This window comes from Triticum aestivum, chromosome 6B (genome assembly GCF_018294505.1).
Source record: "Triticum aestivum cultivar Chinese Spring chromosome 6B, IWGSC CS RefSeq v2.1, whole genome shotgun sequence".
Taxonomy (NCBI): Eukaryota; Viridiplantae; Streptophyta; class Magnoliopsida; order Poales; family Poaceae; genus Triticum; species Triticum aestivum.
Window position 1 is genome coordinate 142,296,632 of NC_057810.1, and position 72,089 is coordinate 142,368,720.

The 72,089-nt window shown below is 44.4% G+C and overlaps 3 protein-coding genes and 1 pseudogene across 3 annotated transcripts; 1 reads left to right on the top strand and 3 right to left on the bottom strand.

The window, feature by feature from the left end:
- Positions 1-1,349: 1,349 nt before the first annotated feature.
- On the top strand, positions 1,350-7,969 carry LOC123136220 (protein ABC transporter 1, mitochondrial). Its single transcript, XM_044555551.1, has 8 exons — positions 1,350-1,978; positions 2,111-2,336; positions 2,431-2,583; positions 2,711-2,869; positions 5,406-5,565; positions 6,728-6,837; positions 7,040-7,156; positions 7,249-7,969. The coding sequence occupies exons 1-8, from the start codon at positions 1,428-1,430 to the stop codon at positions 7,636-7,638; spliced, it is 1,866 nt and encodes a 621-aa protein (XP_044411486.1). The 5' UTR covers positions 1,350-1,427; the 3' UTR covers positions 7,639-7,969.
- Positions 7,970-9,615: 1,646 nt separating this feature from the next.
- On the bottom strand, positions 9,616-12,557 carry LOC123136221 (uncharacterized). The gene is made up of 3 exons (XM_044555552.1): positions 11,144-12,557; positions 10,421-10,531; positions 9,616-10,033 (listed from the first exon to the last, which is right to left on the bottom strand). The coding sequence occupies exons 1-2, from the start codon at positions 12,494-12,496 to the stop codon at positions 10,424-10,426; spliced, it is 1,461 nt and encodes a 486-aa protein (XP_044411487.1). The 5' UTR covers positions 12,497-12,557; the 3' UTR covers positions 9,616-10,033; positions 10,421-10,423.
- A 1,558-nt stretch (positions 12,558-14,115) lies between these two features.
- Positions 14,116-18,706, bottom strand: LOC123138979 (achilleol B synthase-like; annotated as a pseudogene).
- A 3,849-nt stretch (positions 18,707-22,555) lies between these two features.
- LOC123136222 (achilleol B synthase) lies at positions 22,556-32,123 on the bottom strand. The gene is made up of 18 exons (XM_044555553.1): positions 31,835-32,123; positions 30,820-31,017; positions 30,407-30,496; positions 30,082-30,273; positions 29,877-29,961; positions 29,452-29,618; positions 27,273-27,461; positions 27,062-27,175; positions 26,483-26,605; positions 26,272-26,394; positions 26,023-26,121; positions 25,631-25,687; positions 25,225-25,271; positions 24,986-25,129; positions 24,719-24,896; positions 24,381-24,461; positions 24,213-24,296; positions 22,556-23,034 (listed from the first exon to the last, which is right to left on the bottom strand). The coding sequence occupies exons 1-18, from the start codon at positions 32,030-32,032 to the stop codon at positions 22,897-22,899; spliced, it is 2,307 nt and encodes a 768-aa protein (XP_044411488.1). The 5' UTR covers positions 32,033-32,123; the 3' UTR covers positions 22,556-22,896.
- Between the last annotated feature and the right edge of the window lie 39,966 nt (positions 32,124-72,089).

Here is a 72,089-nt window from a genome sequence, read left to right on the forward strand (position 1 = left end):
ACCCCCTCAATAAACTTTGCCTACGAAAGTTCTAATTCTTTTCTAAATTCATATTCTTTGGAATTTTTTACTATGCGTGTGAGTGAGAAACTTCTGCCATATTTTACACCTTTTACAGGACTCCGTCAGAGAGACCTCATGTCACCATACTTGTTCAAGTTGTGTGCGGAAGGATTTACATCTCTTTTGAATCTGTATGGGGTGCACATGTGGACAGAGAAATACGTGTAAGTGCTCAATGATCTTGGGTTAATCATCTGCTCTTTGTTGATGACAACTTGATTTTCATTAATGCAAAGGTGACTAGTGCTCAAAGATTGAACAAGGTGCTGAGAATCTATGGCGACTATTCAAGATAGCATGTGAATAGAAGAAAAGTTCAACTTATTTTAGTCCGAACATGTCATATCCAGTCTGGAGGGACCTGAAGTTTTTGTTGGACATAATAGTTGAAGCTTTTAATGAGAGATGCTTGGGGTTCTCAACTGCTATTGTTTGCATCAATAGCGGAACGTTTGATCACATTGGTGAAAGGGTCAGGAGTAAGCTGCAAGGAGGCTCGGAGAGGCTTATTTCATGTGTTGGCAAAGAGGTTCGCTCAAAGTCTGTAATCGAAACAATTATGACATACTCGATGAGATGTTTCAAGTTAACGAAGTAGGTCTGTAAGGGGATTTCTTCGAGCATGGCGAGGTACCAGTGGAGAAACAAAAATAGAAAGTAGAAAAAAGATTAGCCCTAATAGTTAACCTTACAACATCTGTAACCGAACTCTCAAAGGAACCCCTCTCAAATTTCTTCTCAAATACGAGGAGCTAAAAAATGTTTGAGGCTAGTCAAAAACCCAAATTTAACTCCTCAAATTCAAAATATGCACAAACATCTCATTCGAAACTCAGATTTTAAACTAGATTAAGACCACATAGTGCATACTTATAAATAGTTGTTCATAACACAACGTCATAGTCCATAATTAAAAGTAGATAAAACTTACTCAGGGCTAAACTAAAACTAAAACGAGCACTAATTCTAGCCGGAGTCGAGGTTTATCACCGTTTGCTTGCCGGATCCCGTCGCCCGGACGTCGCGGGTGCCCTGCTACGACTCCGATGCATCGCCGTAGTCGTCGACGGCGTGGCCGGCCTTCGCCTCACGCTCGTCGGCGATGCCCAATGGACTGCAATCAACACTTGTGGCCAAAGAATATAAAGTTTCAACCTGGACCATAGGATTAGAGATGAACAACGCACAATCCTTGGGAATTTTTATAAAACTTACATCTGTGCCCTCCATCTCCGATCCAACGATCGAGACTAATTTCTTCTATTTTTCACCACAAGCTCTGTTTCTATTGCATAGTCGTCCGCCCGTGGCTCCTCTTCTTGGTCCCGAAGCCATCCACGCGGACCGCGCCTCCTTCGCTCGCCATGGCGTCCAGAGATCTCCGGCGGCTGCTCGACGGCGCAGCCCTCGTCGCCCGCGAGGCCGCCAGGCGCTCCTCCGGGCCCGAAGTTCTCAGGTCCGCCCTCCTCGCCGCCACCGACCTCGCGGGCCTCACCAGGGGCACCCCTCGCCGCCCGCAGCCCGTTCCCCTTCCTCATGAATCCCACCCCGAGGGAGCAGACTCATCTCGCCCCTCGTCTTCCTCCGTCGTGTACTTCTCCCACGACGACGCGCCGCCGGTCGAACCCTCATTGGAGCAGCAACCTCCGCCGCGAGAATCCCTCGACCCCGCCCAGACGCGGGAGATCACCGGCATCCATTCAACCGCTGCAGCCGCAGCCGTGGCTGAACCTGAAGCCGTGGCGGTAGCTAGACCGGAAGACGAGGCAGTTCGCCCTGAGCTCTCACCGTCTTCCACGCCCACGCCCTCGCCCCCGCCCCCGCCCCCGCCCCCGCCTGCTCCTGTGCTGGTGGAGAAGAGGCGCCGGCCAAGGGAGCGGAATGTTCCCTCCACACCGTTCACCCGAGCCCTCGGGTCAGTATATTACACTTTGCAACGATACTGACTGAAAGAAATGTTTATTGTTGTTTACTTGTTTATATGTATGTATGAATCGAATGCCACTAAATCTTCTTCTTTCTTGATGATATGCCGGAAAATATTAAGGTTTGCAGGTCTGGGTGCCGGGCTTGCATGGGGTGGTCTACAGGAATCAGCCCGGCGGGTGATGTATGGCACACCTGTTGGGGATGGCAAGCAGTCAGCACTCTCGCCGTTCTTGTCCGACCAGAACGCTGAGCGTGTCGCCCTTGCGCTGTGTCGGATGCGGGGAGCAGCGCTCAAGGTGGGACAGCTGCTGAGCATCCAGGACGAATCGCTCGTGCCCCCGCCGGTATTATTTGAAGCTGATGCTGCAATACTTTTGGTTTAGCCTTATGTTATGTGCTTGTGATGTGCCACTGAATTTGTGTGCTGATTTTATGTAGGTGTTGGCAGCTCTTGATATCGTTCGTCAAGGTGCCGATGTTATGCCGAGGAAGCAGCTGAATTCTGTCCTTGATGCCGAGCTTGGTCAAGGTTGGTCCTCTAGGCTGAGGAGTTTCGACTATGAACCTTTGGCTGCAGCGAGTATCGGACAGGTTGGACTACCTAAAGCAACTCACTTAGACTTTAAATAATTGCGCACCAAATTATAAGTTTTCACGGTCACCGACAGTTCAACACCGACTGAAGCCAATATACTATTCGTTCCCTCTTTTTTATCAGGTCCATCGGGCGGTCTTGAAGGATGGTTCAGACGTTGTGATGAAAATACAGTATCCTGGAGTTGCTGACAGTATAGAGAGTGATATTGAGAATGTTAGGCGACTCCTGACTTACACAAATCTCATCCCTAAAGGCCTTTTCCTTGATAGAGCTATAAAGGTATTTTTTTTAAAAAAATATTTATGAAGCAACACAGATCATTCACTATTCTTTAATTTTCTTATTTTACATGTGCACACTATTTTGACAGATATATTTGTATGTCCAAACTATGTCTCTCAAAATAGTATTTGTTCTTCAAATGATCGTTTATGTGTGCTTTGGTCCTAATGATGCACGGGTAATTCACCAAAGGCCGTGGCCGACGGTGTCGGGTAGCCATGGTCGACATGGTTAGGCAGCAGGAGATTGAGAAACTAGGGAATTCGATTGGATCCAGAGAGCATATGGGGAAGAGAGATGTCATGTGGTTGGTGACTTGTGGGAGGATTAAAGGGAAGATGATAACTGTGGGCAGCAGGAGGATGTTGCCCTGGACCTCTACCACTCTACGGCAGCCATGATGGGGCTTCCGTGCAGCGAAGGCAGCGCTGGAGAAAGGGGAGGGATAATTGAGATCTGTTTATTGCTTGCCTTTAAGGAGCTAGAGGCAGGCACTATACATGACTTGAGGCCTAAGTTCAGATCCTAACAAACTTGGGAACAAACTCTAGAGATAGGATCCTACTAAACTAAAAGGATACAGATGAATAGATTGTCTGGCGAGGTACCAACCGCAGAGCCGACGACTTGAGTGTCCTCGAGCTCCTCCCCTCCCCTCCCCCGACCCCGCGCCCGCGCCGCCTCCCCGGGTGGCGGCCGGGGCGGCTCCCCCCGCTCGCCTCTCCTTCCTCCTCCCCCGTGCCCCTCCCCCCGCCGCCGCCGGCGGCGCCCCTGGATCTGGCCGGGCGGGCTGGCGGCGGCGGGCTCTCCCTTACCCCGCGCGCGCACCTCCTGACCCGGGGGCAGGGGTGGCGGCGGGTGCCCCTCGGCTGGCGGCGGCCCGGCGGCCTAGAGGTGGCTGGCGGCGGCCCGTCACGGTGGTGGCGCCGTCCTTTGGCGGCGGGGCGGCCTGGTTGCGCAGGGTGACCGGCGGCGCGTCCTCGGCCCAGATCTGGGCCCTTAGGGCCCCATCTGGGTCCTAGTGGGCTGGTCCCTGGGCGTAGCCTCGTTGTCTGCGGCGCGGTGAGGAGGAAGAGCGGCTCGGATTGGGGCGGCGGCACCGCCGGCGTGCCGGCAGCAGCGCGAAGGCGGGAGCTTTGCGAGCCCACGAGGGCTCGGCCGGGCCGGTGGGCCCACGGGCCTGGTGTGCTCCCGCTATTGCGTCCGGACGGCTACCGTCGCGGACGGTGTAGGTGGGCCCCTCCCGCGTGCCGATGGTGCTGATGCCCTAGTCCCGGCTCTGATTCTTCGTCGTGCTATCCTCACTTCGCGGTGCCGTGGTGAGACGGCGTGGGGGCCTCAAGACCGCGTTGGCGCACGATGGTGGTTGGTTTGGTGGCAGGCTCCGGGGCGCCCGAGGTGCGGGTTGGGATCGGGGGAAACCCCTGTCGGCATGGCCAACGCCGGCGCGATGGCGCCTGTGGGTGCCACCTGACCTTCCGGGAGGGTGTCGGAGCTACCCTTCCCCTCGCCTCGTCGTGTACCGGGGGAAACCCTTAGCAGCAGCGTCGTCATCGTCGCGATCCTTCTTGGAGGTGTTGATAGGTGCCGGCGCTTCGGAGTCTTGGAGTCTAGTGGAAGATCCTAGTGGGCGCTGCGATCGCGAGGCTTCTTCGTTTTGTTGATCCGCCGTTTTCGGCATTTGTTTCTTTTGCTTTTCTCTGTCGTTTCTTTTGGGCGTGACTGTGCTGCTTCCGCCCCAGCACCTATCCATGTATGGTTCGGTTGGTTGCTTTGTATACAAAGCGCGCGGGGGGGGGGGGGGGGGGGGGGGGGACCCTTTTTCGGAAAGGATACAGATTAATTCTCTATCTATCAGCTGATGGCTGCTTCAGCTGAAGCCCTCACCTGACAGAGACTTATTTCCTGATCCAGATCGATACAATGGACATGCTTATGTAGCATCACCTAGGACTCTAACTTACCAAGGACATGGATTGTACTTCCTAACTTAACCTATAATTCCTATGGCTGGACTCCTCAAGCATTGGCTGCTCCTTGCTGAATCCGAGTTGGTCTCTGCCTGTGCAGAGTTGTAGTTAGATTCATTGAGCTGCCCCTGATTTTGTCTTGCTGGCCGACCAGCTGGAACTCTTCCTTAACCTTCTATTCCCGACCCCTTATGTGGCTACTCTTTGAACTACCTTGACATCACAACAATCATACAGAAATATGATATTTGCTATGTGACGATGCTGTAGCCTGTACACAAGAGTATGCTGACACCATTTGCAGATGCTGTAGCCTATATGCGAAATGATTAACCGAGGCCATCCTTACATAAATTTTAGCTATATCAAAATTGAATACGAAAACACTGAAGCCATGCGAAAAATTACTGTCATTCATAGTGTTTCTCCACACATTTCATGATCTTATGAGTTCTGAACCGAAAAAAGGTATTCTGAAATCTAAATAACACAGGTTTCCAGCTAAAATTGTTGCGAATTCATGGATGACACAGCATAATTTCTTCCATTTTCATATTATACAGGTTGCAAAGCAAGAGCTGGCAAGGGAATGTGATTATTTCTTAGAAGCAAGCAACCAGAAGCGGTACAAAGAATTGCTCTCTGATAGTGAGGGCTATTACGTCCCTAATGTCACTGACGAATTGTCGAGCAAAAAGGTGTTGACATCAGAGTTTGTTCCAGGTACTTTTGATTTTTCGTTCTGCATATTTTTTGTCTATGACCTCTGAAACAAGTAGTTCTGGTCCGGGAGGTATAATATCAATCAATAGCTTGGTTTGGTGCAAATGTAATATAAAAAAGGCATTCCCCTATATGCTGTTAGATGTACTGAGCGAAGAGTCAGAAGTCCAATCGGATTGATGTTGGGTGGTTTTCTATTATAGTTTGTGATGCTGTAATAAGTTCATTGTGATGACACTTTTCAATCCATGCCAATTTTGGTTAATATGGTCGCAGAAATTGATATAGGGTTCCTTTACCTTTATGGTATATTCAATGCGAACTGTCGTTATTATGTAGATGCTAAGCATTATTATATACTGTTGCCAGACCAAGAATGAAGTAACCACAAATACGGACATGTGAAAGCTTTTTTGTAATAGCATTTGATTCAGAGCATGAGCCACATCTATATGGTGTTTCATACCGATAAGGCGATAAATTGAAGTAACCATATGGCGTTTCATATCTATATGACATTCCATATTTGTTCAATAGATAGTCAACATTGAAAGACAAAACATCTTCTCTTTGACATCATTCCAGCAATAGGAATACCCCTCCTTCATTGTTTGTCCTTGGGAAATTCGAGCAATTTATGCTTGAATAATTGCTATGTTGGCTAAGTGGCAAGTCTTTACAATTTGCTCTTTGTGGTTGCTCCTGAGCTAAATTATCCTTGGAGAACTGAGCTGAGTATTGAATAACCAATGTGGTTGCAAGTTATTGTGGATATGGGTCCAGCCATTTCTTAGCCAAGCATATAAACTGGAGTCCTGACAAACCAGATATGCTATGTATCTTATTGTCCAAATACTGCAACTAAAAGATATAGCCCGACACTCAGCATAAAATCGGACTGCTAATGGAGTCCTAGCGAAGTTCAGCCGCATTCTAACCATGCTGCCAGTGCTGCTGTGATGCACGTCGCTCCTGCTATCTGGTTCAGTGTCAGCAACACTCATATGGTGTGTAAACTTCTGATTGACTGAAAGTTAATCCTTGTATTTTTGTGGGACATGAGCACTTCTTGTGTATTTTTTATGCTCCCTCTTCTTTGTGCAAACCACTTTCTTATGGCGGGGTCTTCTGACAACTACATCTACATGTTGGTTTTGTACAGGAGTTCCTATCGATAAGGTGGCAGTACTAAGCCAGGAAACCCGCAATTATGTTGGATGTAAACTTCTCGAGCTTACGATAAAGGAGTTGTTTGTCTTCAGATTTATGCAGGCATGTGTTGCTTCTCATACCATTTACTTAGAGCTTGCTAGTTATATAGACTGCATTGGCATTAGAATTCTAGCAATATTCATTTCGTCATTTATGTTGTGGCTGATGAGAGTTCTAAATTTCATTCATCCAATCTACTTCCATGAGGTTAAACTGGATAGTGCAAACAAAAGGTTATAATCTCACGACTCTTTTTATGCAGACTGATCCAAATTGGAGTAATTTCCTTTATGATGATTCAGAAAAGCAATTTAATCTTATCGACTTTGGGGCAGCCCGTGAGTTCCCTAAAAAGTTTGTAGACGATTACCTACGTATGGTAAGCAATCAAAACTTATCCTCATATCCAATACAAAATCGGCGCATTATTTACTGTATTTAAGATGGCCGTCTAAATTGTGGTTCTGCCAGGTAGTTGCCTGTGCAAATAGAGACAGAGCTGGTGTGTTAGAGATGTCCCGCAGACTGGGATTTCTCACGGGTGAGGAACCAGAGGTCATGCTGGATGCTCATGTCGAGGCGGCCTTCATCGTCGGGGTGCCATTCGCAACACCTGGTGGTCATGATTTCCGCGCAAACAACATCACACACAGCGTTTCAAACCTTGGGGCTACCATGTTGAAGTACAGGCTGACTCCGCCTCCGGATGAAGTTTATAGCCTCCACAGAAAGCTGTCAGGTGCGTTCCTGGCCTGCATCAAGATTGGCGCAGTTGTCCCCTGCAGAGAGATGCTGTTCAAGGTTTACGAGCAGTACGATTTCAGTGATGATCACTCGGAAGTGTTGTCCAACACTGGATAAAACACGGGAAAGTGCGCCTTTACCCTCTTGTCCTGAAATCGTCAAATAGTTACACAGGCTGGTTGCAGCTCATTTTTTGGAGAGCTTTGCAATCGGCTTCTCCCGAGCTAATAATGTGACAAATTATATTCTTCATGTCATGGAAATCGACGTGATTTTGTTTGGTTGGGTCCATTCAAGTTAGGCGTTTTCATTGTAATGTGAGCTTGTGCTCTTTGTATACTACTGTAATATGAGCTTTTGTCGAAGAAATATATGTTGCTGCGTTCGTTTACTTCCACTAAGAAGTAAACAATATATATAAAAACTGTGCTTGCTTTAGTTGTTACAAGACTATTCATTGACAGGCAATTTCATCCCAAGACTTGAGACAACGGGATTAGATGGATTATCAATTTAGATACTTTGTGCACGGAATGTTTACCATACTTGTGAGTATAGATACAACATTTCGTTGAGGAGGATGCGAGACATGTAAGTAAACTGGAATGGAGGGGAAATCATATTTAATTAAAGCTAATCTCCCTGCATGAAATATAGCCTAATTGCTTGTAGGGCTGCAAGAAAAGCTCGAGGCTCGTAAGCCACTCGAGATCGACTCGATTTTTGGCTCGACTTGAAAATAAATGATCCGAGTTTGAACACTTTATGTAGCTCGACGGAGAAACGAACCGATCTTGAGTCAATATTGGCTCGCTCGATTTTAGCTCGATAGCTCGACATAATACCATTATGTTCAATGGTTATGCCATATATTAAATGAAAATAAGATAATTTGTTACAATATATGATGTTCATGATTTTTCTTCATTTTATTAACTAGCAAACATGGTAGCTTAATTAAGTGTAGAGAAGATTTAGTTCTAATTATGGTACGTGATCGGCTATGTGTTAAATATCCTATTGCTTTTGACAAAATTTCTCAGCATATGCACCTTCTTTTTCTTGTTTTTCGTCCATGAAGACCACCATCTATTTCTAGTTCGCCCAAGAGACAAAGATGTGCTCGGAGCTCTCTCGAGCACGACGAGACTGACGTACAAAGTTGTGTCGTGTTGTGTCCTTATCTAGTCTGAATAATCATCATAGATTTATAATTTTTACCATTTTATTTAGTTCGAAACTAGCTCGAGATCGGTACAAGTTGAGCACGAGTCATGTTCTACAGCTTGATCTTGAGCTTCCTAGTCTGAATAATCATCATAGATTTATAATTTTTACCATTTTATTTAGTTCGAAACTAGCTCGAGATCGGTACAAGTTGAGCACGAGTCATGTTCTACAGCTTGATCTTGAGCTTCACTCAGATGGCTTGGGAAGATTCTAAAAGCTTCGTGTCTGTTTTTCCTTCTTCTTTCCTTTTCTATTTTTCTTTCCGGTTACTGGTTTTGTTTCGGTTCTTTTTTCTGTTGTTTTTTTCTTTGCTGTTATTTTTCATCCATCCTTTTACTTTCAGAATTCATTTGTGAACCTTCTTTTAGAATTCATGTTTTTTCCCTTAAATTCATGAACTCGAACCTTATCAAATCCATGATTATTTTTCAAATTCGTGAACTTCTTTAAAACTCCACTAACATTTTTGAAAGTATGAACTTTCTAATCCAGAAAAGCCAGGGAATCACTTTTTTTTTTACTCTGAACCATTAGCCAAGTGCACGCTGTAGAGGCTATTGGGTGCTTGAACGTCATCAGGACGATTGCGAGCGTGTTTGGTTGGCATCCACGTCACCTCAAGCCTAGCCTGGACGCTCCCTGAAGTCTGCCTGTCACTTGTTTTGTTCGTGTCCTGACTCCTGAGGATAGAATGCATGCCTGGCCTGGCTGGCGTTGGATTAGCCTGGTAAAGTTGAATAAAAAAATAGAAAAAAAGATGCATAGCTCAGGCAGCGGGATTAGAAAAAGCATGCAAAGGATAGATGACATCAGCAAGCAGCAGGAATCCAGAGCACCAAAATAACCACACAAGATCCATGTGGATAGTCCGCAAAGCAAATCATAAACAATATAATTAACTAGCAGCAGTAGGAGTGCAGGACTAGACATGCATCAGCCCAGCAAAATCCAGCATGCACCAAACCAGCACCGCTGTTCCAGCAGCAACAAATGCAATGCTCACAACTTCGAATTACCACGCTGTTCATAATCTGACCATTAATAACCATATAAAGTGCCAAGCAATCAACAACCAAGGTCCAAGAAGGTTCAAGTGGATCTGAAATTCCGAAATACTGCAATGCGCAAAAGGCACATTTAGATAAGAGGAGGACATCGGGCTCTCAAGATAGCCGCAGCCAGTACGACACAAGGATTTCAATCTTCAAGGTATTGCTTGAGTCATCATGAACCAGCGTTGCCAAAAGACACCACACCCATGTCACCAAGTCTCCAAGTGATCCTATACAAGAACAAGATAATAAACAAGTGATCAACATTCATCAATATAATACATTGGAAATGTGAGTCAAGTCTACCATCTGATCCTGCAATATTTAAGGCGAATTTAGAAGCTAGGAATGGCAGGCTTTCAAGCATCCAAAAGGGCACCAAAAGGGCACCATCCAAATGCAGAAATGCTAGCAGCGTCGAATCACCACGAAAAGGTAAAGCGGCTAAAAAATGATCTCAGGCCCATTCTTGAAAGTTTGGAGATGCAGAGGCTATAGAAAACTAGCAGGTCGATGGAATCAACATTTCAATTCTAAGGAAGGTGCAGGTCCGTATCCAGTTATGCAAATCATCCAACTTCTGAAATTTACAGCCTTCAGTGCACAACGTTAATTACCTATTATGCTTTGGGAACCGATGCTGCAGGCTCTGTTGGGCCACCTCCAGCCTTCACATCGCTTCCTTCGGAGCTCGGGGTAGACAGAGCTTGATCATTTGAGGGGTGCCCCTAAAGAATTTAAAGCTTATGTAAGTATTGTGACCATCCCAAAACAAGCAAGTAGTGTGTTTCTAATCCGAATTAAAATACGCAAAGCCACCGATGTTGCCTTTGGACACATAGTGCGGTAAGCAGTCAGCGGAATGGAACCAACATACTCCCTCCGTCCGAAAATACTTGTCATCAAAATGAATAAAAAAAAATGTATCTACAACTAAAATACGTCTAGATACATTTCCTTTTATCCATTTTGATGACAAGTATTTCCAGACGGAGGGAGTACTAAATAAGTATACGAGCATGTGCTTATAACAGAAGTAACGCTGAAAGAGTGGAAGGTTTTCCACTTTTTGAGAAAAGCAGTTATAAGCCTACAGAGAATACCATTTACATATATCTGTAACTACTTCATCCATGGCTGCCTTGACATGACTAATTTTAAATTTCTTCATAATTGCAAAACTAGAATGATGTACAGTAAGAGTGGGTAGCAGATTCCCGCAACAATCCACTAAATAGTCAATGCTCTCAGGTAAATAAGAATTGCATATACTACAGGTTTCAAACGTAGAAAGAAACTATACCAACAACATTTTCACATATGCATATATATGGGCTCACCTTATCATGTACTCCTACCAAAGAAGGAGGCCACGCCATGACGTAGGGATGGAGCTTGTGATCGTATTCACAGATCTTTTTCAGCTCGGCTGTCTCGAGACAAAAGGATAGGAGCAGTTGAGGAACTTCAGTATACCCGTCATAGGCAGTACGCATGTACACGATTCCATCGGTAACATCCATAACATGCACAACGACATAAGCATCGTCTTCAATCTCAGTGAGCCGACGGATCGTTTTCAGTTTGAACTCCTGGTCCAGCTTCCACCTCTCAACACCGTCGTATTCATCGGGTCTCCAGAAAAAGACTAGGAGCTCACAACCACCCCACGGATCCGGGGAGACGATGCAGGGCCTCCCATCCTTGGTATTACCAAGCACAAAATCACAATCACGGTTACTGCCTTCTTCCACCGCCAAGAGCGGCGGCAGTTCCATTCTAGAGAACTGCAGCGTCGCGGTGTCGAGCACGGTGATGTAGAGTCTCCCTGGGTGTGTCCAGTAGAGGGATCCGTTCACCATCTTGCCGGTGGCTCCCACTGCCCCCGGTATCAAAGGCTCAGGGAATATCTGCCACTTAATCTCGGTGCTCTCCGGCGAGATGACGCCGACGGAGGCGTAAAGGTAGCCACAGTAGAAACAAACCACACGGGGCGGCGAGCCGGGGTGCTCTTCCGAGGAGATTAAGTGGAACTGAAAGGTCAAGGCGCTTTTGAAGATGCCCGGCGGCGAGGGGAAGAGATGCAGCGCCCGCGTGAGAGGGTTGTAGGCGGCGATCTGCCTGGCCATCCGGTTAAAGAGGACCACGTAGCCGTCACTGCATCGCTCGATCTCCCACACCGGAGAGGGATCCTCCTCCTCCTCCGTCTCATCTTCTTCGTCGCTGTCCTCCTCATCTTCGTTGTTCTCAACTTCTTCGTCGCTGTCCTCCTCCGCCTCCGCCTCGTTGCTGTCCTTGTCTTGGTCGCCGCAGTCTTCATTGTCGTCGTCTGGGTCCGGGAGGCCGTTGAGGGCGAAATCGCCGCCGCGTACAGCGGCGGCGAAGTCCCGGTCGGAGCGGCGGTGGTGGGCGGCAAAGGAAGTCACGCCGGGCTCCCATTTTTCGATGAGGCGTTGGATGAAGAGGCCGACAAAGGGAGACGGGTGGAGATCCCGGAAGCGGCGGCGGAAGGCAGGGGACGAGCGGACGGCGCGGAGGAAGGCGTGGCAGGTGAGCGCGGCGCGGACGAGGCTCGGGAGCGCGGGGAGGCGGATGAACACCTCGCGGAGGACGTCGTCGTCGAGATCTTGTATGGTGGTGGGAACGGCCGAGGGACATTTCGCCGCCGGCGGCGGCGGCGGCGTCGATGCCATCGCTGGAGACCTAGCGAGTAGTGGGGGAAGCCGAATGGGTAGTCTCGTGTCGCCGGAAAGAATTCCCGAATGACTTTTATCCACCAGAGGACCCAGGTCCGTCGGGGAGGCTGCGTGGGCTCCGTGGGCTGATCAACTCGTCTCTCTAACTGCGACAAACCTGGACCAGCCCAGTTAGAGGTAGCTCGTTTTTTTTTCCTGTTTTTCCTTTTACTTCATTTTTTTTTCATGTTCATTTGTTCACTTATTTGAAAAAATGATTATGTTACAAAAGAGTGCTCACTATTTTTAAATGTTAGTGTAACTTTATAAGGTATTTATAAACATGTCCAGTTGTACCTTACAAATGTTCACGTATAAAAATTTATATAACACTAATATGTGTCTAATCATCACCTAGTTATCTGTAAAACATAAATCTTCACATTTTTTGCACATATTTTAAAAATAGTAATTGTACTTGGCAAAAGTTTGCTGTAAAGGGGATGGCAAGCGAACCATCTTTGTTGGCTGTTTTAGTTGTAAAAACAGATCAAACGACCCCCGCAAAAAAAATAGATCAAATGACCCCCGCAAAAAAAAAAACAGATCAAACGACAGCGGTTCTTTAACGAGAATTGCCTTCTTAGTGAGAAACGGTCATGTCTTCTGAAGAAAATGCCACCTCTCCTCACTTCATCACAACTAAAAATGCCACTGAATCATTCGCATGTACCAGCTCCCTGGGCGAATGTTCGCCAGTTAGGAGGGTCCTTTAAAAAACATTATTTAAAGAAAATGAAAATTTAAAAACTGTGTAAAAAATATCCAAGATGTATTAAAAAAAGTAACATGTATCTATTTTTTTAACACGTACATATAAAAATTTCAAAGTGTATTTGAAAAATGTTCATACATAAAAATTTGTGTGTGTTTATCAATTTTTTTTCACATTTCCTTTAAAAAAATAATGAGTTGAAAGCCATTTCCTTTTTTAGGGTTCCTAGAGAGAGGAGATCGGGAGGTGAGTTGCATCCCATTGAGCCGCCGGCACCGCCATGGGTTTCCCTGTTCTCTGCCGGCCGATGCGATGTCAGGGAGGTTGGGGAACCTCAGATCATGTGCCGGTCCGTGTCTCGTAGGGTCTTCGTTGTCGGTGAAGTTGGGGCAGCGGCGGTGATGGGAATAATTATTTCTCGGCTTTCCCCATGTCGATGTTCTTCCTTGAAGTGGCATCGAGGAGCCGAAGCATGGTGTTGATTATCGGGCAGTTGGTCTCGCGTGTTTGGTGTTTGTTCACGGCAACATAGTCCTATGGAGAGGATGGTGTTGTGGCGTGTTTTTCTCCATTTCCATCTCCGTCCAATGAATCTCAGCCAGATACGACTACATAAAAGAACTTGTGAGATTTGTATCCCCCTCCTCCCTCTAGCTGGGGTTGGGATTGCTCACTCCGGGCGGTACATAGTCTTTGCGCTTGAATAAACCTTCAAGCCAGGACTTTGGCTGTTCGAAATTTTCCTTACATGCCTTTCTATCTATGCCTGTTTCACAACAATGTCAACTGAGTATATGATGTACTCATGTCATCCATGCTTCTTCCACAACGAGGTCAACTGTCCGCAATCATCGAGTTTCTTTTAATCGGCGTCAAGCTTATTTGTAGCTTTACAGTTACAGTCTAGTGTCATAGTATTACAGTATATGTTTACAGCTATAAATAATGAAATTGTTTACATCAAAGACTTCAATTGTTCCTGACATGTCAGACGCGTGTTCCTCACGACGATGGCGCACACCCACCTGTGCTTTTCGAGCAAAGGCGGCGCCGGTACTCCCCGAGAGCCCAGATGGGGAACAGGTTGCGGTAGTTGGGGTAATTGAAGAAAAGGGAGCAGTTGAGGCATCCGACGTGTTCCTATCATCGAAACGCAAGCATAGTCAGGTTAGCCAGCATGTATAATCTGATCTTAATACACGATATAATATGACTTTTATGGAGTATATCAACACCGAATTCTACCAGTTAAGTTTATTCATGAAAAAGTAATGTTGCAAGCACAAATGAAAAGGGAACTTACTTGCTGTGGAAATTCTCCTGTATCCATCTGCATATTGATCAACTCCTTTGCAGCACGGTGAAGTGGTGTTGGATCTCGTTCCATGTGGTATTCAGTAAGGGAATCAGGTAAGTTTGATAAAACAGTGTATTCCTGTCACGGTTGAATTGAACAATGTACAAAACATACCTGTCCAGCATATATTAAGGTCAACATTGCCCAAGCAGTATTCACTGCGTGAGCACGGTCACCTTCAATGTTGACATATACCTGTTTAATTTTAGATCACAGTAAATATAGGTAGAAACAAAAAACTCAAAATTTTATTAAATAGAATTACAATGGGAGAAACACTTGTTTCTTATGAAATGGATTGAGAACGTCCTAATAAGAGAATGTCCAAATATCGCTAACTGATTTGATTCGCTGCTAAGAAGCAGATTTTCATCATATTGCATCTTTTATATGTTAGAATTTGCAAGCAATGCTTCCAATAAACGAGAAACCATAAGAAATAGTATCTAGATGTTTACCTTTGTTTCATTAGATACATGACTTTCTCCCCATCCACCAGTACTGAGCTGCTTTGATAATATGAAGTGGCATCCTTTCCTGATGGAAGAACTGCTCTCGTATGTTCTTCCTGCAGCAGCTAATGCTTTAACTGAAAAGAAGGCCCCATAGGTGAAACACCCCCCCCCCCAAGTGCCTAACCTGCGAAAGTAATAATTGCGTTATAAATTGTTGTAGTAGAAGTAAAGTTTTCTATAAGGCAAGTCAGGAAATGTAGCCTTCTGACGTGCCATGAACCGTCTTCTCCTTGTCTGCTCTCAATGAATGTTGCTGCATCTCTGATACACTTTTCTATCTCCTGAGTATGGTAACCATAATGTAGTTCTTTGAACAGAATAAGAGCTTGAAGCACCGAGGAAGTGCATTCAGGATATCTGTCATGTTTTACCATACGCCATTAGTTTCTCAAGCTAAAACAAAACGGGTTTTGAGAAGATTTTTCTAATCAATATGTTATTTTCATCACTTACGGATGATCAACAATCATGTTTGGAAAACTCTCACAAGGATTGAGGATCTGGATTACCAAAAGCAGAAAACCATGTAAGAGCATGGCTAAAAAAACTTGGAATATGAGTTTTGTTGCGCTAATTCTGGAAATATTAGACTATTAAAACATATAGGAGTCAACAAATAATTAAGATTTAAACATTTTCACAATCATATATTACTGATGCATTTAAATCCTGAGATGCAAATATCTCAATACTAAAAAAAACATGAAAAATATAATTAACCAGTAATGAGATAAAAATATGGTAAATTGAAGATATCATATTATATATGTAAAAAACAACAATTGAGCACTCACAAATATTAATGGTTGACGCTCAGCTTAATAAACTAGACAAGAGTAGCAGCCTGCAAAAACTCACCTCTATCCAAGTAGAAGTTCTTTTACACTCGTATGTAGAAAAGGTCCCACCTTTGTTCTACAATGAAAAATGATTCGCTATTAACCAGGTGATGTTCACAGCTTACAACAATCGAACAAAAATAGCAAAGATTTAAATATCTGAGACATGCATGGCGTAGTTTGACATCAATGCTAAATCTACTGACTGACTGACTAAAGGTGCTGGAAAATTGAGCAAAAAGTATGAATGTTGACTTCACCACATTCATAAACTAAAGTTGGCAAAACATTTCAGATACATTTTTCCATTGTAAGTTTGGCAGGAAAGATCCACATTCATAGAAATATGAATGAATGCTTGAATTTTCTTTTGAGAATTCATACCACAAAAGATAAAAGGCAATCAACAGCATCATGCACCCTTTCTTTTTCTATTGGGCCGTCAACAATGTTCCTAGAGATCTTCGAGAGCAGCAGTACGACCTGAAAATTAAATAATGTAAGGTTTCTTGTATAGGCAAACAAAAATAATACAGGATCGACAACTGAACCAAGTGAATACTGCACAAGTGTATGACTTTGCTGGATATACTTTCAATTTTTAAGATTAGATTATATAACACCCTTACTGCTTGATTAATAACTAATGGACTGTGATAACTGTCAACCGTGTGGCAGATTGCAAAAAGTATCACACCACCCCTTCCCTTCGATCCACCACGTCCCGAAAGAACCCCCTCCTTCGATCCAAATTTTCTGGCTCCTCTCGATTTATTTTCCTCTGCACATGAGGTTGCGGGCTCTCTCCCCGGTTTTCTGGGCTGCTGCACACGCACAATCAGCAGTTAAAAAATTAGCCTAACAAGGGGATCGAACCCACACCCGCCCATACTAAATGTAACCACAACAACCACCTAGGCTAACTCCCTTTGCTGATTCTAATAAACTTACATCCTAGTTGAATCTTCTTGAAATGAGATTGCACAAAAAAACAATTATTAACTGAAAAATCCAAAACGGCAGCCTCACTTTCCGGGTTTAAGACTATGCACCCTAGTTCTATCATTTTTTCTGCACATTTCACACCGGTTCACAGAAATGATCATCCCATACCCTTCTTTCAGATGCATATTACCACAGTGTTTCGCGTAAGTTATCAACTATGTGGGTCATATATTACCATGCTATTTACATAGAAATTACTGAGGGGTATTCTTTTAACAACTTTTTTCTCCCCTGGTCAAATTTAAGGCGGTGTCGTACATAAGTTATCAGATATGTGTTCGTATATTACCGTGCTATTTTTCACATAAGTTACCAAGGGTATTGTTTTTTTAGTAATTTTCCCTTTAGTCAAATTTGGGTATTGGCTTTTAATAATTTTCCCTTTGGTCAAATTTACCACGGTGTTTCTAAGTAAGTTATCGGGTATGCGGTTCATTCATTACCGTGTTATTTTCACATAAAATATCGGGGGTATATTTCGTTTTCGAATAACCTTCCCCCCCCCCCCCCTGGTCGAAGTTACCACAATGTTTATACGTACATTATGGGGTACGTAGTTCATACATTACGGTGTTATTTTTCACATAAGTTATTAGGAGTATGTTTTTCAACAACTTGTTCCCCTCCTTGGACAGAGTTACCATGGTGCGTAAGTTATAAAGTATGTGGTTCGTATATTATCATGCTATTTTTATACAACTTATCAGGGTATTTTTTTCAAAAACTTTTTTCAACAAAAAAATTACTTTTGTATGTTTCAAGCAAAAAATTCCCCGGGTCAAAAGTTAACGCAGTGTTCTGAACTTAAGTTATCACGCCTACGATGCCTATATTACCATGCTATTTACACATCAGTTACAGGGGTATGTTTTTCAACAACATTGCTCCACCGGGTGTCAAACTTACCGTGTTTTTATACCTAAGTTATCATGCCTGCATTACGTAAATTATCATGTTGTTTACACTGAAGGTACGGGAGGCAAAAAAAAAGGTTTCCCAATCTTCTCCCCATGCACTAGACACTGAAGTTATCATGTCCGTGGTGTGTTAAATTACAATGCTATTTAGGAAGGAGTTATCGGTGTATGTTTCAAATATTTTTTCCCCGAGTTGAAGTTAACAGGGCACGGGGTATTTTAACTTACCAGCCATGCGGTGCGAAATTACCATGCTATTTTCGCGGGAATTACCGGGGTATGTTCCAGCACCCGGTCAAAAGTTACAGGCCCAGGTAACTTAGCAGCCCCTCAGGCCATCATGTAGAAAAACTCCTTGCAATAAGTTCTTTGATAATCACTAGGGTGGAATGAGTTATCTACGGGTCGATTCCATAAGTTTTTGATTCACTAACTCCACCAATGTACAACTACATGGATTGATGAATCTCAGCACAAGCATGATGTAGCTGACCTGGTTAGTGCGGTCAGAGTTTCCCATTGACCAGGCTAGGTCCTCGGTCGATGCACCATGTCAGCACCACGAAGGACATGCCGGACGCGACCACACCCTGAATTTAGGTAAAATCAATCAAAGCCGATCAGTGGCAAGCCATGTTGTGCATACTGTAGCAGCAATTCAGAAGCACGATGGTTGGTTGGTTTCTTATGGAGTAGAGGAAAGTGAGGATCTGGAACCTGCTGGAGATGATCCAGCCGGCGAGGCTGCTTACACGCCGAGGCCGACGACAGCGACCTGGAGGAAGCTGAAGGCCACACCTATGTAGAAGGTGAGCACCATGGCGCCGTCAAGCTAGACGAGCGTGCTGGCGAGCTTGGTGGCGCCGATGGCTGCCCTGAGGTTGAGTGACTCGGAGTGGGTGACTACGACGAGCACGAAGGAACATTGGGGGATGGCCATCCGGCAGCTGGAGAAGCCCCTGTTCATGAGGCTCCCCGTCGTCTGATAAGATAAAGAGAAATGTGGTTTATCTGGTTGAAACAATACAAGTTATCGGCCGAAACAAATACAAGTTATTGGGCTAACACATCATAAATTATCATGCTAAAATGAAGTTACCATGCAAAAAATAGAATGAGTTAAACATGCTGACAAGTGTGAAACGTGGTGACACTTCATAGTTATCAAGCTGGCATATTAAGTTATCAGGCTCAGTTTGCATAATTAATCGGGTTGAAAGTAAAGCAGACCGAATTAAATATGCTGACACGGTATAATTTATCAGGCTCAATTTGCATAATTAATCAGTTTGAAAGTAAAAAAAATGTTGAAAACAGATCGCAAATATGCTGACACGGTATAATTTATCAGGCTAAAACAATGTGAACTATCAGTTAGAAATTGTTCAAGTTACCATGTTGAAAAAATAGAATGAGTTAAATAGGCTAACAAAGTGGTTCTTATCATGCTGACACACTAGAATTTATTTCAGGCCGACATACTATAAATTATCAGGTTCAAGCTGCATAAGTCATCAAGTCGAAGTAAAACATAAGTGTTGAAACCAGTTAGAGTTAAACATTTTGGTACATCACAAGTTATCAGGCTGACTTATTATAAGTTTATAACTTAACTTATCAGCTCAAGTTGCTTAAGTTATCTGGTTAAAGTAAAAAAAACAAGTATTCAAAGCGGTTCGAGTTAAAATGCTGGCATGATATAATTTATCAAGCTAAATCAATATGAATTATCAGGTAGAAACAATTGAAGTTACTATGCTGAAAAATAAAATGAGTTAAACAGGTTAGCAAAGTGAGTGTTGTCATGCTGACACGCTAGAAGTGACCAGGCTGACATAGTGTAAGTTACCGAGATGCATAAGGTTCAGACATTAGACTTGCTCTGAACAAAATACTCCTCATGCCAAGTGGTCCCAAGGCCAAGAACAGAAGGAAACTTAAGTACCTGAATGGTTAGATCAAGATCAATGGCGCCATGTTTGTGCTGCTCTCGGAAGGTCTCGAAGCCCTTTCACGATATGTAGTTGAACCGGTGCACGTCGATATCGATCTCAAAGTAGTTCAATCCCTACATCATAATAAGTAGACATATGCACATGTTTCAATCAGGATTAGGGTGCGTCAGGAAATATATGAATTTCGGCATGTTGATGGAGATGTGAGGAAGCATGAATGGTCAGTATAGCTTGTAGAATTTGTGCTGGGGTATAGACAACACTGACTTCTGGTTGTAGGTCTGCACAAGCCTCCCGTCGGCTGCACTAAGCTGCAGGTCTTGGGGTTCACAATGTCCGCAGAATTTTCAGCCTCTCTGTGTAGGGCACGTTGTTGTCCACCGGGAACCCTTGATCTTCTCCATTTCCTAATTCATAACACTCTGCATAACTAATTACTTACCAGAAACTTGTCTGAGGCACTGAAAATGTTTAGCTTATGAAATGTAATCAATTTGGCTCACCTTGATGATGTCCTTAAGCTGAGGATAAATCTCTGTGTCGAAGCAATCAGATATCTTGACCAGGATTACGCTTTCACTGTCATTCTCGCCAAACATGGTAGTAGAATAGGTAGGCAATTGTACAGATCAGCTAACTTGGTAAGTTTCAGATCTAACAAATCAATACTGCTTGGATAAGTAGTTCATAATGTTCGCAACTCCCACAGGTAAACATAATCCATACAAAACAAGGTGAGCAATGTGGAGAAATGTTAGGTGAAACAGAGCTTTCAGATGGCCGAGGGGACTGACTGACCACACACCGAATCAGTTCGGCAGAGCCTTGCCGGCACGGTGACCACCACCAGCAGCAGGAGCAACACCGCTCGCCGCGCCCATTCCCAGTCCATGACAGACACCGGATAGAGTCCGCCTCGGCTGGCTAGTCGCCGACGCGTGGTTGGCTAGCGGCGGCATGCAGGAGGTAGAGGGGGCGACGCACAATGCCTGGTGTGGGTAGGGGGAGGGGGAGTGTGGGCGGCACGGGGAGACAGAAATAGGAGCCTCCGTCGGTGGTGGCGCGGTAGTGGGCGAGCGACCATGGTGGCGCGCGAGCTCGTCGATGGCTGGGATGGGGATCGGAGCGAGGTCGGGGGAGAGAGGGGAGCAAAATTGGTTTTCTCGTGAGGGTGGGGTTCGATCTGTTTGGTGTTTTTTTCTGCGTACCGCTTCAATCACGTGATGGTGATCCGACGTCTCCCAGCTGGTGTGGCAGTTTTGCAAACTGTCACAGGGTTGCCAAATACATTTTTCAATAACTAATTTCACATGTTGATATTAAGAGGAAAAATGACCCAGGTCCGTCTGGGAGGCTGCGTGGGCTGCGTGGGCTGACCAACTCGTCTCTGTAACTGCGACAAACCTGGACCAGCCCAGTTACAGGTAGCTCGTTTTTTTTCCTGTTTTTCCTTTTACTTCATTTTATTTTCATGTTCATTTGTTCACTTATTTGAAAAAAATGATTACGTTATAAAAAAGTTCTCACTATTTTTAAATGTTAGTGTAACTTTATAAGGTATTTATAAACATGTCCAGTTGTACCTTACAAATGTTCACGTATAAAAATTATATAACACTAATATGTGTCTAATCATCACCTAGTTATCTGTAAAACATAAATCCTCACATTTTTGCACATATTTTAAAAATAGTAATTGTACTTGGCAAAAGTTCGCTGTAAAGGGGATGGCAAGCAAACCATCTTTGTTGGCTGTTTTAGTTGTAAAAACAGATCAAACGACAGCGGTTCTTAAACGAAAATTGCCTTCTTAGTGAGAAACTGTCATGTCTTCTGAAGAAAATGCCACCTCTCCTCACTTCATCACAACTAAAAATGCCACCGAATCATTTGCATGTACCAGCTCCCTGGGCGAATGTTCGCCAGTTAGAAGGGTCCTTTAAAAAAACATTATTTAAAGAAAATGAAAATTTAAAAATTGTGTAAAAAAATATCCAAGATGTATTAAAAAAATGTAACATGTATCTTTTTTTTAACATGTACATATAAAAATTTCAAAGTGTATTTGAAAAATGTTCATACATAAAAATTTGTGTGTGTTTATCAGATTTTTTTTTCATATTTCCTTTTAAAAAATAATGAGTTGAAAGCCATTTCCTTTTTAGGGTTCCTAGAGAGAGATCAGAAGGTGACTTGCATCCCATTGAGCCGCTGGCACCGCCATGGGTTCCCATGTTCTCTGCCGGCCGATGCGATAGCAGGGAGGTTGGGGAACCTCAGATCATGTGCCGGTCCGTGTCTTGTAGGGTCTTCGTTGTCGGTGAAGTTGGGGTATAGGTGGTGATAGGAATAATTATTTCTTGGCTTTCCCCATATCGATGTCCTTCCTCGGAGTGGCATCAAGGAGTCGAAGCATGGTGTTGATCATCAGGCAGTTGGTCTGGCGTGTTTGGTGTTTGTTCACGGAAACATAGTCCTGCGGAGAGGATGGTGTTGCGGCATGTTTTTTCTCAATTTCCATCTCCGTCCAATGAATCTTTGCCAGATACGACTACATAAAAGAACTTGTGAGATTTGTGTCCCCCTCCTCCGTCTGGCTGGGGTTGGGATTGTTCACTACGGGCGGTGCGCTTGAACAGACCTTCAAGCCAGGGCTTTGGCTGTTCGAAATTTTTCTTACATGCATTTCTATCTATGCCTGTTTCACAACAATGTCAACTGAATATATGATGTACTCATGTCATCCATGCTTCTTCCACAACGAGGTCAACTGTCCGCAATGCATCCGAAGGACACATCATCGAGTTTTTTCTAATGGGCGTCAAGCTTATTTGTAGCTTTATAGTTACAGTCTAGTGTCATAGCATTACAATACATGTTTACAACTACTCCCTCCATCCGAAAATACTTGTCATTGAAATGGATGTATCTAGATGTATTTTAGTTCTAGATACATCCATTTTGACGACAAGTAATTCCGAACGGAGGGAGTATAAATAATGAAACTGCTTACATCAAGACTTCAAGTGTTCCTGACATGTCAGACGCGTGTTCCTCACGATGATGGCGCACACCCGCCTGTGCTTTTTAAGCAAAGGCGGCGCCGGTACTCCCCGAGAGCCCAGATGGGGAACAGGTTGCGGTAGTTGGGGTAATTGAAGAAAAGGGAGCAGTTGAAGCATCCGACGTGTTCCTATCATCGAAACGCAAGCATAGTCAGGTTAGCCAGCATGTATAATCTGATCTTAATCTCTGCCTAATATTAAAGGAAGGATTGTTTCTCCACTTTTTTTCGTCAAAGTCTTTTTTTCAAGTCCCTTGGTACGTCGAGCTCAGCCATCGAATGACAGTTTTATCGAGCACCGATTGAACCACTTTTGTCTTTAGGGCTAGCTATAGAACCAGTTTTAACTAGAGCCCGTGCAAACGGGCCGGCCCAATTCGCAGGCTTGGAACGAAATACAAAAAATAAAATAGCAATTGCAGGAATCAAAGTCTCAACCTCACGCTGGATAGTACCGAGGCTAACCAGCCGAGCTAGCTACAGACGATGACTAAGAAGCAGCACTAAGTTTAAAGTCTAACGACAGTGGCAGATATGTTATTCAATATTTCTTTCAAGAAAATGTGAACAAAATTTATTCAGAAATTCAAACAAATATTTAAGAGCCGTGATTTTTTTCGAAATGATAATAATACATGAACAGTTTTTTTAAAAGTGAACAGAATTTGAAATACGTAAACAAATTTCTCTAAAATGTGCATTTTTAAAAATTGAAATAAAATAGAATTCTAAACAACTGTTTGGAACTGTGAAAAAATATATTAAAATACACACTGAAAAATTTCTTAGTATATGGTGATATTCAAATATACACTGATTATTTTCATAATATATGATATACTTTTTTCAAATGCATGCTGAAGAAAATTTCTATACAAGATGGGCATTTTTTCATACATAACAAACATTTTTGTTCAATACGCTAAACTTTTGTGAAACGTGAACAATTTTTTAAAGGATGAATAAAATTTGTAATTTTGAACATATTTTGGAATTTGGAATTTGGAATTTTGAACTTATTTTGATCGTAATTATGAAAAATGTGAACAAATTTTGAAATCATGAAGAAAAGTTTGAATATCAAACAATTTTCAAAATCTATTCCTTCTTGTAATTATGGATTTTTTTTGAAAATTTTAAATTTATGATTTTTTTTATTTTCTTCCTTGCCCATTTTCGGGGTCACATACAGTGTATCCCCCGTTGCAAGCACGGGCATTTTATGGAGTATATCAACACCGAATTCTACCAGTTAAGTCTATTTATGAAAAATTAATGTTGCAAGCACAAATGAAAAGGAAACTTACTTGCTGTGGAAATTCTCCTGTATCCATCTGCATATTGATCAACTCCTTTGCAGCACGGTGAAGTGGTGTTGGATCTCGTTCCATCTGGTATTCAGTAAGGAAATCATGTAAGTTTGATAAAACAGTGTATTCCTCTCACAGTTGAATTAAACAATGTACAAAACATACCTGTCCAGCATATATTAAGGTCAACATTGCCCAAGCAGTATTCACTGCATGAGCACGGTCACCTTCAATGTTGACATATACCTGTTTAATTTTAGATCACAGTAAATATAGGTAGAAACAATTTTTTTATTAAATAGAATTACAATGGGAGAAGCACTTGTTTCTTATGAAATGAATTGAGAACGTCCTAAGAATAGAAGGTCCAAATACCGCCAACTGATTTCGTTCTCATGCTAACGAAGCAGATTTACACCATATTGCGTCTTTTATATATTAGAATTTGCAAACAATGCTTCCAATAAACGAGAAACCATAAGCAATAGTATCCAGATGTTTACCTTTGTTTCATTAGATACGTGACTTTCCCCCCATCCACCGGTACTGAGCTGCTTTGATAATACGAAGTGGCACCCTTTCCTGATGGAAGAACTGCTCTCGTATGTTCTTCCTGCAGCAACTAATGCTTTAACCGAAAAGAAGGCCCCATAGGTGAAACACACACCCCAAGTACCTAACCTGCGAAAGTAATAATTGTGTTATGAATTGTTGAAGTAGAAGTAAAGTTTTCTACAAGTTAAGTCAGGAAATGCGGCCTTCTGACAAACCATGAACCGTCTTCTCCTTGTCTGCTCTCAATGAACGTTGCTGCATCTCTGATACACTTTTCTATCTCCTTAGTACGGTAACCATAGTGTAGTTCTTTGAACAGAATAAGAGCTTGAAGCACCGAGGAAGTGCATTCTGGATATCTGCCATGTTTTACCATACACAATTAGTTTGTTTCTCAAGTTAAAACAAAAAGGGGTTTTGACAAGACTTGTCCAAACAACACATTATCACTTACGGGTGATCGACAATCATGTTTGGAAAACTCTCACAAGGATTGAGGATCTGGATTACCAAAAGCAGAAAACCGTGTAAGAGCATGGCTAAAAAAAACTTGGAATATGAGTTCCGCTCGGCTAATTCTGGAAATATCAGACTATCAAAACATGTACGAGTCAATAAATAATTAAGATCTGAACATTCATAACCATAGGAGTATTTCTAAATTATTTTAATCCTGAGATGCAAATCTCTCAATACTTTAAAAAATGAAAAATATAATCAACCAGTTATGAGATAAAAATATGGTAAACTGAAGATATCATATTGTATATCTAAAAAGAAACAATAGAGTACACATAAATATTAATGGTTCACTCTCAATTTAATAAATCAGACAAGATTAGCAGCCTGTAAAAACTCACCTCTATCCAAGCAGAAGTTCTTTTACATTCATATGTGGAAAAGGTCCCATCTTTATTCTACAACCAAAAACGGTTCGCTGTTAACCAGGTGACCTTCACAGCTTAGAACAATCCAACAAAATAGCAAACAATTAAACATCGGCAACATGCATGGTTTTATTTGACATCAATTACTAAATCTATTGACTGACTGCTGAAAGGAGCTGCAAAATTGTGCAAACAGTATGAATGTTGACCTCACCACATTCATAAACTAAAGTTAGCAAAACACTTCAGATGCATTTTTCCCACTGTAAGTTTGGCAGGACAGATCCATATTCATAGAAATATGAACGAATGCTTGAAAATTACACAATCATGTTACATGGATTAATTTTTTTGAGAATTCGTACCACAAAAGATAAAAGGCAATCAACAGCATCATGCACCCTTTCTCTTTCTATTGGATCGCCAACGATGTTCCTAGAGATCTTTGAGAGCAGCAGTACAGCCTGAAAATCAAATAATGTAAGGCTTTCTTGTATAGACAAAATAAAAACAATACAGGATCGACAACTGAACCAAAGTTAGGTTATATAATAGCACTTACTACTTGATTAATAACTAATTTCACATGTTGATATTAACAGGAGAAAAATGACCTTAAGTGCTTCTGCGGTAGTGTCAGATACAGTCCATCCATTGTCTGCACTTGAAAGAGTCCATGAACCCTTGGATCTGTGGCGATGTGAATAACTTTGGTCGCCAGGATGATTCCAAAGAACCTTCAGGTATGGGCATGCACACTGTTTTAGATTATGCTATGTAATGGTTACTTTATCAATTGAAATAACTATGAGGAACAGAAAGAACCTGCGATTTTTTCATGAATGCATTGGCTCTCTCGAGAGTTGGGCCATACTCGCTCACAAGATCTGTAGCGCAATATGCTTGAATAATGAATGATGTCTCCCAGCTTTGAACACCATCATATACCTATCATTGATATAATAGAAAATTACACATACTTCCACTTTCTCTTCAGAAAAAATAGCAATTTTTTGAGACAATGAAAGGCATGTTGTATCGTAAACGATGGTTTATATGATTGTATCTATCTAATGATGGCAAAATCGTCATGCACATATGTTCATGATTCATGTCCAAGTCCAAGCAACTTGTGATTGTACCAGGAATTGCACTGCCATTTTAGATGACCAAATATCAAAGTTATTATGAAAAATTAACTCATAATTTAACCATGCGCATCCGAGCTGAAAACATGATTCTAGTTTGATAGCAGTAGTGCACCCACAAATCATCCGATCACGGCAAAAAGTGCTGAAAATATATTCTCTTCTTGTACTAGAATTAAGTACCTAACATAAACAAAAAACAGGGAAACAGACTGAAAGTACCTACAAGTGCATGAAAACCGAAATGTCATCATACCTGCGCCTTCATGCCATCTTCCGAGATCCACAGGAAATCAGGTACCCTCGCAAGGTGCCGCTTGAACGCTTCCGAACTTGGATCTTCGGCCCAGCAGCAGACCATGTTCAGAGCCTAAACATCACAAAGAAAATAAATATAGTACTTAACTGAGTTTGATACCAAGCCCCTGCATCTAGGCAAATGATCAAGGAAGCAGGCGGCGCATCACCTTGTTGACGGAGCATATGCAGAGGTACTGCGTGTTGTCGTCCTCGTAGTGGATGTGCTCCATGAGGTTCCTCAGAGCCCTGTCCCTGAGCTTGTTGATCGGCCAGCTGCTCAGCACCGGCTCCACGCACTTGTAGAGTGAGGTCCACACTGCGTTCTGCAGCGTTGTGCGTGGGCACACAAGGTCCTCCTGAAATTACCCAGAAGAAAAACAGATGATTGAACACCATGAAATTGAGCAGTGAATTCAGGGTTTGCCGGTGCTTTGTGTTTTCTCCCCCTGTGTTGGTTTCCACGAGCAGCAGAAAAAAAACAGATTAAAAGTATGCTGCGAAGTCTAAGATTGATCGCGAACCAAACCTAGAAGGAATTCTGCCCGTCTTTTTCTCCGGCGACCGACGACCTGAAAGAATTAGCCTCCATTTTGCTTATGCATATTTGTGTCGGAGAGAGAGAGATAAGGGTGGTGGTGCTGGCGAAGGCGCGCAGGGATAGGCCGGTGATGTGCCGTCGGCTGCTCGGAGCCACTGCGTACTGCGGTCGTCTCCGCCTGCGCCGCTTTACTCAGTTGCGGCCAGAGTTTTTTTTTTTTTTTTTTTTTTGCGTCAAACAGGCACCGAGTCGCACAGGAGCCACGAGCGAGCAACCAAACGGGCCGGCCTATTTAGGTTTTGGGAACATTTCAGAATGTTCCGGGCCGGTTTTATTGGTTTGTTCGTTTTTTCTATTTTCTGCTGTTTCTTTTACTTGTTTTCTTTTTTCCCTTAAAACTTACATTTTTCTAAAAAAATATTCAATTTCAAAAAGTGTTTCAATTGTTAAAAAAATCATATTTCAAATATTGTTCAGAATTTCAAAAAGTATTCCGGTTTCCAAAAAAATAGTTCATAAATTTGAAAACGTTTAGCACTTTCTATATGTTTGGGAATTTTTAAAAACGGTTCTTATCTAAAAACATAATTCTATTAATTTTTTTGTTTATAAAAAATATTCACATTTCAAAATTTGTTCCAAATTCAGAATGTTCCCGTTTAAGAAATTTTCTCAAATTAAAATAAACTTGTTCACTACAGTCGCTAGCCTACCAAGACTACCCCCTGTGCGGCAGCCCTCCTATTTGCATCAAATAGGAGGTCCCCTAACAAAAGCGCAGACCATTTATAAGAGGAGGCTCAGGTTATTAGTTTAAACCATTTAACGACATACTCCCTCCGTTTCTTTTTAGTTTGCATACGAGATTTGGTCAAAGTCAAACTTTGTTAAGTTTGATTAGCTTTGTAGAAAAATATATCAACATTCACACTATGGAATCAATACTATTAGATGTATGATGAAATTAATTTTCATAACATATAACTTCAGTATTGTAGATGTTGATATTTTTTCCTACAAAGTTAGTCAAACTTTACAAAGTTTGAATTTGACCAAATCTTATATGCAGACTAAAGAGAAATGAAGGGAGTACGATATATGTTGAGGCCCCGGTGTTTTGCAAAACCTGGCCTGGCTTTTCCGACCTAAATATTGTTCTTTTTTCCCTTCAAAAAAGAGTTTTAACTATTTTACTTCATCTGTGCCTCCTGAAAAGAAGGAGTGTAAACTTTCTTTGAAACTAAAACGATGCAAAATTTAACTAAGTATGTAAAAAATAATATCAACCATCACAATACTTATGATCGTAGTTAAGGGTATGTTTGAGGTTTATTTCTAGGTTATTTTGGCATCAATCATGACCCTGCCTCTTCATCTACATGTTGGTCTTTATTGGTTGCCAATGGCAAGGTAGTTAAAACAGTGTCTTTGCGGTTGATTATCTAGAATATATACCGGTCTCACAAGATGATGTTGTCTCGAGGCTTTGTTCGTCAGATTCCTTTCATCTTAGCCTTCGTACATGGTTAGTCAGAGTGGTGAACGATTTTCTTTTTTAAACTTGAGCTTACCACAAGTTCAAGATGACGCTTTGACCGATATATGCCATATATCATCGACCTTATGTTCTCATTTTCACGGTGGGATTTTATGGTGGTTATTATCAACAAACCTTGATCTTGATGTGGAGACAATTGTTCTTCCACTTTGATCCAGTTTTATGTTTCATTTGGTTAACTGAAGTCTTGTTCTTTTCTCTCAAAAAAGCAAGCAAGCAAAGGTTATGATCGTCTAGGAACTGAACGAACCTTGGCACATGCATTACGTGACAATCCCCAGTCGATCTTATCGTACGGCATGTCGTAGATCTCCTTCCTTATCGCCAGGATTGTAGGCGTAATGGGCCCAACGAATTTCCTCCCGTAGAGATAAGCCATAGGCAGGTAGACCATACGACACAGGCACCAGAATTTCCCTATGCACAATGTGAAGACATTAATTAGTACTTTCCTCGTGAAAAACGCGCACGTGGCTGAGGCACACAAACTATAGACACCACATACTCCTAAAAGAAAACTGTGTGTGTGTGCGCGCGCGCGCGCGCGTGTGCGTGTGTGTGTCCTCTACAAGTACGTGCTGGAAAAAAAGACTTTGATTATATAGTATGCATCAAATGACCTGAAAACTGCGTGAAAAAACTAGCACCAAAAGATGGAACCAGGCGAGACGATACCTGGATGAAACGGGAGAAACTGCGGCGCGAGCCATAGTTCGGGGAAGATTGGGTTGTTCCCAGACCAGTCATACACCCCAAGTATCTACAACAGTTAATTCAAACTTAAGTAGACTGCTTGACCCCTTAATCTGAGCAAGTATATTATTACGCCAAGATTATGTATGTGCTGGGATGATATCCATGAATGAACATACAAACATACCGAGAGCCATATTTTTCCCCACTGTGGCACAAGAGTAGCGCCGCCGTGGGATGATATCCAGCCACGCCCCTTAGCCAACGCCGTGTTGCCATCTAGCTTCTCTCCGAGGAGCCTTAGAGTGATGTAGTTTGAGCATGTACCAAACATGCTGCTCGACCCTAAAATTAGGGTGCCCCATCCCCCATCTTCGTTCTACAAAAAACAAAAGGACAAATGGGGAAAATATATGAAAGGCGAGTGTGTGAGGAAAAAAAAGTCGCATAATTGAAGAATAAATCTCCCAGCCTCTACAGCCAAAATTGCAATATGTAAGTGTATGCCATGCCTGATGATTGTGGATGTAGCGGCATATCTCTCGTCGATGTTCTGCCGTCACCACAGTGTTGAGTGATCTGGTGACATAGAGGGCAAATATCTGCAAGTGCACACAGCAACAAAAATCAGCGAGAATCTCCAGTAGAAAGTATAAATGCGATATATTTTTCCCATATTTCTTGGACATCTAAGAAGTAACTATTTTCAAGTTACCTCGACAACCATGTAATTTAAACGCGTGATTTATACAAAAATAATTTTATTTTGATCGGAAGGCTGTCAATGTTGATTAAGAAATAAGAATTCTTAAGTTAACTGGCCTTTTTTTAGGAATAAGTTAACTGGCCTATAGTCACTCCTATATATGTACACAATTTTATTTTGGCCAGAGTATAAAATACTTATCGAAATTATTTTACATACCAAACCAGGCATGATGAACATTATCCCGCTGAAGTCTCCGGGCCAACAGCCATCATCTGATTGCAGTGAAGAGAACTGATCGAGGGCTCGCCTCAGCGACACCAGCACGATGTCCTCGGTGACCTCGTCTTTCTCCTCGAGCTTCTCCATTGGCGGTAGACGACGGTCCCTCCCTTGATGTTTGTTCTCTTTTGAATACTGCAAATGTTAGGTTAAATTTAGTTTGTTGAGTTGTGGGTGTCACGTATACTTGCAACACAAATTAAAGCTAAAGTAACATGTCAGTCTTGGAAAATGGAGCGAGTGTCAGAAGGCTTGTTGGCTGGCCCAATAACTCCCAACTTTCTAGATAGCTACAAGGTTGGTAGATCGGCACATTCAAGTCATGAAATAGTGGGTCCAAATAACTGGGTCCCAAACCTGTACAACTACTAGAGTAACTGCCAGTGCTTCTGGACATACAGAAATGTTACGCTAGGATGACCATGCAAGAACTTCACAGAAGACAACATAACCATTGTAGACGAATTATATAGTACTCCCTCCGTCCGAAAATACTCATCGAAGAAATGGATATATATAGATGTATTTTAATTCTAGATACATTTATTTTTATTATAGTTTTAAATAGCGTGCTAAGCCTCTTAGCGGCGAACCTCTTCTAAAAGCTATAGCGTGCTATAGCTGAGCTACTATTTAAAATGATTATTCATTTGTTTGGACCAATATCTCTTAGCGCAAGACCTTTTGTAAATGCTATAGCTTCATGCTATGGCGGGCTATTTAAAACAATGATCTTTATGCATTTCTCCGACAAATATTTTCGGACGAAGGGAGTACTCCCTCTGACCTCTGTAAACTTTCATAAGATCGTTTAGATCATTAAAGTAAATGATCTTATATAAGTTTACAGAAGTAGCATCATACTTCATACAGGATTCAGCATAACCATCGTTCTCCAAAGAAGTGATCAGCTACTCGCTGTACACTTAACGACAGTAGTATGCACGCATACCTGCAAGCGCATGAGGAGGTCGGCGGACTCTCTGCGCCGGAACCGGCCGTCGGTGAACCCCTGACGCATCCTCTCCACCTCGGCGCGCTCCTCCGGCGTGCCAGCGCCGGCGTCGAACTCCCATACCGCACGGCCGAGGAAGCCGTTGGTGGACCGCAGCCACGGCCCGCCGCCCTCCCCGACCTTCAGCCTCCACATGCCGGCGGCCGCTCCCGACAACTACACTCACTCAGCTTGTCTCTCGCTGATCGGTCGGAACGAAAAGCCTGGCTCTGTGGTATCAGCTGAGCTGAGCGATGGATGCTTGCATGTGCCCGTAGGGTCGCGCTTAAAAAGAGGAGGAGATTGGCGGCAACTGCTGCCACATGCATTGCTCGTTGGCAATTTTTAATTGTTCACACACAAATGCACCATGCACTAGAGATCGATGGTACGTGTAACAACCAACGGCCATGTTTATTGACATGCGGGCACGCGCTAGGGAGATTTTTTTTGAAAAGGAGGAAGACCTCTAGTCTCCGCATCTGGGCGATGCATGCAATCATCTTATTAATTATTCACAAAAACCTTACAAAATAGTACATCAGTAAGTCTGAAGTCACCATCTTGACAACATCTGTCGCTATTTCTATCCACTTGATGAAAATGTGCCGATAGTCAGAGCCTAATATCAAATAGACCTGACATCTAAGCCTAACATCTAAAACCGGAGGCCCCAGCCAAGCCACCCGTCGCTACTTCTTTGAATCTGCGAGCTGATCTGTCCCGAACGACCTGACTCCAGGAAGCTAGCTCCTGGATCTGAGACGGGTCGTAGTACAAAAACTAGGAGCTGGTGTTTCGTGGATCCCAGAATTCTTAAAACTTGGAGTTCAACTTATTTACGATGAGCTGCCACCGCGAAGTGAAAGAAAACATTTCGTCCAGCAAAGAAAAGACCTGAGCGACTCCCTTCCCTCCCTTACCAGGCCAGAAACAAGCTTAATGGGCAAGCCAACTTCAAGCCCAGGACTAGCGATTGGATCTGGGAGTTCTGTAGCTGAACGGTGTTTTCAATCCACGATTTTCTTTGGGAAGCTCGAGGTGACATCCAGAAGCTGGATTTGAGGATTTTTAGGTGCTGGAGAGTTGCCGAACAGGCCCTTAAACAACATAATTTATTTGAAAAAACAACACATAGTCATACATTTTATGTTCACAAGGCGACAAGAAAGTTTGAGATACTTTGTACGTACATAAGGTCACGAAATATGAATTACAATAAAGTCCAACATTGTACAAGTTCAACCAAAATACCGAGGCCCACTTTTCATATTATATAAGTGTACATGGGTGCATGGGAATTCCCATACCGGTACTCGCTCTATCCAATGGGGTTCGAGAATTCCCTATTTTGTATATACCCATTGGATTTTTTTGTCTCATACCCTCACCCTAATAGGGGTTTTACCTATGAGGCACATGGGTAATAGGTACCCATTGCCATCCATAGCTGAAACAATTGTAGTTCATGGGTCTATGAATCTGTTGTAAAATGTAAGTAGTAATTTTTGAGAAGAGAACGAATTTAGTAATTGAATTATATGGAAATGTGGGTAATTGTTTTGATGTTTGTTTAAGAATTGCTTCAGTAGATCTAGTAGTACAAATTTAGAAAGAATAGTTCAAAACTAGTTTTGACACTATATATTATGTAAACATGATATTATGATTTGAAAATAGCAAGTTCAGATCTATATGAAAGGTATATAAATTTCAAACTTTGGTATCAAATTACAAAACATAATAAGTTTTCATTGACTCTTCTACCAATGTGTGAATTTGATTTTTTAGTATGAATTAAGTTTACCAGTTTATTGATGTCAATAGAAATTTTATGTCACATGTGTGATGTTCATGAAGGAAATATGCCCTAGAGGCAATAACAAAGTTATCATTTATTTCCTTATTTCATGATAAATCTTTATGATTCATGCTAGTATTGTATTAACCGGAAACTTAGTACATGTGTGAATACATAGACAAAACATATTGTCCCTAGTATGCCTCTACTTGACTAGCTCGTTATTCAAAGATGGTTATGTTTCCTAACCATAGACATGTGTTGTCATTTGATGAACGGGATCAGGACATGACTCATCCGTTAGCTTAACATTATGATCGTTACAGTTTCATTGCTACTGCTTTCTTCATGACTTATACATGTTCCTCAGACTATGAGATTATGCAACTCCCGAATACCGGAGGAACACTTTGTGTGCTACCAAACATCACAATGTAAATGGGTGATTATAAAGGTACTCTATAGGTGTCTCCGAAGATGTTTGTTCAGTTGGCATAGATCGAGATTAGGATTTGTCACTCCGTGTTTCGGAGAGGTATCTCTGGGCCCTCTCGGTAATGCTCATCACTATAAGCCTTGCAAGCATTGTAACTAATGAGTTAGTTGCGGGATGAAGTATTACGGAACGAGTAAAGAGACTTGCCGGTAACGAGATTGAACTAGGTATGATGATACCGATGATCGAATCTCGCGCAAGTAACATACTGATCACAAAGGAAACAACGTATGTTGTTATGCGGTTTGACCGATAAAGATCTTCATAGAATATGTAGGAGCCAATATGAGCATCTAGTTTCCGCTATTGGTTATTGACCGGAGAGGTGTCTCAGTCATGTCTACATAGTTCTCGAACCCGTAGGGTCCGCATGCTTAACGTTCGATGACGATATGTATTATGAGTTATGTGTTTTTGATGACCGAAGTTTGTTCGGAGTCCCAGATGAGGTCACGGACGTTACGAGGAGTCTCAAAATGGTTGAGACATAAAGATTGATATATTGGACGACTATATCCGGACACCAGAAGTGTTCCAAAGAAGTTTCAGATAAAACCGGAGTGCCGGAGGGTTATCTGAACCCCCGGGGGAACTAATGGGCCTCGATGGGCCTTAGTGGAGAGAGAGGGGCGGCCAGGGCAGGCCGCGCCCCCTCCACCTTGGGTCCAAATTGGACTAGGAGGGGGGCGGTGCCCCCCTTTCCTTCTCCCTCTCCCTTTCCTTCCTCCCCCCCTCTCCCTCTTGGTGGAAACCTACTAGGACTTAGAGTCCCCTTGTGGGGCATGCCCTAGGAGGGCCGGCCGGCCTCCACCTTGCTCATTTATATACAGGGGCAGGGGGCACCCTAGGACACACAAATTTCTCTCCCAATCGTGTGCGGTGCCCCGCTCCACAGTTACACACCTCGATCATATCATAGTAGAGCTTAGGCAAAGCCCTGCGCCGGTAGCATCATCATCACAGTCGCCATGCCGTCGTGCTGATGGAACTCACCCTCATCGTCAACTGGATCAAGAGTACGAGGGACGTCATTGAGCTGAAGTGTGCTGAACGCGGAGGTGCCGTACGTTCGGTACTTGGATCGGTTGGATCGCGAAGACGTTCGACTACATCAACCGCGTTATTGAAACGCTTCCACTTTCGGTCTATGAGGGTACGTGGACACACTCTCCCCTCTCATTGCTATGCATCACCTAGATAGATCTTGCATGATCGTAGGATTTTTTTTGAAATTACCACATTCCCCAATAGTGGTATCAGAGCCAGGTCTATGCGTAGATGTTATATGCACGAGTAAAACACAAGTGAGTTGTGGGTGATAATAGTCATACTGCTTACCACCAACATCTTACTTTGATTCAGCGGTATTGTTGGATGAAACGGCCCGGACCAACATTACATGACCGAGTTCTTGAGACTGGTTCTACCGATGTGCTTTTGCACAAAGGTGGCTGGCAGGTGTCTGTTTCTCCAACTTTAGTTGAATCGAGTTTGACTATGGCCGGTCCTTGTTGAAGGTTAAAACAACACACTTGACCAAAAATATTTGTGGTTTTGATGTGTAGGTAAGAACGATTCTTGCTAGAAGCCCGTAGCAGCCACATAAAACTTGCAACAACAAAGTAGAGGACGTCTAACTTGTTTTTGCAGGGCTTGCTCTGATGTGATATGGTAAAGGCATCATGTGATAGAAATTGTTGTATGAGATGATCATGTTTTGTAACAAAGTTATCGGCAACTAGTAGGAGCCATATGGTTGTTGCTTTATTGTATGCAATGCAATCACCATGTAATTGTTTTACTTTATCACTAAGCGGTAGCGATAGTCATAGAAGCAATAGTTGGCAAGACAACAACGGTGCTACGATGGAGATCAAGGTGTCGCGCCGGTGACGATGAAGATCATGATGATGCTTCGGTGATGGAGATCATGAGCACAAGACGATGATGGCCATATCATGTCACATATTTTGATTGCATGTGATGTTTATCTTTTATGCATCTTATTTTTCTTAGTACGGCGGTAGCATTATAAGATGACCCCTTACTAAATTTCAAGGTATAAGTGTTCTCCCTGAGTATGCACCGTTGCTACAGTTCGTTGTGCCGAGACACCACGTGATTATCGGGTGTGATAAGCTCTACGTTCACATACAATGGGTGCAAGCCAGTTTTGCACACGCAGAATAGTCGGGTTAAACTTGAAAAGCCTAGCATATGCAGATATGGCCTCGGAACACTGAGACCGAAAGTTCGCACGTGAATCATATAGTAGATATGATCAACATAGTGATGTTCACCATTGAAAACTACTCCATCTCACGTGATGATCGGACATGGTTTAGTTGATTTGGATCACGTGATCATTTAGATGACTAGAGGGATGTCTATCTAAGTGAGAGTTCTAAAGTAATATGATTAGTTGAACTTTAGTTTATCATGAACTTAGTCCTCATAGTTATTTTGCATGTCTATGATATTGTAGATCAATGGCCCGTGCTACCATTCCTTTGAATTTTAATGCGTTCCTAGAGAAAGCTAAGTTGAAAGTGAAGGAAATATGCCCTAGAGGCAATAATAAAGTTATTATTTATTTCCTTATTTCATGATAAATGTTTATTATTCATGCTAGAATTGTATTAACCAGAAACTTATTACATGTGTGAATACATAGACAAAACATAGTGTCCCTAGTATGCCTCTACTTGACTAGCTTGTTAATCAAAGATGGTTATGTTTCCCAACCATAGACATGTGTTGTCATTTGATGAATGGGATCACATCATTAGGAGAATGATGTGATGGACATGACCCATCCGTTAGCTTAGCATTATGATCGTTACAGTTTCATTGCTACTACTCTCTTCATGAGTTATACAAGTTCCTCATACTATGAGATTATGCAACTCCTGAATACCGGAGGAACACTTTGTGTGCTACCAAATGTCAAAATGTAAATGGGTGATTATAAAGGTGCTCTACAGGTGTCTCCGAAGGTGTTTGTTGGGTTGGCATAGATCGAGATTAGGATTTGTCACTCCATGTTTCAGAGAGGTATCTCTGGGCCCTCTCGGTAATACTCATCACTATAAGCCTTGCAAGCATTGTGACTAATGAGTTAGTTGCGGGATGAAGTATTACAGAACGAGTAACGAGACTTGCTGGTAACGAGATTGAACTAGGTATTGAGATACCGATGATCGAATCTCGGGCAAGTAACATACAAATGACAAAGGGAACAACGTATGTTGTTATGCGGTTTGACCGATAAAGATCTTCGTAGAATATGTATGAACCAATATGAGCATCCAAGTTCCGCTATTGGTTACTTACCAGAGACGTGTCTCGGTCATGTCTACATAGTTCTCGAACCCTTAGGGTCCGCACGCTTAACGTTCAATGACGATTGGTATTATGAGTTTATGTGATATGATATAGCTAAGATTGTTCGGAGTCCCGGATGTGATCATGGACATGACGAGGAGTCTCTAAATGGTTGAGACATAAAAGATTGATATATTGGATGACTATATTCGGACACCGGAAGTGTTCCGGAGAAGTTTTAGATAAAACCGGAGTGCCAGAGGGTTACCGGAACCCCCAGGGGAACTAGTGGGCCTAGATGGGCCTTAGTGGGAGAAGAGGAAGGGCCAGGAGGGGCTGGCCGCGTGCCCCCCTTGAGTTCGAATAGGACAAGGGAAGGGGGGCGGCGCCCCCCTTTCCTTCCCTTCCCCTCTTCCTTCCTCCTTCCCCCTCTCTTCCCTTGTTGGAAACCTATTAGGAATAGGATTCCTAGTAGGAATCCTACTTGGGGCGCGCCCCATGAGGGCCGGCCAGCCTCCCCCTTGCTCCTTTATATACGGAGGCAGGGGGCACCCTAGAACACACAAGTTGATATTTTAGCCATGTGTGGTGCCCCCCTCCACAGTTACACACCTCGGTCATTATCGCCGTAGTGCTTAGGCGAAGCCCTGCACCGGTAACTTCATCATCACTGTCGCCACGCCGTCATGCTGATGAAACTCTCCCTTGGCCTCAACTGGATCAAGAGTATGAGGGATGTCATCGAGCTGAACGTGTGCTGAACACGAAGGTGTCGTACGTTCGGTGCTTGGATCGGTTGCATCACAAAGACATTCGACTACATCAACCGCGTTAACTAAACGCTTCTGCTTTTGGTCTATGAGGGTACATAGACAACACTCTCCCCTCTCGTTGCTATGCATCAACTAGATAGATCTTGCGTGATCGTAGGATTTTTTGAAATTACCGCGTTCCCCAACAGTGGCATCCGAGCCAGGTCTATGCGTAGATGTTATATGCACGAGTAGAACACAAAGAGTTGTGTGCGATAATAGTCATACTGCTTACCAGCATGTCATACTTTGATTCGGCAATATCGTTGGATGAAGCGGCTCAGACCTACATTACGCGTACGCCTATGCGAGACTGGTTCTACCGACGTGCTTCACACATAGGTGGCTAGTGAGTGTCTGTTTCTCCAACTTTAGTTGAATCGAGTGTGGCTATGCCCGGTCCTTGTTAAAGGTTAAAACACCACACTTGATGAAAAATCGTTGTGGTTTTCATGCGTAGATAAGAACGGTTCTTGCTAGAAGCCCGTAGTAGCCACGTAAAACTTGCAACAGAAAAGTAGAGGACGTCTAACTTGTTTTTGCAGGGCTTGTTGCGATGTGATATGGTCCAGGCATGATGTGATATAAATTGTTGTATGAGATGATCATGTTTTGTAACAAAGTTATCAGCAACTGGCAGGAGCCATATGGTTATTGCTTTATTGTATGCAATGCAATCTCCATGTAATTGTTTTACTTTATCACTAAGCGGTAGCGATAGTCATAGTAACAATAGTTGGCGAGACGACAACGATGCTACGATGGAGATCAAGGTGTCATGCCGTCACGATGGAGATCATGACGATGCTTCGGTGATGGAGATCATGAGCACAAGACGATGATGGCCATATCATGTCACATATTTTGATTGCATATGATGTTTATCCTTTATGCATCTTATTTTGCTTAGTACAGCGGTAGAATTATAAGATGATCCCTTACTAAATTTCAAGGTACAAGTGTTCTCCCTGAGTATGCACCATTTCTACAGTTCGTTGTGCCGAGACACCATGTGATGATCGGGTGTGATAAGCTCTACGTTCACATACAATGGGTGCAAGCCAGTTTTGCACATGCAGAATACTCGGGTTAAACTTGACGAGCCTAGCATATGCAGATATGGCCTCGGAACACTAAGATCGAAAGGTCGAGCGTGAATCATATAGTAGAAATGATCAACATAGTGATGTTCACCATTGAAAACTACTCCATCTCACGTGATGATCGGACATGGTTTAGTTGATTTGGATCACGTGATCATTTAGATGACTAGAGGGATGTCTATCTAAGTGGGAGTTCTTAAGTAATATGATTAATTGAACTTTAATTTATCATGAACTTAGTCCTGATAGTATTTTGCAAATTATGTTGTAGATCAATAGCTCGCATTATAGTTTCCCTATGTTTTTTACATGTTCCTAGAGAAAACTAAGTTGAAAGATGATAGTAGCAATGATGCGGACTAGGTCCGTGATCTGAGGTGTATCCTTATTGTTGCATAGAAGAATTATGTCCTTGATGCACCGCTAAGTGACAGACCTATTGCAGGAGCAGACACAGACGTTATTAACGTTTGGCTAGCTCAGTATGATGACTACTTGATAGTTTAGTGCACCATGCTTTACGGCTTAGAACCGGGACTTCAAAAACATTTTAAACGCCACAGAGCATATGAGATGTTCCAAGAGATGAAATTGGTATTTCAGACTCATGCCCGTGTCAAGAGGTATGAGACCTCTGACAAGTACTTTGCCTAAAAGATGGAGGAGAATTTCTCAACTAGTGAGCATGTGCCCAGAATGTCTGGGTACTACAATCACTTGAATCAAGTGGGAGTTAATCTTCCAGATAAGATAGTGATTGACAGAGTTCTCTAGTCACCATCACCAAGTTACTGGAACTTCGTGATGAACTATAGTATGCAAGGGATGACGAAAATGATTCCCGTGCTCTTCATGATGTTGAAATCGACGAAGGTAGAAATCAAGAAAAATCATCAAGTGTTGATGATTAAACAAGACCACTAGTTTCAAGAAAAGGGCAAAGGGAAAGAAAAGGAACTTCAAGAAGAATGGCAAGCAAGTTGTCACTCTCGTGAAGAAGCCCAAAGCTGGACCTAAGCCTGAAACCGAGTGCTTCTACTGCAAAGGAAATGGTCACTGGAAGTGGAACTACCCCAAACATTTGGCGGATAAGAAGGATGGCAAAGTGACGAAGGGTATATTTGATATACAGGTTATTGATGTGTACCTTACTAGTGTTTATAGTAGCCCCTGTGTTGGGGATATAACTATTAGGCATGACCCGCCCAGGAGGGGCCGGGTCACACCTATGAGGAAGCCCACGAAGACACTTGAAGATGACGGCTCACTTAAAGGCCCAAGGCCTAGAGGCGATTTAAAGCCTGTAGAGATAAACCGCCATGTATGCTTGACTTGTATTGTAAGAAAGGAATAGAGAGAGACCGAGCTGGACGCTGTTTATGAACCACCCGGGACTCTGTGAGCCGGCGGGCATCCACCTCTGTATATAAAGGGACGACCCGACGGCGTTTTAGGGCAGGTAACATCAGATCGAGAACTAGGTCAAGCGGATTCGCTCCCTGGTTATCGATTCATAAGCAATCCCACCCAAAACTGGATCGTAGGCTTTTACCTTCACCACAAGGGGCCGAACCAGTATAAACCGTGTGTCCTTTGTCCCGTTTAACCCCTTTAAGCTTCCTAGTTGCGATGGCTCCACGACTAACTCCTTACGCTAGGACATCTGACGTGACAATTCCACGACAGTTGGCGCCCACCATGGGGCCAGCGCATGGTGGATTTGAGTTCTTGAAGGGTAGCTTCGAAGGGCTCAAGGGATACGATGTGGGCCGGATGACCAAGAGTCATCGTGACAAGCTCTACATTGACGATGCGGGCTGGGGCCCCGACGTCGGCTCAATTGAGTACAGGTACCGGGTCCCCTTCGGTGGAATCCACGTCTTCATCGGCAAGATCGGTGAGCCGGGCCCTGAGCCGGACATCTGCACCAACATCATCGAGATGGCTCAGTGTGTGAGACCCGCCCCGGCTCAACCCGCCGTGAGGCGTGCCTTCGTGGGATGCATCCATGAAGGAGAATTTTCTGAAGGATCTGTCTCCAGCGGTGAGAGGGTCATCTACTCTGATGGTGAGTCGTCCACATGTGAGACAGATTCATTGTATCAACTGCAAGACGGCGGGCTTGGGGGCTGTTCCGATGGCTGCAGTATTCCGGACCCCTTTGAGCCACCGAGCAGAGTCGGAATCTTCATGGTAGGTACCCAACCTGCATTAACTTCATCAACTGCTGGGGCAATGATCTCCGGGACAGCAGCAGCCGGGGCAGGAGGCCCTGTGCGCTCGCCGGCTCAGGTGTTGATGGATCTCACGGATAAGTTGATGACTATATTAACTGCCATGGTCAACCCGGTGGATCAGGCTCAACATGATGCGGAGGTGGCACAGTTGAAGCTTGATATAGCACAATCTAAAGAAAACCTGGCGGTAGAAGACGTCAGGATGACCGCTGAGCGGGCGGCTCTGGATGCCCGAGCACAGCAGATTCAGTCACAGACTTTTCAGCTCATGATGGAGCAGAACGCGTCAAATGAGGTTGTGAGGAGAAGGTACCAGAAGGCTCAATCTCGTCTGCCTCCGGTTTATGATCCTAGGAACCTTTTCCAGACACCCGGAGCGGGACCCAGTAACCCGCCGGGAGTAAACCAGGTCACAGTGCCCGAGACCAACACACCGATCCAACCACAGGTTATGGGACCCCCACGTCTAAATACTGCTCCACCTCCTTATGTGCCGACACCACCGGGTCATTATTCTAACCCGCTGGAGAACATGATTGCGGCGTCAGCACCACTGACGGCTCTCCCAGCGGATGGGGATTCTCCAGCGGCGATTGAGACACGAAGGATCAGAGATATTCTTCAGACAACCTTAGCACAGCAGGAGGCATACTCTTACAGTAGAGACATGATTCATTCAACCCCACGTCCAAGATGGAGCAAGATTTATAGCAGGCATCTGGACTCGCCGGCCGTTTCAAGCAATGCCCAGCGTCGCGATCAGCCGCGCGGGTACGACCCGGCTCAGGGTGGGGCTCATAATGTGCATAATCAGGACAGAGTGCGTCAGCAAATTGAGCAGGCGACACAGCAGGTAGCGCAGCTGGCGGCTCAACAGGCAGCAGAAATAGCAGCTCAGCAGGCGGCTTATCAGCCCCTGCCGGTTTATCCGACGGCGTCAATGGAGGCAGGTGTGGCTACCAGGACCGAGGGTGTGCCTTGTTTGGTGCCGGCTCTCCGTAACGAGCAGTTGCCCAAGGATTTTAAGGGGCCTCATAAAGTACCTAATTACACAGCCGATTTTCAGCCTACGGCGTGGATTGAGAGTTATGAGATGGCCATGGAATTGCTGGAAGTTAATGATGCTGCAATGGCCAAGTACTTCACCATGATGCTGGATGGAACTGCTCGTAATTGGTTGAAGGCGTTGCCACCTAATTCTGTTAGTTCCTGGGCAGAGTTAAAGGAGAAGTTTATCCAGAACTTTAAAGATACATGTAAGCAGCCCATGTCGATTGTGGACTTGACTAGTTGCAGGCAACAGGAGGGTGAGTCCACGACCCATTGGGTGCACCGGGTTAAGGAGATAATACATTCCTCTGATAAGATGGATGCCGGTTCTGCAGTATTAATGTTAGAGCAAAATTGTTGTTTTGAGCCTCTAAAGATGAAGCTGGGGCGACTCAAGCGCGATTGTTGTGACATGAGCCAGCTGATGTCGGCTCTCATTAAATATGCTAACTATGATAGTACTAAGGATCCCGAGTCTGATGACGAGAAGGCATGGAAGGGAAAGAAGAGTGGAAATGTTAAGGGTCCTCAGCCTGGCCCAGCGAATCAAGGCGGCAATAATAAACGTAAGGCAGATGGTAGCTTAGAGTTTGTGACTAACACCAATGCGCATGATAACAACCAGCGGCGTAAGGGGAGGCCACCTCCTCGATCGGACGGTCAGGTCCTACCCTTGAGCAGTTGTTAAATGAACCTTGCCCGAAGCACGGCACTGAAGAAAAGCCGGCTACTCACCCGTGGAAGGATTGCACTATCATGAAGGCCTTCAAAAATTCCAACATATTCAATGGTAATCACGGGTCGGGCGGCGGTTCAGGAGGCAGCGGCTTTCATGGCCCGAACAATGGAGGTGGCGGTTCTGGTTCCGGCTTTCAGGGCCACCAGAACAATCAAGGCAATTTCAATCAGGGTGGTCAAGGCGGCTACAATCAACAGTCTGGCCAGGGGGTCAGCAGCAGCAGCAGCAGTCTGGCTATCAGAGTTATCCAAAGCAATTGAACAGTGGACAATATCATGTTTTCACCACAAGTTTATGTAAGCGGGATTAGAAGCTTCATAAGAGGGCAGTGAACACCATTGAGCCGGCAGTTCCTCAATACTTGTGATGGTCTGAGCAGGCCATTACGTGGAGTCGGGAGGATCACCCGCCCCGGGTTGACAATTCGGGTCACTTGGCTTTGGTGGTAGCACCCCAAGTTGGGGGTACAAGTTCACTAAGGTACTCATTGGTGGAGGCAGCAGCATCAATATCCTTTATTATGAGACCTTCCGTTGTATGAGGTTAACAGATAAAAATCTTAAGCATTCCAATACTGTTTTTCACGGCGTAGTTCCTGGTAAATCGGCATACCCAGTGGGCAAGATCGAACTGGAAGTAGCCTTCGGAGATGAGTATGATTCCAGGGCCGAGAAATTAACTTTTGAGGTGGTCAAGATCAGGAGCCCGTATCATGCTCTGTTTGGGCGACCGGCTTACGCCAAGTTTATGGCACAAGTGTGTTATGTTTATCTGCAACTGAAGATGCCGGGTCATAAAGGAACCATTACGATTCATGGCAGTCGAAAGGTGGCTCTGGAGTGCGAGGAAGGCGATGCGGCTTATGCTGAGTCAGTTTGTGCTGCAGAAGAGTTAAAGTATTATAAAGACAATGTTGACCCGGCATGCATGCCATCTTTGAAGAAGCCCACCATAGAGCGTGAACCGGAGATGAAGTTTAAATCAGCTGAGGACACCAAGATGGTTGACTTTGTTCCTGGCGATTCATCTAAACAGTTCAACATCAATGCCAACCTGGATCCCAAATAGGAAAGCGCACTCATCGAGTTCATCCGTGAGAATCGGGACATCTTCGCATGGAAACCTTCTGACATGCCGGGTGTACCGAGAGAACTCGTTGAGCACACTCTCAATATTGATCCTAAGTATAAGCCGGTCAAGCAGTTTCTTCGGTGGTTTAATGAGGAGAGGCGCAAGGCCATTGGTGAGGAGGTGGCCCGACTCTTGGCAGCCAGGTTCATCATTGAGGTATTTCATCCTGAATGGTTGGCTAACCCGGTGCTAGTGCTCAAGTAGAACGACACTTGGCGTATGTGTGTGGATTACATGGATTTGAACAAGGCTTGTCCGGCTGATCCCTTTGCTCTCCCGCGTATTGATCAAATCATTGATGCTACGGCGGGATCTGAGCGTCTGAGTTTTTTGGATGCTTATTCTGGATATCATCAGATCAAGATGGCGGTTAAGGACCAGGAGAAGACGATGTTCATTACTCCCTTTGGAGCCTTTTGCTATGTTTCTATGCCTTTTGGGATCAAGAGTGCCCAGGCAACTTATCAGCGTTGCATGCATAATTGCCTTCATACTCAGATTGGCCGTAATGTGCATGCTTATGTGGATGATATTGTGGTGAAATCCAGAGAAAAGGAAACACTGAAAGATGATCTCAAGGAGACCTTTGATAACCTTCGGGTCTACAATAAGATGCTTAACCCAGAAAAGTGTGTCTTTGGTGTGCCAACAGGCAAACTCTTGGGGTTTCTGGTTTCTAACAGAGGCATTGAGGCTAACCCGGAGAAGATTAAGGCTATCACCTCTTTGGCAAAACCCAAGTGCATCAATGATGTTCAGCGTTGGGCGGGTCATATTGTTGCTTTAAGCCGGTACATAAGCCGGTTAGGTGAGAGGGCCATACCACTCTATCAGATGTTGAAGAAAACAGATGACTTTGTCTGGAGTGATGCTACTAACATTGCCTTTGAGGATTTGAAGAGACAATTGGCTGAGCGCCTGAGCTGCCGGTCCTTGCTGCTCCCATTGATAAAGAGCCATTGTTGTTATATGTGGCTGCTAATGCACGTGCTGTCAGTGTGGCCATTGTGGTGGAGCGTAAGGAGTCTGGTAAGGAATATCCGGTTCAATGGCCGGTTTACTACATCAGTGAGGTGCTTATTGAGTCCAAACAAAGGTATCCACATTGGCAGAAGCTTGTTTATGGGGGTGTTCATGGCCAGCCAGAAGCTTAAGCAGTATTTCCTGGGTCATCCCATCACTGTGGTCAGTTCTACTCCTTTGGGGGATATCATCCAGAACAAAGAGGCCACAGGACGAGTCGCCAAGTGGGCCATTGAGCTTGGACCTCATGGTTTAAAATATGTGCCTCGTACTTCTATCAAATCTCAAGCACTGGTGGATTTCATCAATGATTGGACAGAGTTGCAGGCGCCTGAAGAGAAGCTGGATAACACATACTAGATAATTCACTTCGATGGATCCAGGCAATTGGAAGGCTCGGGGGATGGGGTTGTTTTGGCTTCCCCTCGAGGTGACAAATTTTGTTATGTGCTAAGGTTGATGTTTCCCTGTACTAATAATGCAGCTGAGTATGAAGCCTTGCTCCATGGTCTTCGGATGGCTAAAGAGATGAACTTAAGCCGGGTAAGGTGCTTTGGTGACTCAGATTTGGTAGCTCAACAAGTCTCAGGCAAGTGGGATTCCAAAGATCCTCTCATGGCGGCTTATCACCGTGAAGTTGATGCTGTGGCTGGGCACTTCAAGGGTTATCAAGTGGAACACATAGATCGCAGGAAGATTGAGGTGGCCGATGCTCTAAGCCGGCTTGGATCTCAGCGTAAACCGGTACCCCCGAATACCTTTTTGGATGTTTTGCATAATCCTTCTGTCAAGTTACCTACAGAGGAAGACTTGGTTGTGCCTGACCTAGAGGCATAGTTGGTGGCAGCTCTTCACGTCATCCCAGATTGGATAGTGCCATACTTGGCTTATATGACCCGGGGAGAATTGCCTGAGGATGAAACCTTGGCTAGAGAGATAACCCAGCGGTCTAAGTCAATGACGATTACTAATGGCGAGTTACATCATCGTAGTGTCACTAGGGTGTTTCAACGGTGTGTATCTCCTGAAGAAGGACAAGAGATTCTTCGTGAGATTCATGAAGGAGATTGCGGCCATCACGCCGGTTCAAAGTCTCTTGTGGCCAAAGCTTTCTGTCACATATTTTACTGGCTAACAGCTCATGCTGATGCAGAAGATCTGGTCATAAAATGTGATGGGTGTCAGAAATTTTCACGGCGAGCTCATGTGCTGGCTCAAGAATTGAGGATGATACCAATTACTTGGAGGTTTGCTGTGTGGGGGCTTGACATGGTTGGGCCTTTCAAAAGATCCAAGGACAAAAAGACTGACCTTTTGGTGGCGGTGGATAAATTTACAAAGTGGGTGGAAGCAGAGCCGGTCAGTAAATGTGACGCAGCGACGACAGTTCAATTCATGAAGAAGGTGATTTTCCGTTTTGGTTTCCCCATAGCATCATAACTAATAATGGCACTAACTTGTCCAAGGGGCATATGGACGAGTTCTGTCAACGTGAGCATATCTGGCTTGATGTCTCATCAGTGGCTCACCCCCAATCCAATGGTCAAGCAGAAAGATCCAATCAGGAGATTTTGAAGGGTATAAAGCCCCGGCTTTTAGTTCCTTTGCAACGAACGCCGGGTTGTTGGGTGGAGGAGTTACCATCAGTGTTATGGAGCATCAATACTACCCCAACAAATCTACGAGTTATACCCCTTTCTTCATGGTTTATGGAGCATAGGCGGTTCTTCCTAGTGACATCCGCCATGACTCGCCCCGAGTGGCGGCTATGTGGAAGCTAACAATGAGCAAGCACGTCGGGAGGCACTTGACCTGTTGGATGAAAAGTGTGACTTGGAAGCAGCCCGCTTGGCGATTTACCAATAGGACCTGCGGCGTTATCACAGCCGCCGGGTTAAATCCAGAACCTTTCAAGAAGGCGACTTGGTGCTCCGGCTCATCCAGGATCAGAGTGATGCACACAAGTTATCCCCACCTTGGGAAGGGCCCTTTGTGGTCAGCAAGAATTTAAATAACGGGTCATACTACCTTATCGATATTCGAGAGCACAAAGACTCACGTAAGTCGGAGGAGGAGACCCGCCGGCCGTGGAATATAGCTCATCTTCGGCCTTACTATACTTGAGCCACCGGCTCTCATGATGTACATATCTTGGTGATGTATATATTATAGATCATAAAGCAGGACCTCTGTCCTTTTTATCTCCAAAGATCATATGTCTTCACTGTCATTACTTCAAAAAGACCATTGGGGGCTGATCGTATTCTAATCTGGCTTAACCCCTTTGGCACAGCTTCCTGATCGTATTCGAATCATAGTTGTTCAAACAAACTTGATCACTTGGGGATGGGTCGTATTTGAATCATAGCTTAACCCCTTTTTGTCCGACTCAGATCATATTCGAATCAGAGTCGTTAAATATTCTCAAGGTCACTTGGGGGCTTCCTCTTCAAACATAGGTCGTATTCGAACCAAAGAGAACATAGCTGTCGGTACCCACTTGATCGGGGCAATGCCAAAACCCACTTGGGGGCTTCTTGATCGTATTCGAATCATAGCTTAACCCCTCTTGGGTCTGACCCACATCATATTCGAATCAGAGTCGTTAAATATTCTTAAGGTCATTTGGGGCTTTCCTATTCAAACATAGGTCGTATTCAAACCAAAGAGAACATAGCTGTCGGTACCCTCTTGATCGGCGCAATGCCAAAGCCACTGGGGGCTACATGGTCGTATTCGACCCTAGCTTAACCCCTTTGGGGCGGTTTACTAATTGTATTCGAATCAGAATCCTTAAGTTTGTCTTTCTATCCTTTTTTCTTAAGTCTTTTTGGAAAGAACACTTTGGATTTGTCTTGTGACCTTTTTTTGTCCATGATTTAAGACATATAAGGTTTTTGATTGAGCCGGCTTAACTTTGAGCAATCAGTTGCCCGGCGTGTGACAAATTCCAAGAGAAGGTCATGGTTTATAAACTGAGTCATCACCCTTACTGTCCAGGTCATTTAAACCGGCAGTAAAAATTTGATATCTGAGGTATGATGTTATCACAATTATATTACAAGTTCTGATCAAAATTGTTTATAACTTATATTTCACATTTATAAATATGTGGGATAATTATGACCCGTCGTGCGGTGAGCCGCCGAGGGCCTTTGTGATCTACCTCTCTGTGCAGGACTGATTACATGATTTCTTATGCACAAAGGAAATAGAAAAGCATAAGACGGAGTAAATATATGATGGCGATTTAAATAGTGTTAAGGCATCAAAACGTGCACGAAGGCATGGCACAACAAAGTCATTTCTACTCCTATTACATGACTCCCCGAGTCAAAATGATTAAGCATTGTTTTTTAGCAAGGCTACAAACATGAGCCGCCCAACGGATTAGTTCTCTTGGTTGCCTGAAGCTTCCGGATCAACCCTTCCCACTTCTTTGTCCTGCTCCTGGGCCTGAAAGGTTGATGATGACCAGTCAATGCCACTCAAAGCTTTAAATTCAGCTTCGTCATCAACTAGCCCGGCCAGGTCAATCTCAGGAGTGAAGGTATGCTTACGAGTTGGTGGAACCAGGCTTGTCAGGGTATATTTTGGTGTTGGGATTCTTCGGTTCTCTGCGTCATAACCCGCCTGGTACTTCGAGAGATCCGCTTCTTCGACAATTAAAGTGGCCACAGGATGTATTGCCTTCACACAAGCAGCGAAATCTTCCTGTTCAAAGGGCGCACCGTCTTCTTTGAGGCTCAGATACCCAATAGCAATGTCCGCCGGGTCTAGTTCCGGAAGCCAAGCTTTGGCTCGGCTCAACGCGGATATAGCTCCAGCTCTCGCAAACGATAGTTTCAGTTCAGTAACCCGTTGGGGCAGCATAGAAAGTTTCCTTAACCCATCCGCCAGGAGTGTGGGCACTTCATTGGACAGGGCCACGGTGGCTAAGGCGCGTTGAAACCCAGTGTAGAGTTGCTCCACCAGTGTATAAACCGCCTTCAGTTTTACCAAGAAGTCCTGGTTCAGATTTGAGCTCCTAGGGCCTGCATAGCAATGTCAGGTGCGTTAAGAAACAACTTTATATGATCATTGAAAAGTATAGTCTTTATAACTTGCAAGGTGACTTACCAAAGATTGTGGTAACCATCTGGGACACATGGTGTTTCAAGCCAGACAATTCACTGGTTGCCTTTTCAAGAGCCACCTCTGAACTAACAGCTCGTTGGGTTAAAGCATTCTTTTCATCATCCCAAGTTTTTCTCTCCGCCTCAAAGTCGGCCTTCAGCTTTTCTTGTTCAGATACACTGAATTCAAACTTGGAGTTGGCCCTTTGGGTTTCTGTTTCTTGTGCTTGCAGGCGGTTCTTTAAATCAGCAATTTCTGTTTGCAATTGACTGGTGGTAACCTGCACAAATACCGGATCAAAATCTTGATCATTAGCATATCATATTCAAGTCCCAAGCACCTTGCAAGCAAGACTACTTGGCACTTGGGGGATAATGTCTACCACAGAAGTTTCTTTATAGTGGCGGTTCATAAGATTGGTGATTCACAAAACTAAAAGTCCCAAGCACTTTGCAAGCAAGACTGCTTGGCACTTGGGGGCTAATGCATATTGCAGTTCAAATTACACAGTTAATATATTCTACACAAGCATCTGAAGGACCGGCTCATTCACTTTGATTAAACCGGCCCTTGGGGGCTACGGGTTAAGCCGGATTTTTACAGGTTATTAATCTATAGACATTGTTAATATTTGTCTAACATTTTCTAAGTCTATAGCATATTCGTCATACACAATAGACTTGGGGGATGGCGTAATGAGAATGATTCAGAGGAAAGAGATCATACCTCAAAGTTATGATGTATCTGCTTCACCTTATCGATTTCAACATCGCGACTACTATGCACTTGGCTGAGATAGCCAGACAAAATGTCTCCGACACTCATGTGAGAGTAATCCATAAGGTCAAATTTGACCTTACGGCGTTCCAGGAGTTCTTCTTTGGCAGTGCATTTCGCAAGAATAGTAGGCCTTCCTGGCTCAAGGGTCTGCTCGGCAGGCGGGTCAACTGCTAAGGTAGGCGGCTCAAACGCTGGTTCAGGTGGCGGCTCAGTAGCAGAAGTTTACGGTACGGACGTCTGATGTGCCGGTTCATTGAGAGTTGGCTCATCAATCGGCTTGTCCTTCTTGGCCTTCTTGCTTACCTTTTCTTTGCTGCTACATGAGATCAAAAGGTCAGTATAAGCATAAAATTCAAAGTACCAGATAATTAAAATCATCATTACCCTGGAGCGGTCTTGAAAGCCGACAGATTCGATTGAATAGAGTCGCCGGAAGAAGGAGAGGTTTCGTGGTAATTCGAGTCAGAAGGATTCAGTGGCTGACGAGTGAGACCCGCCAAAGGATAAGAGGAATCTAAGATGGAGATGACGTCATTCCGATGTTTCCGTGGTGTATTGGGTAGACCGGAGGAAAGTTCCGCGTCTTTTGTGGTCCGGGTCTGCCTCCGATTCTCATGGATCTATCGCTTCAAAAGAAATTGAGGATCTTGATAAGCTAAGGGATGTGAAAATCTTACTTTCTGGGTTACTTGGCGGAGTTTTTGACGCGGCAAAGGCTCTGAGTCGGAGGAAATAATAGTTACCTCTTCTTCCATCCCGCGGCTCGTGCCTGTGTCATCCTGATCATAATCAGTATCAATAAGGTAATTAAAAAATGAGCCAAGGGAGTCAAGGGCTACCTCCGACTCAGAAGAATCATCTAGCTGAAGCTGCTCAGAAGCATTGGGTTTCTTTCCGGGTTTCTTTGCGGCGGCTCTCCTGGCGGCTCTCTTGGCCTTCCTGTCCCTTTTTGCGGCTTCATGGTCATATTTAACTTTCCAAAACTTGTCATCAGCCTGTGAAAATCAGTAAAAGTTTGAGTACAGATAAAAGCATCAATATTGGAGATGATTTGTTTGGCTTGGCAACTTACCGCTGGAGCCGGATTGGTTTTGCAGAAAGGGCGTAAGCCCACCTTTCCGCAGTCTATTAAGCTTTCATTAAGAAGACACTTGGTCATATCATTGATGACATGATTAGGCAGATCGTTAGGGCTGTGTCGCTGAGGGTAATCTTTCTTGCCTGAGTAATTGCACATTAGACCGGGGCGGCGGCTTAATGGAATGATCCGCCAGGCGTGCCAGACCCAGACCAAGTCAATACCATTCAGTTCCGTTCCCCAGAAGAGCCTTGATTTTGGCCAAGGTGGGGCGAGTGTTTTGCGTTCGGCGGGTGTATCTTGTCAGGCAGTGGATGATTGGAATTGAGGCGCAAGGCGCGAAAACCGGGCAAAGGATTCTCATTAACCGGGGAAGTGTCTTGGCAATAAAACCATGTCTGATTCCAGTCTTTAGGGTGGCTTGGCGGATTGGCGTAAGGAAAAATGACGTCTCTCCGACGCTGGATTGAGACGCCGCCAAGTTCCAAGCTCTGTCCGCTGGCACATTCATTCTGGCGGTTCAAGTAAAATAACTCCCTGAAGAGTAACAGGTTGGGTTCTTCCCCAAGATACACCTCGCTGAACACTTGAAAATTGCAGATGTTAGACACGGAATTGGGTCCAATGTCTTGAGGGTGGAGTTCAAAGAAATGAAGGACGTCTCTAAAGAATTTTGAGCCGGGTGGTGAGAAACCCTGGTTCATATGATCTGAGAAAACAATCACTTCCCCTTCTTTGGGTTGAGGTCTCTCTTCTGTCGGATCAGGAGCACAATAGGACATGACATCCCTGTTCGGCAGGTAACCAACTTTCACAAAGTCTTGGAGAGTCTGCTCGGTAATGATGGATGGAACCCAGTTGCATGAGGTGCTTGTCTTAGGTGCCATGACGATGGAATCCTAAGAAAAGATAAAATTTCCGGTTCAAATTTAAGTCGGAGGAAATGTCAATATTCAAGATGGCGGCTTATCTAGGGGTCTAATGGTATGAGGATAATTATGGCAGATTGACAATTCAATTATATAAGCGCTATGGGCGGTAAAGATTATCAACTAAAGCATTATCTTTAAGCCGGTGATAAGAGTTGCCACGGCTAGGGGGATCTAACAGATACATATTTTTGCCTAAGTATGGCATAAACAAGTTTCACAAAGTGCAGTTGCTATTTTGGATCAAATAGTTGTTCAGAAAAGAAAATATTCTAGACCTAAAAATAGAGTACAGATGAGTTCATCAGTTCTAAGAAGGCCTCTTTGCAATATAAAGGGATCTCCTGATATCAAAAATGCAGTGTGAAACAGTTATCGCGTAAGTTTTACACTATTCTTGGATCAGAGGAGGCTGCAGTATAGAGCTATGAAGAACCGAGATGAATAGCAAAGAACACAGGAAGAACCTATGAACCCTAATGGAGATCTGGAGCAGGGAAGAAGAATAGCTTATGGATGCAGGAGTGTTGCGGAGGTTCGGCGCCGTTTTCTGGACAGACTCAGGTCGATGCATCGGCCAAGGTCGACGAAGACGAGGGGCGCGGCGGCGGCGGCGGAGCTCGAGAAGCTGTAGGGTGCCGATGAAGAAGATGCGAAAAGGAGAAGAATGAGAAAGGACCCGGTCGGGTCTATTTATAAGGAAAAATGATGACTGTGCGCAAAAAACGAGGAGGCCAAGGACATAAGTTATCCAACTACAAGGATGCCTCGATTCTCGGGATGGTCTTTAAGATAAGGATCCATTGAGATATATTGGATAAAGCATAAATTAATGACAGATGATGTCACGGCGGGTTATCCCAAATCCGAGGATGACGTCACGGTGGGTTAAGTTATCACACAAGCAGGGAGCACAAGATTTTTCTTAAGTGTTGAAGATTGACATGAACCAGTTCAAATCAATCTGGGGCCTAATGTTGGGGATATAACTATTAGGCATGACCCACCCAGGAGGGGCCGGGTCACACCTACGAGGAAGCCCACGAAGACACTTGAAGATGACGGCTCAATTAAAGGCCCAAGGCCCAGAGGGGATTTAAAGCCTGTAGAGATAAACCGCCATGTATGCATGACTTGTATTGTAAGAAAGGAATAGAGAGAGACCGAGCCGGACGCTGTTTATGAACCGGCCCGGACTCTGTGAGCCGGCGAGCGTCGACCTCTGTATATAAAGGGACGACCCAGCGGCGGTTTAGGGAAGGTAACATCAGATTGAGAACTAGGTCAAGCGGATTCGCTCCCTGGTTATCGATTCATAAGAAATCCCACCCAAAACTGGATCGTAGACTTTTACCTTCACCGCAAGGGGCCGAACCAGTATAAACCTCGTGTCCTTTGTCCCATTTAACCCCTTTAAGCTTCCTAGTTGTGATGGCTCCACGACTAAGTCCTTACGCTAGGACATCTGACGTGACAATTCCATGACACCCTGGGTATTTGATACATGTTCGGTTGCTAAGATTAGTAACTCGAAGAAGGAGTTACAGAATAAACAGAGACTAGTTGAGGATGAAGTGATGATGTGTGTTGGAAGTGGTTCCAAGACTGATATGATCATTATCGCACACTCCCTATACTTTTGAGATTAGTGTTGAACCTAAATAAATGTTATTTGGTGTTTGCGTTGAGCATGAATATGATTATATCATGTTAATTGCAATATGGTTATTCATTTAAGATAGTGAATAATTGTTATTCTGTTTACATGAATAAAACCTTCTATGGTCATACACTCAATGTTGATGGTTTATTGAATCTCGATCGTGGTAATACACATATTCATAGTATTAATGCCAAAAGATGCCAAGTTGATAATGATAGTGCAACTTATTTGTGGCACTGCTGTTTGGGTCATATCAGTGTAAAGCGCATGAAGAAACTCCATGCTGATGTACTTTTGGAATCACTTGATTATGAATCATTTGATGCTTGCGAACTGTGCCTTATGGGAAAGATGACTGAAACTCCGTTCTCCGAAACAATGGAACGAGCTAGTGCTTATTGGAAATAATACATACCGATGTATGCGGTCGAATGACTATTGAGGCTCTCGTGCACTACAAAAAAATACACTTCCGTGATGATACGTGTTTGTCACAGTACGTCATGTTTTCTGTCATGCATGTACATCCATGATGATTTTATGACAGAATCAAGATAGTCATACCTGTGTTGTCGTAGAAGTGTTTCATGACATTACCAAAATTATCATCATGGAAGTGTCCACTTCCAAGATGATAAATCACTCATCACAGAAGTGCTTTCGTCAAGGGTGACCGACTTGTGGCATCCACCATAATGGAATGCCATTAAGCTATCGGGTCCGGTTTTGGATCCGATAACCCGTTAACAACCCCGACCAATGGGGATTTTCCACGTGTAAAATCACCATTGGCTGGAGGAAACACGTGTCGGCTCACCATTGGGATAGATGTCATCCACTCATTGGACCCAAGGCGCATATGATACGTCGACACGTGGCACGGCCCAACAGGGGCCCGTTCCTGTGAAAAGGACGGCCCGTTTGACTTGGTCAAAAGGTGGCGGGCCGCCCCACAGAAAGCCTATTAACGGCTTGTTCGCATATAGCACATTTATAGCCCGGTAACCCATGACCCGTTACGACCTATCTGAATTAGGCCCAGTAGCATCATCTGGGCCATCCAATATGATTCCAGCCCGTTTTAACTTCCAGCCCATGTATGGCCCATGACGTCTTTTGGCCCATATGAGGCCCTTTGTAACTCTTGACCCATTAAAGGCCCGTGGTGAAACTGGCCCATAATGAATCGTGTATCACTTTATACCCATTAACGACCCATTATTCCATTGGGCCGTTTCCAGCCCATGTTATCTTTCGGCCTTCTCAGGGCCCATTTATTCTTGGGCTCATTTCCAGCATTCGGTTACTTACGGCCCATTACTCTCATTTTCTGCTTGTGGGTCAAATTCAGCCCGTGGTTACAGTCGGCCCGTTTGTGGCCCATTAATACGTTGGGCCATTTTCATGCAAAAAAACCTGTTGGGTTGTTTTCATAGAGTTATCAAATACGGCCTATTAACGACCCATTATGGTCCACGAATAGTATGGACCATGATTGGCGAAATGATTATATGCCCTGTAGAAGGCCCATGGATCCTACGGCCTGTAAAAGACCAATGGATCCTATGACCCGTAGAAGGCCCATGGATCGTACGGCCCGTAGAAGTCCCATGGATCCTATGGCCTGTAGAAGGCCCATGGATCCCATGACCCGTATAGAAGACCAATGGATCCTACGGCCCGTAGAAGGCCCATGGATCATACGACCCGTAGGAGGCCCATGGTTACAACAGTCCGTGTGTTGCCATGATTATTGTGGCCTAGTTACCAAAAATAGGTTACTGTGGCCACTAGAAAAACACAGAAAAAGAACTACAGTGATTACAAGCAAACAACTAAACAAGACAATAAGGAAATAAATAAGCAAGCAATTAATGCTAGCCTATTATCGCTATTACACATATTACATCCACTAGGCATCAAAGTTCGCCACCAGTGCAAATATAGGGAACAAAGCAGCATATTACATACACTGGCCATCAAATTGGCCACCAGTGCAAATAAACGCGGCAGCAAAACAAGAGCATAACTGAAACAACTTCAGAAGAGCTCAAGAAACTTTATCCTGGGTATCCACCATGCTGGCAATAAGCTAAGCAAGCTTATTAGCTTTGTCCTGTTTGGCGCTAAAATCCTTCAACGCTTGCTGTTGCACCAGAAAGTATGCATTTGAATTCTCCGGGGACTTCCACAGTCCTTCCGCTTCTTGTCGCAGCACAGTTGATCGATGTCTTTCAGCTTGTAGTTGAGACTCAAAAAACCAAACTGATCCAGACAATGAGTTTGAATAGCTTGTGCAAGCGGTAGTGGCCAGTAACTTGAACACTAAACCAAGACAGGACTTTGGGGTTGTCTCACTGTCTTCAAGATAGTCTTCCTTAGCTGTTTTATCAGCTTTGTTGGAGACCAACAAGGTTGTCTCACTATCCTGAACCTTATCTGCATTACTTCCTTTACCATTGCTTAATAAGGCACTCTTCCCCAATATTCTGTCAGCATTCTAAAAGAAGAAACAAGCAGACACATAACAGGTTTAGCATGTACTAGTATATGAAACTCATTTCGGTGAACCAGTTCATTAGTAAGGTAGACAGGATTATACTACCAAGTCTTCTATTGCCAAGTACTAGTACATAATAAAAGCATCAAACAAACATATATCTATGTCCCATGGTCACTGCATTGTCTTAAAAATCAAAATAGAGACACGGTTCAAATCATATCAGTTCAAGACAAAGCAACAGTGAAAGAATACAAAGCGTAGGAAACTACACGACACAACAAGATTTCAGATGGGTACCATGGGTCTACATGTACAACAACACTATTGGCTCTGTTGTGATGCTAGTAATGTGCATGATATGAGAAGTCAACTGTATACACAATTGAAGTTGAAATCAACAGAGCTATTGATAAGAGCAAACCTGTAAAGAAACATGTGTGAACATACCTTCTTTGTCATTGGAGTTTCGATTGGATCCTTCAATTTAAAAATAAGTTTATATGAGTAAATACAATGATACAAGAGCAAAGCAGTATGCACGATATCAATCATAGTTAAAAAAGGTGTGCCTAAGCGAGCGCTTAAACGCGCCTAGGCTTTAGGCGTTGGCAAAATGCATTGTGCATAACTACGCTTAATTTGTGCATAACTGGCGCATAAGCATGCACTTTGGTCAGTAAAGCGCAAGGCGGTGGTAAAACGCACAATTAACACCTAGCGCTTTTTTGAACTATGATAGCAATGGAATCTTAAATTAGAACAACCGTTCTTCAGGTTTACGCACTTGTTCTACATGAACATAGTATAGTAAGACGCAAGAATATAGTACTTAAAAATAGAAAATGAGCTCATAGACCTTACCACGTTCTTGGTTCGGGACCAATAAAGAACAAGCCGTCCCCAGCCATTTTCGAGTAAATGTGTCTCAGGAGAACGTAAGGGAATTTGATGAGTTTCTTTGCCAGTGAAGTATGTTTTCTTCAGGTAATTCCCATACTGCCACCAATCATTCTTGAAGATAGCAGAGGTATTAGCATATGTTACGTCATCCTGAGTTTCCAAATCGGTCCTTCTCTATAGAGAAAAATGGGAAAATTTGTTGTATTATAACCATCATGGAGGTAGGATGTATGGGACAAAGCAAACTAATTGCCATGAATAACATTACTTACACATGACTCCTAGACAAACACCTACAACTGGCATTTTCCTTCATCTTCAATATAATATTTCCAAGATGGGAAAGATACGCACATAGGATTTAACAACATCAAATGCGATAGATGCTAAACTACGACTAGCTGGTTGTGCTTCCTCCACAGGAATAGGCGTACTTACTGGTGGAGTTGGGGTTCGTCGTGGTAGTACTGGCCCTTTGGGCACTAGAGTTGCCTTACTAACTGCTCTTGTTTGGGAGCTCTGTGGTGGAGATGGTGCTGTGCCAACAGGAACTGGGTTACTATTTGCTGGGGTTGGGGTTAGATTGGGTGAAGCTGGTTCTCTGTCCATCACAGTAGGGGTACAATCTGCGAGAGTTTGGGTTATGTGTGGTAGGGCTGGTTCTCGTGCATGTACAACTGGGGTGCTATCTCCACCAAGAGGTAGCACTGTTTTATTTTAAGACCGTGTTTTTAGTCCGCTAGATACTGGCATCACCCACTCCAATTCAAATGGCTGATAAACAGGAAACATAGTTGAATGTACAGAAATTGTATGAGAGACAGATGCAATAGATAGTGTGGAAAAAAGAGGGCATGAAATAGTTGACATGTACATTGTTTAACTAAAATGGATAACATGACATAATTTCACATATATGATGTCTATCTAAACTGGATAACATAGCATAACATAATTCATAGATATGATGAATAAGTAAACAGGATCGCATGACATAATTCACCTACATGTTATCTAAGTAATCATGATCGCATCATTTAATTCACGTATGTGACTTATATGCTAAACAGAGGGCATTTGATATGATGTCTGAACTAAGAACATGGTGTTGAATATTGTGCATATGATGTCTAAACTATGTAATGCAAGACACCATATGCATGACATGAGCAGTATAACCACGCCAAGTTAGAGCATACACCTCGGTGAGGGAATAGGACTGGTCATCTGTCTCTGAATCCATCTCGGGGAGCTATCGGGACCCAACAAGAGATCTGCTTCGAGAGGTAGCACTGTCTGCTCTGAAGGCCTTGTTTTCACTCCAGATTTTTCCATCTCCCACCCAAATGGCTGATTCACAGGAAGAGTAGTTTAATGTACAAACATTGTCGACAAATGGAAATGTAATGAAGAAAAGGATGGGCAAGATATCATTCAAATATATGATGCCTGGTTAAACAGGATGGCATTGCACATTTCACATATATTATGGCTGATTAAAAGACACAAGACTGCATAATTCCCATATATGATATAGAAACTACACAGGTGGCATTACAAAACATGTCTAAACTAAGAAGATGACATATATGATGTCAAAAGTAGGCACTGCAAGGCAACATATGCATGATATGACTAACATCATCATGCCAAGGTAGAGAAAACACCTTGGGGGTAAATAGAAGTGGTCAGGTGCTTCTGAATCCGCCTCAGAATAGATATCTTCCTCTGGATTACAATATGGAGAGGGGGGATGGTTTGCCATTGAACCCACCATGGAGCGATGTCTGCATGACATTGTATTGCCGCGCAAAACTCTTCTCTTTTTCTCTACATGTTCAGCATGACTGTGTACAATATCTAACATGCATATGAAAAAAATATGGTGAGATTATGTAAGGAGAGCATGTAGAAATTTGGAGTGATGGTAACAACCAGTGGATGGATCCAAAAATAATGATAGCAGGCTGATGATTGCTTTAATTTAATAAAAAGACAAATGATGATCGCTTTACTATTTGTTTCCCACCCAAGATGAACAACATAGGCATACCCTAGGTGAACCAGATATTAGACAGAGATACTATTCATTGTTGCCTAGATATGTGCCCCGCAACTAATTTAGAACTCAAGTTTGAACATTAATTTGGACCTGACTTGGAGTTCAAGAGGTGAACATGATGATAAAGTAGCAGGTAATTTTAAGCAATGCATAACATAAGCAGAAACAACAGAGTGCGACCTCTCTTGTGGACCCGTGTACTCCTAAGGTTCATCTGCTGAGTCGATGATGATGATGCCGTTGCGGTGGGCGCCAGCGGCAGTGAAGGAGATCTAAGGCGGCGAAAGACAGTCAGGAGTCGTGATGTCTGGTTTGGTGGATGCTTCTATCGATGGAGCAGCTCAGATGAGGTGGACGATGTCGCGGCAGCAGCAGGACAAACGACACAAAGTTCCCTTCGACACCTACCTGTAACTGAAGTAATTCTGTAAGGGCTCATTTGGCTTGCATGATTCTAAAAACGCAGGGATAGGAAAAACACCGGAATTGGATATGAATGCACATGGTAAACAGAGCATTTGTAAACACAAGATTTCTGTCAACTTGGGTGTTTGGTTCACAGGGATTGGAAGAGCAGAGGAATGCAAAGAAACATGGCCAAAATAAAGTGAAACCATATGAAAGCGTGTACAATTAGAATGTTATTTTGCCACTAATGCACTTGGTCTTTTTTCATGCATAGGATTTTGAAAAGTAGGTCCAGGTGGATGTTTTGCTCCATTCCTTTCAACAAAATGCATGAATAATTGAATAGTAGAGTGCCATAGGAAAATTCCCTATTGCTATGTTTTTCCGTTGAACCAAAATAGCCCTAATGGATCGATATGAATGTATAGTAATAAGCGATGCAACAAGTGTGAAACCTCTTTGCCGTAGCCGTGTCGACCTCAGCATCATTTTGCTGGTCGCTGAAGCAGTTGAGGCAGAGGTGGTTGTCGGAGGTGTGGAGGAAGATCTGAGGAATCTATAGACGACATGCAGGGCACTGCTCTGTTGTGATGGATCATTCTGTCATTGGAGCAGAAGTGAGCCATAAGACGTCAAGGCTGACGCAGCACAAGACAGACATCGTCAATCTCAAGTGGGATTCTAATAGCATCTCCCATAGATGATGTAAAATAGATGTAAAATTTACATCACCAAAAAAACCCTTACTACAACAGATGAGGTAAAAACTGTTGACATTGAACTTAACTGTCGAAACTGAAATTTACTGTGGAATTTGAATGTTACTGTTGAAACTGAACACAATGGTAGCAGAGAGGCACTTGACATGTAGTTTAGGGAGGGCCTGTAGTTCATCTTCAACCTGCACCCCCCTGAGCCGCCAGCCACCACTAGCCAAACCGCCGCCCCCAGTGCCGCCTCGCCACTGTCGGTGTCAAAACCGGCGGATCTCGGGTAGGGGGTCCCGAACTGTGCGTCTTAGGCTAATGGTAATAGGAGACTGGGGACACGATGTTTACCCAGGTTCGGGCCCTCTCGATGGAGGTAAAACCCTACTTCCTGCTTGATTGATCTTGATGATATGAGTATTACAAGAGTTTATCTACCACGAGATCGTGGAGGCTAAACCCTAGGAGCTAGCCTATGATTATGATTGTCCTTGTCCTACGGACTAAACCCTCCGGTTTATATAGACACGGGAGGGAGCTAGGGTTACACAGAGTCGGTTACAGAGAAGGAGATCTAACATCCGAATCGCCAAGCTTGCCTTCCACGCAAAGGAGAGTCCCATCCGGACACAGGACGAAGTCTTCAATCTTGTATCTTCATAGTCCAATAGCCCGGCCAAAGTATATAGTCCGGCTGTCCGGATACCCCCTAATCCAGGACTCCCTCTGTAGCCCCTGAACTAGGCTTCAATGATGATGAGTCCGGCGCGCAGATTGTCTTCGGCATTGCAAGGCGGGTTCCATCTCCGAATACTCCAAGATAAATTCCGAACACAAGGATTGTGTCCGGCTCTGCAAGAAAAATTTCACATACCACCGTAGAGAGAACAATATTCCACAAATCTAATCTGCTGACAACGTGACATCACACCATGGCTGAGTCATTATTCGAGTCGTTTCCTCACAGCCAGCCACCGCACATATTGCGAGGCGGTTTCCTCGGCACATCTTGTCGAAGCAGAGATCGTGTCCCCTTATCACAGGATTCTCATTAATACGGGTACGGGTAACCCGACCATGTCATTTAACGTGGCGCTTAGAAAATAAGCGATTTTAACAGGAAAGTGGGGAGGCGCACAGTTTTCGCCGCCTCTATAAAGAGACAAGGATCCCCCATTCTTACCCATGCCTTCTTCCTCCTTTGCTCATCCATTCTCACACTCTCGAGCCCCAGTGCCCAAGTTCTCACCTTCTCCGTAGGACCATTCGCAGCATGTCCAAAGCGGGAGGCAAGTGGATGGCCTCCTCCGTCACGGAGGAGGACATTACCAAGCTTCGGGCGGCCGGATACCTGGCCACAAACATCGCGCACAGGATGCCAGCGGAGGGACAGATCACCCCTGATAGGTCCATGACTATACCAAATACCAGTGTAGTTGTCGATCCTATTGTTGTCGAGGTTGTGCCAAAATATGCAGCTTATACACCAACGTATTTGTCCATTACTTACAATGATGCAGAAGATTTACTACCAAGTACTACATACCATGTTACTGTTTTGCAATGTTTAGGCGTGAGAAAGACCATGAACCATGCACTAGGTATGCAAAACATGTCTAACAATGCGTGCATTCATACTGATGACCAAGCAGTCGTTGATGTGCGAGCAGATATAAAACAAGTTCAGCTGCCACCAATTTTCGGTTGGAGTCCAGATGGTGTTCACTTTGAATATTTATCTATTGTCATGGACACCAGAACAGGACCAGTTCGTGTATGGGAAGGAGTCCAATAAAGCTACAGGTCAAGCTCACCTATCCAATCTTGCATGCTACGTAAGGATTAAAACTACTAGGAGTAGATCCTTTCTGTTTTTATTTCTGCCACGCAAGGAAAAGATCAACAAAAGGACTACATGTATTTGGGAGTTTTTAAGCCTAAGAGATGTCGGGTGGGGCCCTCCTGATTGCACAAGTCGGAAGCGCTTGTACCAAAATTACTAGGCCAAGTATCTTTAATGAGAGTCCAGATTTGTTTAGGAGTTACTTTATTTTTCTTTTGTGCGTGTACGAGGTCAAGGTTTGGTCGGCTACTATATAAAGCCATGATACGAGGCATTGTACGGCAGGTTATTGTTTTATGAAATAGACACGATGTGTTTTTCAGGGTAGACACCCGTATCAAGTTTTGGAGGGATCTTTCGAAAACCTCTGTGTTGCGATTTATGTGTAGAAATTGTTTTTGCGCGTGAGTATCATCGTCGAGATTGATTTTCTTGTGCTGGGCCGTAAGGTTCAAACCCTCTATTTCGTGCATATCGCATGCGCGAGCGAGAGGTTGCTACTGCTGGTGGTGGAGTGTTGTGAAAGGTCGGGCCGCAACAACGGATCAGACCTCACATTGAGTTTCGGTCTACATCAGGTGGTATTCAGAGCAACAGGTTGTTCACGACACTATGGAGAAGATGGCAAGGGCATCGTCATTCAGTAAGTTAAGCTATGGATTTCAGTTGGAGGGGGAAGGCCGCTGGGCCGGGCTTTTTCACACTCGGGTGGTGGTGAGAGAGAGATCATGTGCCATGACGATCGATCACATGAATTTGATCAACGCTGCAAGCATCGAGATGGTGGAGAAGCTGAAGCTATCAATGACACCACATCCACAACCATACTGTTTTCATTGGGGTCATGAAGAGCTCACTGTCACACACCAAACCAAGGTACTATTTTTGTTGGGAATTTTTTTTTCTGATGTTTTGTGCGACGTGATTCCGGTCTCCTTGGTGTCATGTCATCTGTTGTTGGGAGAGCCGTGGTACAAGGAGCACCATGCTACATATGACCATGTTGCAAATATGTATCACGTCAAGCGGGATAAGAAGTTTGACCTTGTGTCCATGGACGAGGATCGTTTTATTTCTTGGAGGAAAGATCATCTTGAGAAGATAAAAGAGCAAAAAGAAGAAGAAAAGAAGAAGGTTGAAGCTATTGGAATTTGTACGACCGTCGTTCAGTCCGTAGATAAAAGTATTGCTGAAAAGACTGATTTGAAATCGAGGACGGTTTTGTTTCAAGGAGGAGAGGATGATAGGTCCATGACTATACCAAATACAAGTGTAGTTGTCGATCCTATTGTTGTCGAGGTTGTGCCAAAATATGCAGCTTATACACCAACGTATTTGTCCATTACTTACAATGATGCAGAAGATTTACTACCAAGTACTACATACCATGTTACTGTTTTGCAATGTTTAGGCGTGAGAAAGACCATGAACCATGCACTAGGTATGCAAAACATGTCTAACAATGCGTGCATTCGTACTGATGACCAAGCAGTCGTTGATGTGCGAGCAGATATAAAACAAGTTCAGCCGCCACCAATTTTCGGTTGGAGTCTAGATGGTGTTCACTTTGAATATTTATCTATATTGTCATGGACACCGGAACAGGACCAGTTCGTGTATGGGAAGGAGTCCAATAAAGCTACAGGTCAAGCTCACCTATCCAATCTTGCATGCTACGTAAGGATTAAAACTACTAGGAGTAGATCCTTTCTGTTTTTATTTCTGCCACGCAAGGAAAAGATCAACAAAAGGACTACATGTATTTGGGAGTTTTTAAGCCTAAGAGATGTCGGGTGGGGCCCTCCTGATTGCACAAGTCGGAAGCGCTTGTACCAAAATTACTAGGCCAAGTATCTTTAATGAGAGTCCAGATTTGTTTAGGAGTTACTTTATTTTTCTTTTGTGCGTGTACGAGGTCAAGGTTTGGTCGGCTACTATATAAAGCCATGATACGAGGCATTGTACGGCAGGTTATTGTTTTATGAAATAGACACGATGTGTTTTTCAGGGTAGACACCCGTATCAAGTTTTGGAGGGATCTTTAGAAAACCTCTGTGTTGCGATTTCTTTGTAGAAATTGTTTTTGCGCGTGAGTATCATCATCGAGATTGATTTTCTCGTGCTGGGCCGTAAGGTTCAAACCCTCTATTTCGTGCATATCGTGTGCGCGAGCGAGAGGTTGCTACTGCTGGTGGTGGAGTGTTGTGAAAGGTCGGGCCGCAACAACGGATCGGACCTCACATTGAGTTTCGGTCTACATCAACCCCCACTCCAAAGTCTCGGGAGAGAGTAGTGTTCCTCTCTCATTTCGTCCGCGGACTAGGATTTTCACTTCACCCGTTCGCCTGCGGGCTAATGTTTTACTATGGGCTACATTTTCATGATCTAGCCCCAAATTTCATCCTCAACATCTTGGCGTTTATCGTCATGTGCGAGGCCTTCCTCTGCATCAAGCCCCACTTCGGCCTGTGGCTGCAAATCTTCTGCGTGAAGCCGAAGATTGTCAGCGGCCAGCAGGCGGAGTGCGGAGGCTCCATGGTGGGCAAAATGCTCAACGTTACATGGCTTGACGGCTCCTTCGTGGAGACCGTGAAAGGGTGGCAATCAGGGTGGTTCTACATCACCGAGCCGCTGGACGTCTGTCGGTGTCAAAACCGGCGGATCTTGGGTAGGGGGTCCCGATCTGTGCGTCTTAGGCTGATGGTAACAGGAAGCAAGGGACACAATGTTTACCCAGGTTCAGGCCCTCTCGATGGAGGTAAAACCCTACTTCCTGCTTGATTAATATTGAAGATATGAGTAGTACAAGAGTAGATCTACCACGAGGTCGTAGAGGCTAAACCCTAAGAGCTAGCCTATGATGGTATGATTGTAATTGTGATCGGCCTTCTAAGGACCATCCTCTCCGGTTTATATAGACACCAGAGAGGGCTAGGGTTTACATGGAGTCGGTTACAAGGAAGGAAATATAATATCCGGATCGCCAAGCTTGTCTTCCACGCAAAGGAGAGTCCCGTCGGACACGAGCCGAAGTCTTGAGTCTTGTGTCTTCTCGCTTCAATAGTCCGGGCGATGTATATAGTCTGGCTGCCCGGATACCCCCTAATCCAGGACTCCCTCAGTAGCCCCTGAACCAGGCTTCAATGACGATGAGTCCGGCACGCAGTTTTGTCTTCGTCATTGCAAGGCGGGTTCCTTCTCCGAATACTCCAAGGTTCTTGTCGAACACGTAGACCGTGTCCGGATCTGCAAAATGATCTTCACATACCACCATAGAGAGAATGATACTTCAGCTGACAACTGATTAGACAACATGATATGTCATTATGGTTAGGTCATTATTTGAACCGTTTTCCATAACCATCCACATCGCATATTGCGAGGCGGTTTCCTTGACATGTCTTGTCAAAGCAGAGATCGTGTCCCCTTATCACGGGATTCTCATCAATACAGGTATGGGTAATCCAACCGCACCGCTAATCGCGGCGAGTGGGAGGTGAGAGGGTTCCACCAGGCAAGTGGGGAGGCACAAAAAGCTTTTACCATCTCTTATAAAGAGATAAGGTCTCTTCGTCTTTACCCTCGCCTTATCCTTCCGCTAACTTATTCCCCTCTGATCGAGCCGCTAACGCCCAAGCACTCTTATTTTCCATCGAAGGGAAGTTTTCCAAAGATGTTCGGAAACGGAGCAGGAGGCAGATGGATGGCCTCTACCGTCCGGGAGAAGGATATCAAGAAGCTCCGGGAAGTCGGGTATCTGGCCAAGAAGATTGGCCACCGTCTCCCACCGGCGGGATAGGTTGTCCCTACTCCGGAGCCTCACGAGAGAGTCATGTTCCTTCCTCATTTTGTCCACGGGCTCGGGTTTCCCCTCCACCCATTTGTCCGTGGAGTCATGTATTACTATGGGATTGATTTTCATGATATTTCCCCAACTCTTTTCTCAATATCTCGACGTTCATCGTCGTGTGCGAGGCCTTTCTCCGGATTCTGCCTCACTTCGACCTGTGGCTGAAGATTTTCAATGTGAAGCCCAAGGTGGTGAGTGGAGAACACGCCGAGTGCGGCGGTGCCATGGTGAGCAAGATGCCCAAGGTCGTTTGGCCGAAGGGCACTTTCAACAACTCCGTCAAGGAGTGGCAGCAGTAGTGGTTTTATATCACCGAACCACGCGGCAAAAAGTGGGCTGCAGCTCCTGAGTTCAGATCCGGAGCTCCATTGCGGCTCTCGTCCTGGCCCAAGAAGGGCCCTAACTGGTCCTCGTCCGATGAGCTATCGCTGCTCCGGACGCACATTCGGAGCGCGGTTGACAAGGACGTCAAACTCGTCGACGTAGTCCAGGTGATGCTAGTTCGCCTGGTTCTCCCTTGCCATCGTCGAGCCTGCACTTTATGGGAGTTCGACCCAACTAAGCACCAGACCCTTCAGGAGCTCTATGACTCCTCCCATGAGGATATCTGGAAGGTGCTCTTCAAGTCCGACAAATCATGGCCGGACTCCACCGAGGATCGGGGGTATCAATTATCCCATTCTCCAAGCCCAGTAAGTTACAGCCATGCCATGTCCATCCATGCTTCAGTTGGCATGTCATGAGGGAGACATTTTAATCGTGTTTCATCGTGACCTCAGGGATGGATTAAGAGGGTGGAGCGGATACATTGTCCGGCCCCACTGCCGGAGGAACCGGCCGGACCTCTTCTAACGAAGATGCTGGTCCCTGCGCCTTACAAGGCGCCAAAGAAGGAGGACTCCAAGAAGGTCAAGAAGACCCAGAGTGGCCTCCTGTTGGAAATATGCCCTAGAGGCAATAATAAAAGTATCATTATATTTCATTGTTCATGATAATTGTCTTGTATTCATGCTATAACTGTATTGTCCGGAAATCGTAATACACGTGTGAATACTTAGACCACACTATGTCCCTCGTAAGCCTCTAGTTGACCAGCTCGTTGTGATCAACAGATAGTCATGGTTCCCTGACTATGGACATTTGATGTCGTTGATAACGGGATCACATCATTAGGAGAATGATGTGATGGACAAGACCCAATCCTAAGCATAGCATAAAAGATCGTGTAGTTCGTTTTGCTAGAGCTTTGCAAGTGTCAAGTATCTCTTCCTTCGACCATGAGATCGTGTAACTCCCGGATACCGTAAGAATGCCTTGGATGTACCAAACGTCACAACGTAACTGGGTGACTATAAAGGTACATTACAGGTATCTCCGAAAGTAGCTGTTGGGTTGACACGGATCGAGACTGGGATTTGTCACTCCGTATGACGGAGAGGTATCTCTGGGCCCACTCGGTAATGCATCATCATATTGAGCTCAATGTGACCAAGGTGTTGGACACGGGATCATGCATTACGGTACGAGTAAAGTGACTTGCCGGTAACGAGACTGAACAAGGTATTGGGATACCGACGATCGAGTCTCGGGCAAGTAACGTACCGATTGACAAAGGGAATTGCATACAGGGTTTGATCGAATCCTCGACATAGTGGTTCATCCGATGACAGCATCGAGGAGCATGTGGGAGCCATCATGGGTATCCAGATCCCGCTGATGGTTATTGACTGAGAGCGTCTCGGTCATGTCTGCTTGTCTCCCGAGCCCGTAGGGTCTACACACTTAAGGTTCGGTTACGCTAGGGTTGTAGGGATATGTATATGCAGTAACCCGAATGTTGTTCGGAGTCCCGGATGAGATCCCGGACGTCACGAGGAGTTCCGGAATGGTCCGGAGGTAAAGATTTATATATGGGAAGTCCTGTTTCGGGCATCGGGACAAGTTTCGGGGTTATCGGTATTGTACCGGGACCACCGGAAGGGTCCCGGGGGTCCACCGGGTGGGTCCACCTGTCCCGGGGGGCCACATGGGCTGTAAGGGGGTGCGCCTTGGCCTAATGGGCCAAGGGCACCAGCCCCACATAGGCCCATGCGCCTAGGGTTCAAGGGGGCAAGAGTCCTAGGAGGGTAAGGCACCTCCTAGGTGCCTTGGGGGGAGGGAAAACCCCCCTTGGCCGCCGCACCCCCTAGGAGATTTGATCTCCTAGGGCCGGCCACCCCCCCTTGGCACGCCTATATATAGTGGGGGGGGGGGGGGGGAGGAGGGACTTCATACCTGAACGCCTGGCCTTTGGTTGCCTCCTTCTCCCTCCCCAACACCTCCTCCACCTCCATAGTGCTTAGCGAAGCTCTGCCGGAGTACTGCAGCTCCACCAACACCACGCCGTCGTGCTGCTGCTGGTGCCATCTCCCTCAACCTCTCCTCCCTTGCTTGCTGGATCAAGAAGGAGGAGACGTGGCTGTTCCGTACGTGTGTTGAACGCGGAGGTGCCGTCCTTTCGGCGCAGGTCATCGGTGATTTGGATCACGTCGAGTACGACTACATCATCACCTTGCAAGCTTCCGCACGCGATCTACAAGTGGTATGTAGATGCAAACTCTCTCCCTAGACTCGTTGCTTAGATGAACTCATAGATGGATCTTGGTGAAACCGTAGGAAAAATTTTAATTTTCTGCAACGTTCCCCAACAGTGGCATCATGAGCTAGGTCTATGCGTAGTTCTCTTTGCACGAGTAGAACACAATTTTGTTGTGGGCGTGGTTTTCGTCATCTTACTTGCCTCTACTAGTCTTTTCTTGCTCAACGGTATTGTGGGATGAAGCGGCCCGGACCAACCTTACACGTACGCTTACGTGAGACCGGTTCCACCGACTGACATGCACAAGTTGCATAAGGTGGCTGGCGGGTGTCTGTCTCTCCCACTTTAGTTGGAGCGGAATCGATGAACAGGGCCCTTATGAAGGGTAAATAGAAGTTGACAAAATCACGTTGTGGTGATTCGTAGGTAAGAAAACGTTCTTGCTAGAACCCAATTGCAGCCACGTAAAAGATGCAACAACAATTAGAGGACGTCTAACTTGTTTTTGCAGCGATTGATCATGTGATGTGATATGGCCAGAAGTTGTGATGAATGATGAATTGTGATGTATGAGATCATGTTCTTTGTAATAGGATTCACGACTTGCATGTCGATGAGTATGACAACCGGCAGGAGCCATAGGAGTTGTCATTATTTTTTGTATGACCTGCGTGTCATTGAATAACGTCATGTAAACTACTTTACTTTATTGCTAAACGTTAGTCATAGAAGTAGAAGTAGTCGTTGGCGTGACAACTTCATGAAGACACGATGATGGAGATCATGATGATGGAGATCATGGTGTCAAGCCGGTGACGAGATGATCATGGAGCTCCGAAGATGAAGATCAATGGAGCTATATGATATTGGCCATATCATGTCACAACTATAATTGCATGTGATGTTTATTATGTATTATGCATCTTGTTTACTTAGGACGACGGTAGTAAATAAGATGATCCCTTATAAAATTTCAAGAAGTGTTCTCCCCTAACTGTGCACCGTTGCTACAGTTCGTCGTTTCTAAGCACCACGTGATGATCGGGTGTGATGGATTCTTACGTTCACATACAACGGGTGTAAGACAGTTTTACACAGCAAAAACACTTAGGGTTAACTTGACGAGCCTAGCATGTGCAGACATGGCCTCGGAACACGGAGACCGAAAGGTCGAACACGAGTCGTATGGAAGATACGATCAACATGAAAATGTTCACCGACGATGACTAGTCCGTCTCACGTGATGATCGGACACGGGCTAGTCGACTCGGATCGTGTAACACTTAGATGACTAAAGGGATGTCTAATCTAAGTGGGAGTTCATAATTTGATTAGAACTTTATTATCATGAACTTAGTCTAAAACCTTTGCAAATATGTCTTGTAGATCAATGGCCAACGCTAATGTCAACATGAACTTCAACGCGTTCCTAGAGAAAACCAAGCTGAAAGATGATGGCAGCAACTATACGGACTGGGTCCGGAATCTGAGGATCATCCTCATAGCTGCCAGGAAACAATATGTCCTAGAAGGACCGCTAGGTGACGCTCCCGTCCCAGAGAACCAAGACATTATGAATGCTTGGCAGTCTCGCGCTGATGATTACTCCCTCGTTCAGTGCGGCATGCTTTACAGCTTAGAATCGGGGCTCCAAAAGCGTTTTGAGCATCACGGAGCATATGAGATGTTCGAAGAGCTGAAACTAGTTTTTCAAGCTCATGCCTGGGTCGAGAGATATGATGTCTCCGACAAGTTCTACAGTTGTAAGATGGAGGAAAACAGTTCTGTCAGTGAGCACATCCTGAAGATGTCTGGGTTGCACAACCGTATGACCCAGCTGAACATTAACCTCCCAGATGAGGCGGTCATTGACAGAATCCTCCAGTCGCTCCCACCAAGCTACAAGAGCTTTGTGATGAACTACAACATGCAGGGAACGGAAAAGACCATTCCTGAAGTGTTCTCGATGCTGAAGTCAGCAGAGGCTGAAATCAAGAAAGAACATCAAGTGTTGATGGTCAATAAGACCACTAAGTTCAAGAAGGGCAAGGGTAAGAAGAACTTCAAGAAGGACGGCAAAGATGTTGCCGCGCCTGGTAAGCCAGTTACCGGGAAGAAGTCAAAGAATGGACCCAAGCCTGAGACTGAGTGCTTTTATTGCAAGGGGAAGGGTCACTGGAAGCGGAACTGCCCCAAATACTTAGCGGATAAGAAGGCCGGCAACACCAAAGGTATATTTGATATACATGTGATTGATGTGTACCTTACCAGTACTCGTAGTAACTCCTGGGTATTTGATACCGGTGCCGTTGCTCATATTTGTAACTCACAGCAGGAGCTGCGGAATAAACGGAGACTGGCAAAGGACGAGGTGACGATGCGCGTCGGGAATGGTTCCAGAGTCGATGTGATCGCCGTCGGCACGCTGCCTCTACATTTACCTACGGGATTAGTTTTGAACCTTAATAATTGTTATTTAGTGCCAAGTTTGAGCATGAACATTGTATCTGGATCTCGTTTAATACGAGATGGCTACTCATTTAAGTCTGAGAATAATGGTTGTTCGATTTATATGAGAGATATGTTTTATGGTCATGCTCCGATGGTCAATGGTTTATTCTTAATGAATCTCGAGCGTAATATTACACATGTTCATAGTGTAGATGCCAAAAGATTTAAAGTTGATAACGATAGTCCCACATACTTGTGGCACTGCCACCTTGGTCACATTGGTGTCAAGCGCATGAAGAAGCTCCATGCCGATGGACTTTTAGAGTCTCTTGATTATGAATCGTTTGACACGTGCGAACCATGCCTCTTAGGTAAAATGACCAAGACTCCGTTCTCCGGAACAATGGAGCGAGCAACCAACTTGTTGGAAATCATACATACCGATGTGTGCGGTCCAATGAGCGTTGAGGCTCGCGGAGGATATCGTTATGTTCTCACTCTCACAGATGACTTGAGTAGATATGGGTATGTCTACTTAATGAAACACAAGTCTGAGACCTTTGAAAAGTTCAAGGAATTTCAGAATGAGGTGGAGAATCAACGTGACCGAAAGATAAAATTCTTACGAT

Excerpts from the sequence above, each read along its gene's own strand:
- LOC123136221 (XM_044555552.1), bottom strand. The coding sequence starts at position 12,496 with ATGGCATCGACGCCGCCGCCGCCGCCGGCGGCGAAATGTCCCTCGGCC. Across the intron at positions 10,532-11,143 it reads TGGTAGGAGTACATGATAAG|GGGCACCCCTCAAATGATCA; the intron begins GTGAGCCCATAT and ends TAAATTCTTTAG.
- LOC123136220 (XM_044555551.1), top strand. The coding sequence starts at position 1,428 with ATGGCGTCCAGAGATCTCCGGCGGCTGCTCGACGGCGCAGCCCTCGTC. Across the intron at positions 6,838-7,039 it reads TTGTCTTCAGATTTATGCAG|ACTGATCCAAATTGGAGTAA; the intron begins GCATGTGTTGCT and ends CTTTTTATGCAG. Across the intron at positions 7,157-7,248 it reads TAGACGATTACCTACGTATG|GTAGTTGCCTGTGCAAATAG; the intron begins GTAAGCAATCAA and ends TGGTTCTGCCAG.
- LOC123136222 (XM_044555553.1), bottom strand. The coding sequence starts at position 32,032 with ATGTGGAGGCTGAAGGTCGGGGAGGGCGGCGGGCCGTGGCTGCGGTCC. Across the intron at positions 25,272-25,630 it reads GAACTTCTGCTTGGATAGAG|ATCCTCAATCCTTGTGAGAG; the intron begins GTGAGTTTTTAC and ends TTGGTAATCCAG. Across the intron at positions 24,297-24,380 it reads CCTTAATATATGCTGGACAG|ATGGAACGAGATCCAACACC; the intron begins GTATGTTTTGTA and ends ACTGAATACCAG.